The sequence below is a fragment of the Euprymna scolopes genome, chromosome 21 (genome assembly GCF_053919585.1).
Source record: "Euprymna scolopes isolate OS-2025 chromosome 21, ASM5391958v1, whole genome shotgun sequence".
In the NCBI taxonomy this organism is placed as follows: Eukaryota; Metazoa; Mollusca; class Cephalopoda; order Sepiida; family Sepiolidae; genus Euprymna; species Euprymna scolopes.
In genome coordinates this window covers 35518564-35589037 of record NC_136502.1, presented here as the reverse complement: position 1 = coordinate 35589037, position 70474 = coordinate 35518564, and the positions used below count along the sequence as shown (strand labels likewise).

The 70474-nt window shown below is 35.6% G+C and overlaps 2 protein-coding genes across 3 annotated transcripts in view; both read right to left on the bottom strand.

Annotated features, from left to right (window-relative positions):
• Nucleotides 1–11678: 11678 nt before the first annotated feature.
• LOC145242096 (uncharacterized) lies at nucleotides 11679–21916 on the bottom strand. Of its 2 annotated transcripts, XM_080105012.1 has the most exons (3): nucleotides 21780–21916; nucleotides 18601–18875; nucleotides 11679–14147 (listed from the first exon to the last, which is right to left on the bottom strand). In XM_080105012.1, exons 2-3 carry the CDS (start codon nucleotides 18673–18675, stop codon nucleotides 11949–11951), a joined length of 2274 nt encoding a protein of 757 aa, XP_079961138.1. In that variant the 5' UTR covers nucleotides 18676–18875; nucleotides 21780–21916; the 3' UTR covers nucleotides 11679–11948. The 2 variants fall into 2 exon arrangements, with proteins under 2 accessions (XP_079961138.1, XP_079961139.1); XM_080105013.1 differs by lacking the exon at nucleotides 18601–18875 and having other exon boundaries at nucleotides 21780–21912.
• A 43075-nt stretch (nucleotides 21917–64991) lies between these two features.
• LOC145243006 (uncharacterized) overlaps nucleotides 64992–70474 on the bottom strand; it is an 8494-nt gene continuing 3011 nt past the window's right edge. Inside the window, exon 2 of the mRNA XM_080106127.1 lies at nucleotides 64992–65236. Coding sequence (XP_079962253.1) covers nucleotides 65060–65236 — 177 coding nt within the window. The 3' untranslated portion in view covers nucleotides 64992–65059. The remainder of the gene's footprint in view (nucleotides 65237–70474) is intronic.

The following is a 70474-nucleotide window of genomic DNA, read 5'->3' as shown; positions in this document are numbered from 1 at the left end:
AAAAACACCTAATACGAGTCAAGCCTCTGACTGAAAGTCTCATGACAAAAAGCTGTGTATATGAGATTTCATGCAAATATTGAAAACTATACAAAGATGAGACTGGTCGCCGCCTAAAGGTAAGGCTAGAAGAACATTGTAAAGCCATGACACAGGGGGAGGTCGAAAAGTCAGGATTAGGTGATCAAATATGGACAGAAAAACGAACACACACAAATGGGGTCAAAATAATTGACAGGAATGCAAGATGGACAATCAAGCAACTCAAAGAAGCAGCCCATATGCTAAAAAAAAGAAAAATCACGAATAATAGCAAACTTCAAAATTAATACCATTTGGATACCTCTAACTGTAAGAAAAACAAAAATTGTACACCCTTAAAATTTCAGTGATGAAAGGGAGATAATCACCTGTCGACCTTTATTAGAGTTGTCTCCCCTTTGTCAACCAATTTTTCTCATACATATGAAACCACGGCCAAAAAACAGAACAATTCCAGCAATACCAAAAAATATCTATGAGGGCCAATAACTTTTCTCATTTCTTTTCTAAGATAACAACCAACATGCCTGATGACGGTCAAAGGCTACACCGGCCGAAACAAATAACACTCAAGACGAGAAGAATAGTTTGATCAAAGCAAGTAATATAAATTGATTTTATCAGTTATGTTTTTTTTTAAAAATCCTTTTGAGTAGCATATTAAATAGTTTGTTTCACTGTGAAATTAAACTTACTGAAATATTCCAATGCTGTTATTTTGAATATTTGGTCACAGCTTAATTGCAGGGAGAAGTATCCTTGTGCCAGATTGACAAAACCAAATTCATGCGAGGATGGTGTCTAACAGGCATTAATATCAGTGGAAAACATTAGTTTAAATCTGTTTAGGTCATACTATCGATCTAACCAATGCAAAGGGCAAACAAAAATGTGAACCAAGAAAATAGAGGATATATAAGCAAGATCCTTGTCATATTCTATTAAACACATTCCAAAAATAAATGATAAAAATGTAGAATAATTAGCAGTTTTGCAATAATTATATACTAGCCGTTCAGCCTGGCTTTGCTTGGGCCCTATGTAATGTTCATAACTTTATGTGAATATGTATATCCATAAAAGTGAAAGTGTCTGTCTGTCTGTGTGTCTGTCTGTGTACATTTCCCTACACAATAACTCAGTCAATTTTCAGTCTACAGACTTGAAATTTGATATACAGGGTACTGAGATTTGGGAAAATCTTTGTAATCTGTTTTCGGCCAGAAATTTGTCTGTTAAGGGGGTCAAAGTTCAACGATTTGACCTTTGAGAACTCTGCCAAACTCCTCCACCAATTTTTTGGTATAAACACTTGAAATTTTAGATATAGGTTCCTTGGACATGGATCTAATGTAATAACTTGAGTTGAGCTCAAAACAATAAATGTTAAGGGGTCATAATAGGAGTCAAAGTTTAAAAAACATTTGACCTCTGCAGTCTCTACCAAATAACTTAGACAATTTCGGGTTTAAACATTTGAAATTTTACATAAAGGGTATTCAGAGATAGGGCAAGCTTTTTAATCAGTTTGGGTCGAAAATTTGAGCTACCAATATATAAATGTACGTATGCATGTTTGCATGTCTGCCTAAAACTTTCAACAGAGACGACGGACTTTCACAAGATCAGGATCGTTTTGAAGCTCGACTCTTCAGACGACAAACACTGAAAAATTGGCTTATAACATTAATTTCTTCACCTTCAACTGATCACTTTTCTACAGGGAGGGGTCGCTTTTTTCACCGATATTTTCGAAAGTCATCCTCTTCTTTTGATTGTCTAGCCTTAATTAAAACCTACGTCACTTCCAGTTTGGCGGTGATCATAACAGCAAAGACGTCAGGTTTTTTTCCCATTCTTTTCCTCTTTTACGGTACGTGTTCGAGCCTGCCTTCCTACTACCACTTTATATTTTTTTATTTTTTTGCTCAACATACACCTCCAAACACCCAGGCAACGCTGGGCTGAAATGCTAGTATATAATAATTGCAAAACTACTAATTATTCTAGATTTTTATCATTTATTTTTGGAATGTGTTTAATAGAATATGACAAGGATCTTGCTTATATATCCTCTATTTTCTAGGTTCACATTTTTGTTTGCTCTTTGTAATATTTCTTATTTCACATATAGGTTCACCCTTTGTACTGGTTAGATAATACAATCTGATTATGAAACATCATAAAGAATAGTAAACGATGGTTGAACCTGGGTACAATTTGCTCATGAGGATTTCCAACAAGAATTTACTATAATTTTAATTGGAATTCATTATTGGATGAGTATCATTTATTAATTTATTTATTGCGAACTGTTATCGTCATCTTTCTTAGATGTTGTTTCACATTTCGGCCAACTATTCCTTTGGCCTTCGCCAGGTGGTAACCGCGATGGGATAGGAACTCAAAATCTCCTAACTGAATCCTCAGCAATTATTGCCATCCATAGTTGTCGTCTCTCCACGGTTTTAGCCAATTAAGCCTCTGGACGGCTTTGGGTAGGCTATTTTCAGACAATTCTCACCTGGAACCGTAGTTCCAGGTGAGAATTGTCTGAGGATATCAGTTTCAATCCTACCCAAAGCTGGCCAGAGGCTTACTTGGCCAAAACGTGGTGAGACGACAACAACTATGGATGGCAGTAATTGATGAGAATGCAGTTAGGAGATTCGGAGTTCTTATCCCATCGCGATTACCACCTGACGAAGGCCAAAGGAATAGTTGGCCGAAACATCGTGAAACAACAACTAAGAAAAGATGACGATAATAGTCTGCAATAAAGAAAAATTAATAAAGAATTTACTAACATCAAACTTGAAAACGATCATGTCATAGTCAACTAGGAATCATTGTATTCCATAGATGATTAATTCTTGGAAAGAAACTTAGTTCATGGAAGTTTTGTTTAAATTTTATTTACAAGAAGAAAATAAAATTATTTCCAATGGTTGCTGTTAGATTAGTTCTTGTTGCCAAGGTTTACAGTGGGTAATTATACACTGAAACTCAGTCCAGCAGCTATCATGAAAATAACAAAAGACTAGAGTGCCATCTTCTCTTACCTGCAACCTCTTTTCTTTGAAAAAGAGGCTGTAGGGAAGAGAAGAAAACCTGACTCAGCACGATGAAGAAAGATGCTGATCTGATCTTGTGTGCTTGCCTCTACAGGGTGTGCTGCTGGAACCGTAAATGGATAGACCTGATATCGACTGTAGCTTCAAACCAGCATGCCTGGGTGGCGTTTATATGAGATAGAGAGAATTCAGTTGGAGGAGCCGACTTAACCAGCCGACAGTGAATGCTGACATAACAATAACAAAAACTTTTTATCGATTCCGATACAATTACTGATTCTGTTTTAAATTCCTGTTTCCAATTCTTTTAAAATCACTAAATATTTAGCTATAGAGTTGTTTTTCTGCTGGATATTGTAAGAACCCAGGTGATATAAGGTATATATTAAAAAAAAAAAAAAAAAAAAAAAAAAAAAAAAAAAGATACACCTGTTCAGGTGATCTATAGATTTTAATTTTGTTTGTAGCTTAAAATCAATAAATATTTACCATTTTATCTTTAGTAAAAGTAATGAAAAATAAAGTTTTAAACGAAAATAAACCAAATAATAAACAATTATAAGAATCGTTTTTGGCATCGGAAAGTAGACACAAGTTATTCCAATTCCGATATCTTTAAATGTTTGGATTTTCTTGATTCCTGATTCTGATTTATCGCCCCAACACTACTTGTAAGTATTGGGTACATAAGAAGTGAAATAGAATTACAGGTTGCGAGATGATAACTTATTTATGTTATCGAAGTGTAAAGCATTTCAGATAGATGTGAACTCAGATGTAGAGAAAGTTTTGAACAGCAAAGTTATTGAAGTTTTCCAGAAATTTTGTTACCTTGACGAACACAGAGGGAACAGTTGCAAGTGTGATTGCAATATACAGAAGTGGAGAGAGAACATTACCAATGTCAACCAAGGTAAAAGACTATCAGGCAGGTGTACGTAGTATGTTATGGAGGGGTGTTCTTATTACCTTCTTCCTTTTGTCTGTCGACCCCATCAAAATGCCAAACAAATAAAACAAATATTTGAACTCACTTTATTTTTTTTTTCAGAGACACTTTTATTTCCTGTCTGGGCTTTCCCTCTTACATAACCAATTTTCACAGAGTTTTCATTGGCTAGCTGAAATTCGTTGTCTGCTGTCATTTCCTGCTGTTCATGCCGTCACGTCTTCCCCTCTCCGCGTCTTCTGCTGCTGCTATCTCCACTTGACATCACCAGTCCTGCTATCTCCTACTCCTCCCCTCTCTATTGCACTGCAGCGACTGCTGTCTACGAAATATCGTTGCTAATTATGGTACATGATGACCTCAGAGGAACATTAAATCTGGACATTATAGGGAGAGATGTACAGAATAGAAGACTTTGGTAGTATAGTCATGTTGAAACAATGGATGAAAATTCTTTGGTTAATAGATGTAGAACAGTCGAGGTAGCAGGTCCAGTTCATAAAGAAAGACCAATATAAAGATGAATTAAAGTAAACAAGGGAAAAATAAAGGCTTGTCCAGAGATAAGTTAGTTTAGAAGTAAATTTCTAAAAGCCACCCAACACATGCCAGCATGTAAACTAGACATCAAACAGAATATAATGAATAATTTTTAATTTTGGCTGTGTTGCTTTGTGATAAAATTGGCTCAAAACATTAATTACTTCACCCTCAACTGGGCACTTTTCTACGGGGGGGGGGGGGGGTAGCAAAAAATCATCCCTTCATGATAATTTAGCCAAACAAGCATATGCAAAAATGTTCTTTCTTGAATTAGTTTAAATATTAAAAAAAAAAACGGCCTAACTTCGCTCACGCGATCATAGATCAGTCGGTATAGTGACAACGTCGTTATCTTAAGATTGCACGTTCGAGCCGAGATATCACATACATTTTTTTTTTTTTGAATTTTAAAAATTTTAATATCGAGACAGGGTTATTTATGCCATTTTTTACAAGTCCTTGTCAGGCGACTTAAATGGTTGCTTTCCACAGAAGAAGCCAGTGCTGTTCATTTTGAGGGTTAATTATATTTAAAAAAAAAAAAAAAAATAAATAAATATATATATATATACACACACACACAGAGTTTTGGTCGAGGTCTGAGTATAATTAGAAATTTAAGCGGACCGGTCTGTTGTATTTTTTGTTTGGTTGAAAGTGACTGCTGTTCTGACTGCAAGCCTGTGATTCGGTAAAAAAACATGTTCACTGTTTCACTTTGATGTGGGTTTTATTTGGATAGGAAAATCTATATTACAGAAGTGACCGAGATCATGTGATTGACACTAAAACTAGTACTGAAATCAAGGACTGAATTTGGATGAAGACAATGAGCAGATGATCACTTGTGCAGTGAATATATGTGCCTACAAGTTCATAATTTTATGTTGAACTTATAAACAAAACAGACTGTTAAAAATTGAACAGTAACTTTTTATGGTACTTGTCCAGAAATACTCCTATATTAAAATATTAAAAAAAAAAATCTATATGATGTGCATACCTGTGATGAAACTAAAATATCATATTCCAAAAATCACATAAATTGATCAAATAGTCTTATTTTTAAATAAGAAAATAAAATTTTTTGAGTAACTGAATAATGGTTGTCTTGTCCATCATCTGGAAACAATAGTAAAAAAAAAAAAAAAAAAAGGGGGGGGGGGAGGAATAACTCAATAATTAAAACTTGCAAGATTTATGTTGTAATACTTAGGAATTCCCATTAATCTTTAAAAAATGTTTCTTAATTGGTTTCAAAATAATGTATAGTTACTAAACTTGGAACTCTAAGCCAAACATTAAAAAAAGAGGCCGTGCAATATTTTAACCACGTAATCTATTTTGATAACTGGAGAGCTTATGCTAATTTAAATCAAATCAATTTTTGTCATTTTTTTTTTTTTTCTGGAAATGATCAGCAAAGTTTTATTGATCTCAACACTGGAGCACATACACAACGAATTGAAAAATCATGGGTTGACGTGAAGATTCCAATATTGAAAAAAAAAAAAAACAGGTATATGGTGTAAATATTTTTTCGGTTAGTCAGCTAACGTACTTCCTAACTTCCGACGTAGCACTATTGGAAGCGGTGAAAAATCAAATCAGTTCCTTCACATTTTTTCTCATGTGTATATCCCATTTTTTTTTTTTTTTATAATCATTGAAAAGTTTGGGTTTGTTTTACTGTGCACATAGATTCGAAAAAGTTGTCAAAAAACAAATATATAACAAATAAATGTTATCAAAGGCAAGGTAAGTTACTTTTCTACCTAACTGGATAATTTTGGAGTGTTTTTATTTAATGTAAAATGTTTATTCAGCTCGAAAAACATACAGTGTTTACTGATGTATTGGAAGTTTGGAACATGAGTTAAAAATAAAAAAAATATACAAAATACTGCTAAAAACCCACCGAGTACATGTCAGCCTATGTCACAGAAACATATTAAGCGAGTTTCTAGCAGTATTTTGTATACTTTTTTATTTTTAACTCATTTTCCCAAACTTAGTGTTAGCAGAGAGTCCGGCGCCAATTTTAATTTTCCAATACATTGGTAAAACACTGTGTTTTTTGAACTGAATAAACAGGTTACATTAAATAAAAATGCTAAAAAATTATCGTTAGGTAGAAAAGTAACTTATCTTACCTTTGATAACATTTATTTATTGTATATTTGTTTCTTTGACTACTTTTTCGAATATATGTGTCTAGTAATACAGACCCCAAAATTTTTTCAGTCTTATTTTAATTAAGAATTATTGAAATTTGTTTTATTTTCTTCTTAATAATTATTGAAAACACTTTTTGCTCTCTTTTTTTAAAAGGATTATTAAAAACACTTTGAAATCTTTTAAAACTCTTTTGGGAATATTATATATTGGATACGTTTTTTATGATGTTTGAAATCTTGTTATTTTGATTGCAATAATTTTATTTTTATACTTTCATAAACATGTATTTATTATATAAATTCAAATAAAAAATTTTATATAGGGCATGCTAAAACTTTTATTTTTATAACTCTGTAAACATATTTATTATAAAACTAGCTGTACCCGGCCACGCGTTGCTGTGGCTCAGTTTGTTAAAATGGAACACATTCCTCAAGAAAAATTGCATTTTGTTTGTTTATTTACTTTTATTATTTTTTGCAATTTTTTTAATCAATAAAAGTTATTTTTTTCCTCCAAAAAAGATTTATTTTTTACCATAAATGGTTAGGTGAAAGTTTTTTTTTAGGAAAACTTGCACTTTTTATTTTTTTAAAGAAATTTGGCAGTAAACGTTTCTCTTTCAAAACGGAATTTTTATTATAAAAAGAACAGATGAATGCTTTACATGAACACTGTAAATAGTTATGTGAAAGTAGAGAAAAGTTTGATTCTTTTTTTCAAGAGAATATACAAATTATTTTTTTTTAACAGATGTTCAGAAAATAAACAGAAAAATACTTCCATTATTAATTATGCAAAAAAATAAATAAAATGTTGATTTAGTGTTTCAACATTATGCTTATAAATTATGATAAAACTTGCTGAGTATGCGCTGTTTTACAGTTGTAAAAATGGAACGGAAACTTAAATTTCGCTTCGTTTTAATCTTCCTTAATTTTTTAATTGTGCCCCCCCCCCAAACGAATATAATCAAAACAGTAACATTCAACAATTGTACTTTATGTATATAAAACACAAAATATTAAAAAAAACAAAAAAAAAAACTTAATAACAAAAGGGAAATAATTCCATTTTTAAACGAAAAAGTCAGTTTGGTATATCTTTTTGTTATTTTTTACATAAGTCCAGCTTACCATTCACATTGGAAATGTCAACATTTATAGGTTGTCGGGTACATTTACAATGAATAAACACTCCAATCTAGTAGATGTATCAAAATTTTTGTAGGAATTTTTGACACCCCTATCACGAAACTGCGAATAAAATATAAAACTCGTAATTTCTCTTTTAAAAGTGGGTTGTTTATTTTCTTTATGGATTATACTTCCAAAATAAACTATTAAAGTTGTTTTAAAAGTAATAGAAATATTTTTTTTTTATTTTTTAAAAAACAGTAATGAATTTTACGAACTCAATATTTTTCAATTTTTAAATTTTAAAAATCTATAAAAATTTTTCTATTGATTCTATTTTTACAATATTTTCAGGGTCAATGTGAAATTTTATGCTCTTTCCAATAAACCAAATATAATATTTTAGACAAAAGTTTTTTATTAATTCATGCTCCACCCCCATTTTCAAGTGTCTATTAAAAAGTAAATAATTAATTTACTCATCAAAGTTTTATATATCACAAATTGAAGAGAAAAGGTCAATAAATAATATATTCAAATTTAAAACAAAAAAAGTAGTGTTTTTTAGAAATTTACCTGTAAAGTTCGAAGTTTAAAACCTTTTTTTTTTTTAAACCACGTTGTTTGTTTTTTCTTTTGTTTTTTTTTTATGAAACCTTGGTCCTTGCTCTTTTAATTGAAAAAAAATTAGGGCTTTAATTACATTTTTTGAGTAGTTATAAGCTTGGAAAGACAGGGGGTCGAATAATTCACGCTCCCCCCATTTTGAAATGTCTATTAAAAAGTAAATTTACTCACCAAAGTGTTATATATCACATACTGAAGAGAAAAGGTCAATAAATAATATATTCAAATTTAAAACAAAAAAAAGTAGTGTTTTTTAGAAATTTACCTGTAAAGTCTGAAGTTTAAAACCTTTTTTACAAAAAACCACGTTGTTTGTTTTTTTTTGTTGCCTTTTTTTTAATGAAACCTTGGTCCTTGCTCCTTTAATTAAAAAAAAAAATTAGTGCTTGAGTTACACTTTTCGAGGAGTTATAAGCTTGGAAAGACGGGGTGGAATTATTCACTATTTTTCACAAAATTTCTGACACACCTACCAATCTACCCATGCTAAAAATGGAATGGAAATTTGAATTTCGTTCCCTTTTAAATTCGGTCCATTTTTACATTACGTCCAACTCATCGTTCACATTCGACACATCAACTTTTATAGCTTTTCGGGTATGCTGGCAAGGTTAGGGGTGTCTATTCCGAAAGCGGAATAGACACCCCTAACCTTGCCAGCATACCCGAAAAGCTATAAAAGTTGATGTGTCGAATGTGAACGATGAGTTGGACGTAATGTAAAAATGGACCGAATTTAAAAGGGAACGAAATTCAAATTTCCATTCCATTTTTACAACAACCGTAAAGCAGAGCATTCTTTGCAGATTTTACCTAACTTAATGTATTAATGCTATTTTTTTTAAGCAAAAAAAAAAATATTTAGGTTTGGTTATAAATTCCTAAACTCATTTCACCCTAAATAATTTAGGTGACTGAAATAGGAATCTAATTGAATCTTTAATTTCCTGAATAGTATGCGAGAATTCATTTTTCTTCGAGTTATATCGAATTCATTTATACGGACTTTAGGGGCTTTTTTCGTAATGTTACAGTAAAAATTATTTTATATTGTTACAAATTACGATGCTTTATTTATATAAAAAAAGCAAAAATAAATTCTTGCGTTTTTTATTTACTACTGAAAACCATAACTTTAGTAAAGGTATTTTTTGTTTAAACAAAATAAAACATTTTTACTAAGAGTTAAGTAAAAATAATTAATTTATTATATTCTGCGATCATTATTTGATAAATACTGCAATTTTCATTAAAATTGGTTAATTTCCTGATTTTTGGTGAATTTTTAAGTAAAGGGAGGAGTCAAAATGTTTATACACTTTGAGCGTCGGCATTCATTTTATCTGTACCTACAATTTTCTGTTTACATTATCCTTTTAGTGATATCACATGCAGTGTTAGCAACTGAGATTTAAAAAACCCGTGAGATCAGGAGAAAGAAATCTCCAGAAAATCGCTAGATTTTTAACTTTTATCGTCTGAAATTTTCAGAAATCGCTAATTCACCCCCCCCCCCCACCAAAAGAAAAAAACTCCATATTTTAACTTCCTATCATAAAAAAAATTATAAATATAGTATATTCAATATATAAAATGTTCCATATTTTTTTTACTATATGTTTCTGGAATTATATTGAAGCGGTTAGCTCCCCAGAAGGCTTACATATTTATCAGCTAGTTTTACCTGTTTTTTCAGAGAGGGTATTTATTTTTTTTTTTTTTTGCAGGAAACAAATCATAAACTCAAACTTTTTATAATAAAAGTTAAATTGAAATATACTGCAAATTAAACATCAGAATAATGGTGCCACATATTTTGAAATTAGAAAAATAAAAAAACAAAAAGCTTTCTTTTAGCATGTTAAAAGTATTTAAAGGTTGGTAGATAATTAAATTCTACTGTATTGGTATAAGTTTTTATTTTTTTTTGCTGTTGTTTCTTGCTTTTTACAATTTTCGACTAAATACTTCTAAATTAAGCGGGGTTGCTTAGATTGTATTTTAAATCAAACTTCGGAGGTTGGAATGCCCCCCCCCACCTAAAATGTACTTGGAAAAATCGATTTTATAACGAGATTTAAGAATGGTTAGCCAAAAAAAGGTGAAAAACAAAACAAATAATCAATAAGTAATTGTTACCAAAGGCAATAAATGCTACTTTTTTTTACTTACATGAATGAGTTTATTTTATGTTTTACAGTATTTTCAAGCGCTTTTGTGTATGGGTGCCAAATATCTCCAGATTTTCTAGAATTCCCCGCTAGATTGCAAACGAAATCTCCAGATCTAGCAGAAAAAACACTAAATTGGAAACACTGGTCACGTGACAGGAAGCGGTAATAAATAATTGTCCCTAAATAAAAAAAATGGCTTATCGGTACAAAGAAAACCACCTATTTATCATAGAAAAATTAAGTATAATGTTATAATTAAAAAGAAATATATAAAAACACACATGGATATAGTAAACATATTATACCAAAACGTGGAAGCCATCCGTCAAGTGGTTTTTTAGACTATTAATTGTGAACGAACCAAGAGTTACATTTTTATATATATAGATTTTAAATAAAATAAAAACTTATTTTTTAATTTTGTTATTAAAAATGCAAATAAAGACTAATTGTGTTATTTTTATCTTTTTATAATTTTAAAAATTTTTATTGTATACTTTTAGACAATGTCCTTTTCCTTATATTTTATTTCAATAAATTGCTTCACAATAGAAATACTGAAGAACAATAAAAGTGAAGGAATTGATTTGCCTTGTCACCGTTTCTGGTAGTTCTATGCTGAAAGTTAGGAAGTATGTTAGCTAACAATAGCCATTTTTTCCTCATAGATATCAATCCAAATTGGCATCCTTTATAAAATATATAATTTATTGAATAATTTCGGAAAAAATTTAATTGAAATTGGACAGTTCTCCAATTTTTGTCGATTAACAAAAAATTAACTTTAGTTTGTTTTCAAGTGAGGAGTTGGGGAGGCCATTGGTCCTTAACACGAACACAGCTCGATTGATCAACAAAAAAATGTGGGGAAAAAACATACAATTTCATTTCATTTTTTTTTTTTTTTTTTTTTTTTAAATACGCAGTACATAAATAAAAATTTTCTGACTATGGCTGCGAAAATGCTTACAAATACACACAAGGAGACAATTTATTACAAAACGAGAGGAATTACAAAGCTAGAGACTTCGGAAGCTGTAAAAATGAGTCGATAATTTAAAGAATTTTTGTCCCGGATAACACTGGAGGGAGAAGAAGGAGGAAGAGGAGGAGGAGGAGAAGGGGAGGGGGGTGATTGCATTTGATGATCATACAATTTAAATAATAAAAAAAAAATAAATATATTCATACTTTTTTTCAAAAATTATTATCTTGATTAATATCTTTATTTATTAGTAAATATATGTGTTGTTGCCGTTGGTGACATAAGTTGTGGACTGTTAGTGACTATCTGTGTCGTTGGGGCCATTTGTAGGGTACGGAACACTGGTGTGTTCCCGGAAGTCATTTGTATTGCATGGAAAATTTGCGTGATTGGCGTACCTCCGACCGTGACAGTATGGTGGCTGACAGGTGTTACAATCGGCCCTGTAGCATGGAATATCCGGTTTTCTGTGAGTTGCCCATCTGCCGGGTTGGTGCTGGTCGTGGCAAATGTTCCATCTTGCAAGATCGTTATGTGTTGCGGTTGTGGATGGTGGGTGTTCTCAGGATGAGGGTTATGTTCGTGTTGCAACTGTTCCTCTATCTCGCCTACTTGGCAGTTGGTTGTGTCAATATTCGATGTCAGGTCTGCCGAGTTTTCTTCTTCGGTTGTCTGGAAGTGGGGAATGCAACTCAGTTTCCGACGGCCCTTCGTTAGCTTGTTGTGCTTAAGCAGATGGTCATAACGGGCAAAGGCAAAACCACAGATATTGCACTGGTACGGACGCTCGCCGGAATGTATCCGGCCGTGGACTTTCAGGTAAGATTTGCGTGAGAAAGATTTTCCGCACACCTCACAGCTAAAAGGGTTCACTCGAGTTTCTTCGTGCACAAGCTTATGGCGTTCCAAATTATCACGCCTGGAAAAGATTCTACCACAAATCTGGCAGCAGAAGGAAAGAGAGTTCGACTGGCCCCGTTTTAGGGGTTTCTCGGGTGAACTTTTTGGGGTCACAACTGCCATGTCAAACGACTGCTGCTTGTGTTGGTCATCTGTTTCCTCTTGCTTCAGGCAGCAGGCATTGATCAATGTATCATCTGTGATGATTTCCTGTGGGTGGTCACAGCTCTCACAGCAGCCACCACAGCCGACCACCACTGCGTTGACAAGCTGAGATGATGAGGATGCTGGCAAAATCTGGATCATGTTCTGTTCTTCCATGGTGGGAATCACGGCTGCTGCAGCTGCTGCAGCCTCGACAACATCACTATCACTTTTGAAGTGCAACGGGAGAGGTAGTGATGGGGAATGTTGGTCTGGGAGCTGGATAGTACCAGCTATCATCTTACCGTGTTTGATGATGACTGGTGTTGAAGTGCTTGTTGTGGAGAGAACCTGGGTTTCTTCGTGTGTAGGGTCAGCTTGCTGGTTATGTTGAGAAAATATGTCAGTACTGTCATGGTTGCAACATTGCAACTGTTCTTGATGCTCTACTTGTGCTTCTTGATGCAACAGTTCTTGATGCAGAGATTCTTGGTGAAGCGCTTCATGATGCAGAGTTTCTTGGTGAAGTGCTTCGTGATGCAGGGTTTCTTGGTGAAGCGCTTCGTGATGCAGAGTTTCTTGGTGAAGCGCTTCGTGATGCAGAGTTTCTTGGTGAAGCGCTTCGTGATGCAGAGTTTCTTGGTGAAGCGCTTCGTGATGCAGAGTTTCTTGGTGAAGCGCTTCGTGATGCAGAGTTTCTTGGTGAAGCGCTTCTTGATGCAGAGTTTCTTGGTGAAGTGCTTCTTGATGCATTGATTCTTGGTGAAGCGCTTCTTGATGCAGAGTTTCTTGGTGAAGCGCTTCTTGATGCAGAGTTTCTTGGTGAAGGGCTTCTGGATGCATCGATTCTTGGTGAAGTGCTTCTTGATGCATCGATTCTTGGTGAAGCACTTCTTGATGCATCGATTCTTGGTGAAGCACTTCTTGATGCATCGATTCTTGGTGAAGTGCTTCCTGATGCATCGATTCTTGGTGAAGAGCTTCTTGATGCATCGATTCTTGGTGAAGTGCTTCTTGGTGCTGCGATTCGTGTTCTTCTTCGTCTGCACACTCCATAATCTGCGTTGTCTGTTGTTGAACCTGCAAGTCATTTAAGGTGATGGTAGGCACACCCTCCACACACGTGTACACCTTTTCAACATGCTGCTTCCGACGGTGCCGTATGAGGTGGTCATCACGGGCAAAAGCACAGCCACAAATCGTACATGCAAACGGCTTCTCGCCAGTGTGTGATCGTTTGTGCACCTTCAGATACGACTTACGTGTAAAGCTCTTCTCGCAGATGTCGCAGAAGTGCATCGGCCGCTGCAGGTGTGCCGCCTTGTGTCTCTCAAGATTGTCCTTCCGACTAAATGTTTTGCCGCACTCATCACAACGTGGATATTTCTTCATCATCTGCAAAGAAAAACGAAGACAAATATGAGTAATGGTGAACAAGTAAAACTAACAACAGTCATTTCTTATCAAGGCCCAGAGGCCACTTGAGGATAAGGGTTAGTGGGTATACATTAGTCAATGGGATTATAGCATAGTAAACATAAGTAGTGGAAATTTTGTAAATTGGATTACTTGGGGGGGGGCGGTTCATCAAGAACTTGTTTACATTGGACTTGAAGACAATCAAATTGTAGTCAGCTGGAAAGCAGGCAATTGGAAGGGAGTTCTAAGTGCAGTTCTAAGAAAGAAGCTTTGTTCATGGAATCTACATTTAAGCTTAGGCACAGATAAAGAGTGTGAGAAATTATTGATAGTGGTTTTGGCTAGACAAATGTTTTTAGTGAAAGTTTGGCGAGGGAGGGGGGACCATAGATTGAAGCTCAGATGAGCACTTGCCATGAAAATAACGATAAAGCAGAGACAGGCTCGCAATGTCTCTTCCGTGGGAAAGAGGTTACAGAGGAGAGAAACGGGCATGCACCACTAGGCTTTGAAGTCTATTTTGAACTCTGTCAAGGCAGGATAAGCTGCTTCTTGTAGCTCCTGCCTGGATGTGGCAACAGTACTCCATCATTGGCCATACATATTAGTGTTGGGACGATTAATTGAAATCAGAAACTGAAAAAAAATCAGAACTTTTTAAAGCATCAGTTCGGTATTTTGTTTTATGGTATATCAACCATTTTCGGGTTATTTAATGCCCAATGCAGTTATTTTGGAAAAAGGTTTTATGCTTTAAGTTCTTTATATCTTCAAATATTTATGTGTAGAGTTTGGTTTGGTTGTTTGTTTTACGGTATATCAACCTTTTCGGATTATTTAAAGCTGAATAGTTATTTTGGAAATAGTATTCATGTTGCATCTAATTCATTTTGTAGAAGGTTTTTATTCTTCAAGCTCTTTGTATCTTCAATTGCTAGTTTGTAGTGTTTGGTTTGGTTATTTTATAGTGGATTTTATCGGTTTCGTTCCCTGCCCTGCAAAACATGAATGGGTTTTGCAATGGGAGAGGGAAAAGTGTTTCAGTATTAATGTCTGGTATAATTTAAGTTAAGAAACCAGTCAGGAAGTGGGGGGGGGATAGAAAAAGAAAGGGGAAATGGGAGGAAGGAAAAGGAGGAAAAGGCGGGTTGTTTTTTGTTTTTCAGAACATAATTAAGTTTTGCAAAAGGAAGTAGAAAAACAAAAAAGCACCAATGTTGGGTGTATTTCATCTCAAGAAGCCAATATCTTCAGACAGTCTGATCTGGTAGCATCAGTAAAGTATCAGAATCAGTATTAGAAAAAAAATATTTCTATTTTCTGATGCCAAAAATGATTCTTTTAATTGTTTTTATTTGTTTTTTTTTTTTTTAATTTAATATTTCATGGCTTGTATTAATAATAGGATAAATATTTATTGATTGTTAAACTTTCAGTAAAACTAAAATATATATATCATTCTTACAAGTGTATTTTTATGTTTGCAAAATAATTATATGCATATATGGTGCATAAAAGGAGATAGGAACTTTCAAGCACACCGGAAGTTGGCACACACGTCTCTCAATTTAGGTATGGAAGCACAGAATCGATAGAATTTTCAATTATATTTTATGTTTAGTTTTTTAAGTTAAAAACTTAATTAAACATAAAATCTGATTAGACTTAGTGTGACTGCTGCTGCTGCTGCTGATGCTGAGCACAGCAGCAGCAGCAGCAGTCGCATCAAGATATACAAATGACCAAGCTGACAGCACAAAGTGACATCACAGCAGTGACAAAAGGAGATGTAGCCGGAGAAGCAGGAGTGTTCAAGACGTGATGAGCGAAGCACATGTTCAAGACGCATTGGTGGTGTCAAAGCAGAGACGAAAAGTCACACACGGCCGGAAAAAGAGAAATGAATTGTTTAAATCTCTAGAAAAAAAATGTGTTGTTGGAAATACCAGATATAAAGGCTTTTTTTTTTTTAACTGAAAAACGAGTTTCTTCTTTTCCTCTGTTTAAACAGTATTCATGCAGAAGACAGATGGTGCTGAACTAATAATGTTATTATTTAGAAATCCAATCTTAGCATGGGGAGGGCATTTTGTAACTATTTGATACTTTTATTAACAAAATAACAAACCAAAGCTATCTGAAAAATTGAATTTGACTTGAAAATCCTATCTAAAAATTAGTATTGTCCGTATTCTGATTAACTCCTATTAAACAATGACAGGATTTCTTCTGTGCTTGGGCATCGATTAGATTTATTGGTTCACTGAGTTATCTTCCTGTGAATTTCCACCTCTGAAAGGCAGCAAGATTATTTGATCGCCTGACGTGCACCATATTAATGCCTATAAACCGATGGATTGGACCAGCAAATTGTTATCAACACTTAGAAATTAGCTATACCCCATATTAGACTTTATATCTTATTCTCCATACAACCCTTGCAGGGAGGTAAGTATATAGAGAAATGTCTTAAAGACATGATATTTCCAACAATAATTTGAATATCAAGAAACAATCAAAACCTTGAGTTGCTTATGCATCTATGTTATTGTGGTATTTTGTAAATAGTATTTGCAAGTTAAATTCAGTTTGTACTATATGTTTTGTTTAATTAATTGTTAAGTGAAAGTGCAGATTAGTTACAGAACACCTTCACCTCTTGATATCAATGATGGCATTCTAAATAATAAACGCAATTACATTCTGTTAATGAAGGTAAAAATCTGTGCAAGCTATGGCGACAACTCGAAAGGAATTTTGAAGCAGATAAACTGGCAAATCAAAATTATAGTATATGAGAAGAACACTTTATGCAATCAATAACGTGTTTTGTAATCATCCTGGGAGAAATTGTCTTAATTTTATGTCGAATAAGAAATAGAAGAAGAAATGGTCTGCCATTCATTATTTATATTTTTCGTAAATAAAAATAATAAAAAACGGTCTGCGGCTCATTTTTATTTTTTTAAAAATAATAATAAGTAGAAGAATAAGAAAATAGCATGTCTCATATGACTTTTTGATTAATGCCATCTTATGTTTGTAACTGTTCGCAAAATATAGGAAACTTACAGGGTGAAACGATAAAAATGTTTCCCTAGAAAAGACGACATGGTTCTATTTCCGTTTGATGAAAACTGGTTTTCTTTTTTGTTAGCCAGTTATGTACAAATCCCAAGAGTGATAGAAGCCTTTTATCATGTCCTAAAGTGACACAATGTTCAATGAGCGAGATCGGAGATGTGCTGTTGTACAACTTCTGCTCTCTACTGATCCGTTTTGACAACAAAACCATTGCCAGCATCCTTCAAATGCACTGCTGGATTGCCACAAATAACAGGGAATGCCCAGTGTGATAAAAACAAAGTTTCCGGCCACATTTATGGCCTTTGGTGTGGTTTCAAGTGAGGGCCACAACATGCCACTTCACATCTTCGAAATCAGCTTGAAAGTCAACACCAAAATGTACCTGGATGTGCTGAAGATTGTGGTGATTCCCTGGTGCAATCAGGTGGCCGCTGACAGACCCTGGGTGTGGCAGCAGGACTTGGTGCCAGCCGACAAGTTCAAAGAGACCCAGGCTTGACTTCAGAATGAGTGCTATGACTTTGTACTCTTCTTTCACTGCCACCCTCCTCTCCTGACCTGAATCTGCTGGACTTCATTTGGTCATATGTCATCACCAACATGACCTCCCACAACACCAAAGCAAGCCTAATTGCTGCAATTTGCTAAACGCTTGCCAGCATTTGTAGAAAAGGCATGCTTCCAGTTCCAGACCTGTATCGAGACGGTGAGTGGAGCTGAAGCCGTTGTCAGCTCTACTACATAATCAAGTTATCCGAATTAATTTTTTCAATAAAAGTTTCAAAATAAAGCTGTAGTGTTGTTTTCTTTAGAGAAACACTTTATTGTTCTACTCTGTATATTTGCTTTATTTGAAAAACACAAGTGGACAGCCAATGGGAGTGAATGGACTTTTGGAAGGGAGAGTTCATTATTTCAGTATTGGAAAACGAAGAAGCTAATAGTAAATATATGTGTACATGACTCAAAAAAAGACAGTGTAGTATTAAAATTTGTGGCAAATTTAGGGAACTTCCCGGTTACAAATGGGAGAGTGTGAGTAAGAAAAACATTAAGGAGAAAAATTTCTGCTACTTCTACTAACGAAGAGGTAACGTGGATTGTGATACTCTTAGGAAATAATATGGGATTTATTATAACATGAATGCGACTGCAAATATGTGCAAAACCTACATAAGATAGTGGCCAGCAGTTTGGCAAGCTATAATGTTTCTTTCGTTAGGAGAATTGATCCTATTTCATTAATATAAGAAAAGAGATGAAATATGTCTTTTTGCATACATATTTAATAACAAAAATGTTTTTGTTCAAAAATACTTGACACTTCTGCATTTTAACATACCTGTGCAAATTTTAGAAAGCCACTCTTAATGAAGGAAGGAAGGTGGGGGATTTTTTCAACCTTCACAAATACCATTAATATCCGTTTTGGAAGTCTTTTAAAGATATGTTAAGAAAACATGGGTCTGCTGCTGTAATTAGTTCCTCAACCATTTTTTTTTTCCCATATTTGTTGCTTATCATGAAGAAATGGATGAACCAGGAACTGATTTTCGCCTTTCATCATTACTTCTGAACTACTGTGTAGCAGGAAGTGGTGAATCTCGGATGTTATGCCTTTTACGAAAAATAATAATGATGAAATAAAATGAGTTACAAAAATAAAAAATATTTATGCGATTTAAAAATGAAAGTAGAACGACTCCTGGGTAATGTCTGATGGCTACAAGTCTAAACTAATTAATATTATTTTGAAATTAATAAATTATTTTACATATTCATTTCTTTATCTAATTCCCCCCACACTTTATCTGTTCCTAAACCTAAACGTAAATTCCATGAACAAAGATTCTTTCTTAGAACTGCACACCTGTGTAACTCTCTTCTTTCCAGCTGGCAATATGGTCGTCTTCAAGTCCAACGTAAACAAGTTCTGGCTAAGCAGTTCCCCTTAAGTAATCCAATTTACTAACCATTACTACCATATTGTCCCATTGACTATTGTACACTCTTTAATCCTTATCCTCGGGTGACCTCTGGGCCTTGATAAGTGGTGACTCCTATGCAAACAAAAAAAATTTTTAAAAATTGGACATTAAATGTAAGTTTTAGTACTTGTACAAAGAAAGGTTACAGATTGATTTTTAAAAATAAGATAGCAGCTTCCCTGCAACCTCTATCTCACAGAAGAGACGTTTGCCAGCCTGTCTATGTGCTATCGTTATTTTCATGGCAAGTGCTCGTCTGAGCTCCAATCTATGGTCCCCCTCCCCAAACATTCACAGAAACATTCGTCTAGCTGAAAACGCTGTCAATAATTTCCCCCACTCTTTGTGCCTAAACTTAAACATAGATTCCATGAACAAAGCTTCTTTTTTAGAATTGCACACCTGTGGAACTCTCTTCCGTTTGCCTGCTTTCCAGCTGACTACAATATGGTCGTCTTCAAGTCCAACGTAAACAAGTTCTTGATGAGCCATTCTGCTTAAGTAATCCTATTTACCAAATTTACATTGCTAACGATTATTGTCCTTCTGACCACTTTACACTCTTTAACCCTTATCCTTGAGTGGCCTCTGGTGGTGATTCCTTTGTTAAAAAAAAAAAAAAAAAAAAAAAAAGGGGGGACATAACTCAGTTTGCTTATTTAAAAAAGCATACTTTAACATACTTTTAATTTTTGCTTATTTTTCGTTATTTAATTAAATAATTTTTATTTAAAAAAAAAAATATTTTGGTGCTTGTGCAGTTTACCAAAGACATTAAAAACAAGAATATTCAAAAAAAAAAAAAAGAGAAAACTATGCTGCACATATCTGTATGGAATAAAGGTCTCATAAAAAATTTGCTTAATTTGATCAAGTATTTTTTTTTGTTTGTTTTTATAGAGGAAAATCAAATTTTAATGAGATCGACCGTATCGCAGCCATCTTGGCTATTTCCCCGGACGAGGAGCGGGGGTGGGTGGGTAGGTGCCTTTAAACTAAAAAAGGATTAACAAAGGACAAAATAAAAAAGGGATTAAAAAAGGACAGAAAAACTCTTTAAAATAAGTGAAAAAAAACAAAAAAAAAACTTAAAATATTTATCTAGGTATTTTTTCTGTACATGTTTCAAAATAATCTTGTCGAATTTTTGACAAACTTTAAGCAGTGATGGAGTTATCTCCCCTGGCACCCTTACTCTTTGTCCGCGGAAATAGCCAAGATGGCCGCGATTGAATCGATCTCATTAAAATTTTATTTTTCTCTGTAAAAAAAAAAACAAAAAAAAAAACCCCAAAATATTTAATCATGATCAAATTAAGCGATTTTTTTTTTAATGATAACTTGTCTCATAACGGGTACATACAATATAGTTCTTTTTCAATATCTTCGTTTTTTAATATCTTTAGTAAACTGCACAAGCAAAAAGCACCAATATTTTTTTATATAAATTTACGAAAACATAACTGGAAATTATTCAAATTTTGGTAGTTACTCGGGTGTATCCGGCAGATAACGGGAAGAACCGAAAACGATCGACAAGTAGTATTTTTGGATATTAAGACATTTTTTTCTAATGTATTACTTTATGAATTTCAGTAGTTGTCGCCATTCTTAACATAGGGAATGGGTTGTAATAATTTGTGTTTTTAAGACTCACCCGGTCCGGGCACACCCGAATAACTTCGTGGAAATCGCGGGTCGATAAATGCAGAAACACACACATTTTGATTAATTTAATCAAAGTACTGTCTTTGCTGTTTAACTAAATTGGTACACATGCATGCACTTATTGTACCGTACTGAAATAATAACATTATTTAGAAAGCTATTATTAACACAGAGAGGGGAGGGCGTTTTTAACTATTTTGTACTTTCACCTAACAATTTAATAATAAAACAAAAAAATCCCTTGTTTCACGATTTATCTCCCTTGTTTAATTTGTCGCCTTTCTTCGTACCAGCATCAATATTTATGCGATTAAAAAAATGAAAGTAAAACAACTCCTGGGCAACGTCTGATGACCACAGCAACATATTATTTTTGACATTGATAAAAATTTTTTTACATATTCATTGGTTTGCAAATCAAATAGAATTTTTAAGCATTCATTTCAATGTTTACGGAATTCGCAAATAAAACACAAAAATTGTCACATTTCAAAGTGGGGTGGAAAAAATAAAATCATTGCAAAATTATACCTTTTTGCTGAAGAGTGCCATTAATTTAATAATAATAATAAAAAGATAAATCAGTTTTTATTACCTTACTGCAATTAAAATAAATGCGTAAGATATACGTAAACAAAAACATGCAAAGATTTAAACAAAAACAGGAAGAAATGAGCTAAAAAAAAAACCCCAAAAAAACAAAACAATAACTTTAAATTCAGGTGAGATTAAAAAAAAAAAAAAAAGCGAATATATTCACAACATTGCTTTTGTTTTTAATCGGTCATCGATATCGAATAGATTACTCATTAAAATTATCAATTTAATAACCTAAGTAGAACATATACAATTTGTTATTACTTACTTTAAAAAAAAAAATGCTCCTTCCTTCCTCCGCAAAATACGTAAGTTAACAATATTACAATGATGAACCAACAAAGCAAACGGTGTAAAACGGTGTTTGTCCCCGATTAAAAATGGGGCCTTCTTTGGGAGTGGAATGTCACTAATCACTAGGGCTATGACAAGAGAATATTGCTTTGACTCTCGAGTATATAACCAACACAGTTAGACACAGTTAATCAATCGAGAACCACATCACTCTATCTAAAGACATATAAGATATTAACTGGTATGTACTCAAGTCAAAATAACGAAAAGAATATTCTCTTGTCATAGCCCAACTTAATCACTCTGTTTCTGTGTTTCATTTTCTTTCAGTCGAAGTTCTCAGAAATCAAGCCCCCACCCACCCCACACACCGGGCTAACACTTGAACTCTATATGAGATACATAGATATTCGAATGTTACATAAAAGTTCTTTACATCTGAAACACTGAGTTAGTAAATAAGTTGAGAACATAATTTCCCTCTCCCCAATTGACCATTTAAATATGGGTGCTAATGCAGATAGTGATCCGCGCTATTTTTTTAAATCGTATTTCCACGTTTAATTAAAGTTTTATGATATGTTTTTTTATTCAATTGTAAAATTAAAGTACAGAATAGGTACAAAACACCCTCCCCATGTTAAGAATGGCTTTTTAAATAATAACATTACTTCAGCACGGATCACTCTCTGCATGAGTACCTAAATATGTTATAGTAGACCTCTCTGTTTGGTCTCTTGGTCTTATTGGATTCGAGGACAAGAATTCATCTAGTCTAGTGAAGTATCCAGCTTTGCATTCCTATTTGAGGTAACATCACTTGGAGAAGGTGCACCATTCCTCGTAAAAGCTAATGTGGATTAGCCATTCCGAGGACATCTTATTTGGCTACGAATACAATTTGATTCTGGATATTTGGTCAGGGTTTACTTCTAGGGCATAATACATATTGTATAATTATACGGCATAATCGTGTTGACATACCGGTTCACATCAGATCACCAGAGTTAAGCAACATTGAGCCTGGTTAGTACCAGTTGGGTGACCATTTGAAAATTCTAGATGCTCTATGTGCTCTCCGCTTATCTCGGCATTTATTTCCAGTTGTCTTGTACATGCACTTTACTTGCCACTGGTATTTAGCAATGTCAACTCAGGAGAGGTGTGGTTGGAGATTGCGCACCTCCTGCCACAAAAATTTAATGTGCAGGCACCCCTTTGTGGGTATCCATGATCTGTCATACACTGAAGGAGCCCTTTTTGTTTTACTTCTAGGGAAAAGTATAGTCATGTCAGGTTGACCTGACAAACCCCTGTACAGAAAGACCTTAAACACTCCAGGATAGTGTCTAGTAGGCATTCAAATTTTCTTCTATCTGCAGATGTAAGAGGTGAAGTTGCCAACCGAGCAGAGATCACAAATTACGAATGATGCATATCATCTTATTTGCTGACATGTCCAACGGTCTGACGATTGCAGTCAAGGAGAAGCGTTGTAGAGTTGTTGGTGTTTGTGTGTGTGTTTTAAGCACTAATACGTCACTACTTATTAAGACACATAGGCCACTCGGGGGTTGAAGAATTTGTCAAAGGGACAGTGAAATGACAACATGAATATTAGTAATAGTGGTTGAGACTGGCCAGAAATGAGATTATTTAAGAGAACAGCTCAGATACTTTGTAAAAGATAGCTATCTTCTTCTCTTCTGTTTGTATGTCCACCTAAAATTTAAAAAAAAAAATACACAACAAACATCCACAAAGTTGGTATTTTTTATTTGGGGTAATCTGGAATGTATATCTAAAATTAAGGAAAAAAAAAAAAAAAGGTTCTTTATTTGAGGCTTATTTCTGGAGCACAAAAGATCGCTCATTTTAATGGTTCTACCCTCGTCTTCATAGCTCTTCAACTTAAAAAAAAAATGATAGATAAAAATAGGAGGCTTTACTTTAGAACGATTTATATCATTCATATCATTTTGTAGCTTCCTTCAGTTTTGACAGACTATGGATACCCACTTTACGGGTGCCTTCACATGGAATTTTTGTGGTAAGAGTTGCACAATCTCCAACCACACCTCTCCTGAGTCGGCGTTGTTAAATACCAGTGGCAAGTGGAGTTCAGGATGACTGGAAACAATGCTGAAATAAGTGGAGAGCGCATACAGCACCTAGAATTCTCAAATATTCACCCATCTGGTACTGGCCTGGTTTAATGTTGCTTAACCTCAGTAATCTGACAAGAACCGGTGTGTCAATGTGATTATGCCGTATTTATTTATATCATTTAATGTTATCATGTAAACTGTTTTCCAGCCACTATATAAAGGGAAGTAACTCTGACTGTTTTCACAGAGTTACCTCTCTTATGCTGACTCAAGTTGTGTGTGTGGTGTGTGTTTGTGTTTAGAGAGGGGAATGGGCTGAGTGAAAAAGGAGGTCGAGGAAAGGAGAGGAGAAATGGGGAAGAAAGAGGAAAAGAGTAAGGGATAACAGTTAGATTACACTTTTACCTCGGGCAATGCTGGATAGCCCTGCTAGTTTTGTAGAAGTGGTTGTGTCTGCTTTCATCTGACTGAACTGGCATGAAATGAAGAAGAAAAAATAGGGTCACCAAAGTTCCATATGAAAATACCAACATCTTCTTTACAATTAAGTCAACTTTATTTAACCGTTTCATTAACACAGGAAAGTAAGATAAGTTGGCAAAGCTGGTGTACATGATATACAAGGATCATTCCAAAAGTAAAGCCTCCTATTTTTTTTTTTAACTGCAATAGTTGGAGAGCTAAGAAGACAGCATTCTCCATGCACTTTTGCCAATTATCAACGATGGCTGTGCATGAACGTCCGGAGCACGCTTTCTCATACAAGAGTTCTTCCAAAAGTAAAACCTCCTATTTTTTAACTCCAAAAATTTAAGTTCTATGAAGATGGGAGTGTTACCATTAAAACGAGCAACCTTTTGTGCTCCAGAATTTATTTTCTTACATAGTCACCACCATTCTCAATGCACTTTTGCCAGGAATTCAATGACGCATCTTTGCTGTTGATGCATGTCCATGAGAGGGGTTGCTTTCTTAGAGTCTCACACTGTCAATATCTGCAACAGAGAGATGAAACTTTTAGGTTACGAATGCATAAGTTCAGTCATCATATAAAAATGCAATTTGCAATCCCCTCTGATCCATTCGGGCGTAATAAAATAATAGAAGACATTACTTTTTGAATGTCCTCGTAATTGTGAGATCAGGTCCGTTAGTCTCAGGTTTGAACTCGTCCCCTGTTTAAGTCACAACAAAAGTTGATTGGTTGGTTCGTTTTTCAGTGGCATATACATTCTGTTAGGTCATTTAATGTCACAAAGGGTTATTTATTTGGGATCCTTATATATAGGTTATTTACAGCAGTTTAATTCACATGCCCCCCCCCCCAAAAAAAAACAAGACATGTAGTGGTAGGAATATATGGTAGATTTTTCTGTTTTTTCCCAAACTTTCTTCTAAAGTCTCATGGATTTCATAAAATGGAATACATTGTCTTCATGAACTTTGTCAAACAGATCCTCCATATTGCCTATTTAGTAACATTTTTAACTGGTTTGTTGGAGATCTTAACAAGCAATGTGTATGCATTTAACGGTGAAGGACAATAGTTCTTTTTTGGTATGCCAGGATACCAGAACGCTAAATTTCAATCTGCCATTTTGTTATGCCAAAAGTTGTTAGGTATTGTGTGCCGTATCAAAATAAAACTTTCTACAGAAAAAAAAAAGTTTATTTTTACATTTTTATCTAGCGAATAAACACAAATCTACAAATGAATAATCATTTTAATTATTTTAAAAAAATCCAACTTTAGCAGCAGAGAGAAATTTGGTGTTTTAATTCTCAAACGAAACTAAATTTTTTTTGACAAATGTGTGTCTGGCGTACCGGAGATAAATTTGATGTTTTAATGAAACAATTTTGATTATTTTGATTTGATTATTTTGATTTGTTTTTTTAAATTTATCTCCATTGCAAGAGTTGAATTAAAAAAAAAAAATAAACATGGTTTTTCATATGTAATTTTATGTTTATTCGCTAGATAAATGTATAAAGATTCTCATAAATATAAACTTTATTCACTTTTATTCTTTAGAAAAAATATCTTACTGGTACGCCAGACACAATCTTTATATATAAAAGGAAAAATGTATGTTAGTGTGTGTGTGTGTGTGTGTGTGTCTTTCAAAACTTTCCACATAGGCCATGGATTTTCACCAGATAGGTATCATTTTGAAGCTGAATCTTTGGACGACAAATATCGAAAAATTGGCCAGAAACATTAATTCCTTAACCCTTAACTGGGCAGTTTTGTACAGGGAGGGGTAGCAAAAAAATCATTCCTTCATTTTCTCTCCTATTCTCGATGGTGTGATATTTGACCTAGAAAACGTTGACGTTAGTTTAAACCACCTGCTGTTTTTTTAAGCATTTAATTTTGTCAGTTCTCACGTCTCTGTCTCCATAGCGTCGGGGTAACGCGTCAGACTGTTTTTCCGCCTTAGCTTCGAGGCTTCAAGTTGGAGTCTACCTCCCTACCAAACCTTTTTTTCTTTTACACCTCCAAACACCCGGGCAACGTTTTTTTTTTTTAAACAGAGTTGTTTTGATCCCCCCCCCACCAACACACATACCTCCAAACACCCGTCAACCCCCCCTCCTAGTCTTATATAAAAAAATTGGTTTCATTTTAGAATTAAAACATCAAATTCATCTCCGTTGCATAAGTTGGATTTTTAAAAAAATAATAAACATGGTTTTTCATATGTAATTTTATATTTATTTGCTAGATAAATGTATAGAGATCCTTGTAAAAATAAACTTTATTAATTTTTATTCTTTAGAAAAAATATTTTACTGATACGCCAGACACATATTTGTCAGAAAAAAAAAAGTCAGTTTTGTTTTAGAATTAAAACACCAACGTTGCCTAATTTGGATTTTTAAATAATAATGAATGTGGTTTTTCATATGTAAATTTATGTTTATTCGCTAGATAAAAATGTAAAAATAAAGGGTTTTTTTTTCTGTAGAAAATTTTATTTTGATATGGCACATGCTACCTAACAACTTTTGGTGTAACAAAATGGCGGATTGAAATTTGGCATCCTGGCATCTCGGTGTACCAAGAAAGAACTTCTTGGTGAAGGATAAGTGGAATGCTACGAATGTTGGAGAGACGAGTAAGGAAATGTACCATCTTGTTATGTTTGCATTTTGACTGGAACTCGTCATTTCTATGCCAACCTGTCTTGTATATTTTGTAAGTATGTGTGTCTGTATTTGTTTAATAACATACTTATGTTTTTATGTTTATGTATAGTTGAGTATAGACGTTTAAATTTGTTCATTTATGTCTATATTTGTACGATTATAGTCATTCTACATATATATATATATATATATATATATATATATATATATATATATATATATGTATTTATTTGTATGTGTGTTTATGGATTTATGTTGCGTGTGTTTGTGTTGTTATGTATATAAATTTATATGTGAATTCATATAATATGAAGGGCATGCAATAAGTAATGCCTCTGATCCACTTCCCATAGCAGTAGAGCAACGAAACTTGACACAGTCATTAGTCTTTCTCTACATAGGAGCCACCCAGAATTACGCATTTCTCCCATCGTTTGATGCAGCTCTGGAGACCGTTTTTGTAGAACACCCCAGGTTGGTCCTCCAACCACGGCGTGACTTCAGAAATCTAGGCTGCATCATCTGGGAAACGCTTTCCTTTCAAAAACAACTTCATGGCTGGGAAGAGGTGAAAGTCAGAAGGTGCAAGGTCAGGAGAGTAGGGAGGATGGGGAAGGATTTCATAACCACATGCCTGTGCTGATCTGGGGACATGTGAGTTGTGGACTGAAGCGTTGTCTTGCAGAAGGAGGGTACCTTTGCTGATCTTGCCCCACCTCTTGATTTTGATAGCTTCCCTTAATTTCCTCAAAACTGAAGCATAATAGGCTCCTGTAATTGTGGTACCCTTTGCCAGTAAATCTGTCATCACTATTCCGTCCTGGTCCCAGAAGACTGTGAGCATGACCTTGTCAGCGGAGGGCTGCACCCTTGCCTTCTTTGGAGGTGGTGAGTCCAAGTGCTTCAACTGCATTGACTTGCCTTTGGTCTCTGGATCATAATGATGGACCCAGGTTTCATGCTGTGTAATCAGTCTTTTGAAAAACTTTCACTCATCTTCTTGGCACATCTCCAAATTCATCCTCGAGCACTCAATGTGTTCTCACTTCTGGAATGGTGTGAGCAACCTGGGAATCCATCTGGCAGGCAACTTATGTATATGCAAATGGTCATCAATGATAGTTTCCACAGACCCTGTACTAATCTTGACATCTTGGGTTATTTGGCGAATAGTAATGCGCTGATCTTCCAAAATGGCAGCCTCAACTTGACGGACAGATGCCTCATCAATGGCAGAAGGGGGGGGTACTAGATCTGGGAGCTGTTTCCACAGACTTCCAGCCATGTTTGAATTCATGATGCCAGCGTTTTAAAAGGTCATATGATGGGGCATTATCACCATAAGTTTCTTTCATTTCATCAAAAGTCTCCTGTGGTGTGCGTCCTTTCAAATACAAAAACCGGATCACTGCTCAACATTCAACAGGCTCCATTTCATACCTGACTCAATTCAAACACCTGTAATACAGAAACCACAATTCGTTCAGAGCTGTAATTTGCCACATAACCCATAGAGATATAAATCATTGCATATGCAAAATTTCAGCTAGATCAGACAACTAGAAGTGGGTCAGGAGCATTACTTATTGCACACCCCTCGTATATATATATATATATATATATATATATATATATATATGCGAGTAGTAAAACTCATACCGGATCTTTCAACGAGTACATCTAAGAATGGTAATGAGTCATATATATTGCTAGCCTGGGTGCCCGGCGTTGCCCGGGTGTTTTGAGGTGTGTGTTGAGCAAAAAAAAGAAAGTCGCAGTAGGCACGCAGGCTCGAACCTGTACCGCGAAGAAGAAAAGGAATGTGAAAAAAACAAAAAGCGTGACAGCTTTGCCGTTGTATCCATCGACAAACCAGAAGTGGCAAAGGTTTAAATTAAGGCTAGTCAATCGAAAACAGGGGATAACTTTCGAAAATATCGGCGAAAAAAGCGACCCCCTTCTTGTAGAAAAGTGCCCAGTTGAGGATGGAGGAATTAATGTTTGTAGCCAATTTTTTGATGTTTGTTGTCCGAAGGGTTGTGCTTGAAAACGATACTAATCTTGTGAAAATCTGTCGCCTCTGTCAAAAGTTTTAGGCAGACATATAAAGATACATACATACATACATTTAAACAGACAGGTGATATTTATATTATAGATTATTATTATTATAACCTCACAAGGAGCTTTCATACAGGTCATCAGAGATCTCTCCTTGACAATAACCTCTGGTGTCCCCTGGAAACTGAGTGATAACAAGCCTCCTCAGGTTTCCAGTTTTCTCCACCTCTTTCGGTAAAATTTGCAAATGAATTTATGTTATCACAACATCAGCTTAACATTGATTTCTCGCTGGCAGCGGCCATTGATCTCCACTGGAATTTGAGTGGCAATAAGCCTCTCCAACATCCCAGTTCTCTTCACGCTTGTCAAGTGGAGGTCTGTTCAGTGCTCTCTGTTCAGTCTTTCCATCCTCCTTGACCCTTCTCGGCTATTTGGTATCACTCTTTTTTTTGGTGGGGGATGGTGATGAGGCAATGGGAGGAGATGGGGGAGGGATAGCAAACTTACAGATATACAGCTTTAATGTTCTTGTAACGTTTCTTAATGCTTTGTCTCTGTTGTAGTTTGTCTGGCTCGCTCATGTGTTTTAGTTTCTCCATTCAAGGGTTTTCCTTAATATTTCAGCTGTTTTCATTATTCATTCATTGGTTGTATCTTTCCACTCATTCCTCTGATTCTAATTTTCGCCATTCTTTTTTCAAAGCTTTTTGGAATTGTTCCTAGTGCTTATACTATTATAGGTATTATCCTGATTTTCTTCATCATCCAGCTAGTGCTGTGCATTTGTTTTTCCTTATCTTTGATATTGACGCTGTGGTCAGCTGGGACAGCAAAGTCTACGATGTGACAGGACTTTTCTTTCTCATTAATTATTATCACTTCCGATCTTCTTGTTTGGATGGGTTTATCTGTTTGGATGTCCATGTCCCATAGAATTTTATGATTCTCGTTTTCAAGTACTGTTGCCGGTTTATGCTTGAACCATTTGTTTGTGCATTCAAGGTGCAGTTGTTTACATAATTCCCCGTGTACTGCCCTACCCACTTGGTTATGCCTGTTCTTGTATTCCTTTGGGCCAGTTTGCTGCATTCGCTTACTATATGGTTTATTGTTTCGTCTCTTTGTCCACAGAGTCTACATTTGCTGTTTTCTTGTGTTTTGTCAATATTTGCTTTGATATGGGTTGTTCTTATCACGTTATCTTGTGCTGTAGTTATTAGGGATTCAGTTTCTCGGTTTAAGTGTTCTTTTCGCATCCATGTCCAAGTTTTTTTTGTTATTCTCATCTTTTGAATCTTCCATGTAGTTATTTCTCTCCTCATTATTATTATTATTATTATTATTATTATGTTTATTTTGTTCTGGTTTTTCTACATAATGCCTGAACTATCGCCATATAATTCTGTCCGCCCCCTTTTTTCTCTAAAAAATGAAGCACTTACTAAAAGATTCTAATTTAATTCTAAATTCTTAATTTCAATTTTTAAAATTTTTAATTCAAATCTTTAATTATTAATCAATAAGTTCTTAATCTTTATATATTTCAAATTACATTTACTATATTATATTATAGGCCAGACTAGTTATTTTTCTCACATGGCCTACTGGATTTCCTGTTTCAATTACAACTATCGTTATTTGAAATTTTAAATCACTATTTTTCATCTCTTACAATTAATAAAATAAAAATAAAAAACTTAATTTACATTTTATTGTATTTCTCTAGCATAGCCAGAAATTTATACTAAGAAATAAATGAATAAGCAAATAAATTCATTATGAGATGCTAGCCCCTTCTTCTTCTTCTTCTTCTTCTTCTTCTTCTTCTTCTTCTTCTTCTTCTTCTTCTTCTTCTTCTATATCCCCATATGTGCAATTCTAATTTCAATCAACCGCCCCTCTCCTTTCCCACTTCCCTTCCCTTCTTATTCCTCCCCATCTTCTGTCTATCCGCCAGACACCGCAGGTTCATTTCTGTGATTGTTTTTTGTTGTTTTGTTTATTATCTCAATGTATTGTCTTTATATATATATATATATATATAATATATATATATATATATATATATATATATATATATATATATTTTCCAATAGTTAAACGGGTTTATCTTAATTTTTAATTTATTTGATTTTTTAATATCATGTGATTGCTCTCCAGACTAGAACTTCTGTGAACTTTCTCCAATATCCATTAATGACTGGATTTTTGTAAAAGCAACAGCGCCTGATGATGTCTCTATTATTACTAGTTGACTGAAACATACTTATGAATGCATAGCGATACATAAATGTTTATGTAAAAATAAATGAAAAGTATATCTTGCTCTACCTTGGTATTCAGCACTCTTGTATAAACCTTGTAATATTCATTGGTTGCTTTACCTCTGAATGATTTTAATCTGCAATATATATATATATATATATATATATATATATATATATATATATATATATATATATATATAAAAGTTACAATAAGTTTACTAAGGTAATCAAAATGGTAAACTTAAAATATATTATAAATATTAAAGAGTTAATATTTACAAGTAAAATAAACTCAGCCAGATGTAAAAAGCTCAATAAAACCGAAAAGGAAATAGAGCTTATAATATGAACAAATGATTAATAAAATATGTTAAAAGACATCTTGAAAAAGAGTTAAAAACATATTTAATTTTATATATATATATACAGACTGGAACGATAAATTTGTCACCCTAAAGAAAACAACATTACAGTTTTATTGAAAAAAATCAATTCAGGTAACTTGATTATGTCATAGAGCTAACATCTAGTCAATGTAGCCGCCTTCAGCCTCAATCATCGCCTTGATATGGATCTGGAACTGGGAGCATGCCTTTTCCATAAACACCAAGGGAGCTCGGTGAATACTCGGCAAATTGCGGCGATCAGACTGGCTTAGGTGTTGTGGAAGGTCATGTTGGTGATATTGTCGGCTTATGACCAAATGAAGTAGTCCAGTGGGTTCAGGTCGGGGGAGGACGGGGACCAGTAAGAGAAGGGTACAAAGTCGTAGTATTCCTTCCGAAGCCAAGCTTGGGTCTCTTTGGACTTGTGGACCGGCGCTGAGTCCTGCTGCCACACCTAAGGTCTGCCAGCGGCCACCTGATTGCACCAGGGGATCAGCACACTCTTCAGCACATCCAGGTGCACTTTGGTGTTGACTTTCAAACCGGCTTTGAAGATGTGAGGTGCATGATGTGGCCGTCACTTGAAACCAATCCAAATACTGTAACCTTGGCCAGAAACTTCGTTGAACTGTGCTATTTAGCGTTGACTCATCCAGATTTGCATTTTGAGGGTGCTGGCAATGGTCCTGTTGTCATAACTTGGATCGGTAGAGAACATGAGTTGTACAGTAGCGCATTTCTGATCTCGCTCGTTGAACATTGTGTCACTTTCAAACATGATAGAAGGCTTCTATTGCTCTTGAGATTTGTACACAACTGACCAACTAGTAGATGGTTTGCAACATAAAATGAAAACTGGTTTCCATCAAATGGAAATGGAATCATGTCTTTTCTAGGGCGACAATTTTATCGTTCCACCATTATATATATATATATATATATATATATATATATATATATATATATATATAAAACTCATATGACCTTGTAACGGGTGTTGTAACCCAAAATCCGGTTTACGACTTCCAGTTGTGCATGCGTACATAAACAAATAATCAATGTGACAATAAAATGTATTGTTTTACTGTGTACATTTTCAGCGTCCCAATTATTTTTTCACGTTTAAATTATCCAAATAAACAATTGTTAATACTTTCTGCATTTTTTTTACATCGTTCATTTCCGTATTACGTTTAAGTTATTTTAACGCAATTTTCTTACAAATAAATCTACTTTAACCCGTTGATAACCATAAGAGCATTTTACAATGGCGATTTACCCACTGCCTTTCCTTTTTTTTTTTTAAATTTATTCTCCATTTTTTAATACACCTTTTTTAAAAAAACATTCATACATTTTCTTCTATACTACTAACATAAATAAATAACCCCGAAAATATGTTTTTTTTTAAAATTTGCGTTACAAATAAATAATCAACACGACAATAAAACATATTGTTTTACCGTGTACATTTTCAGCGTCCTAATTGTTTTTTTTTTTTACGTTTAAATTAAAAGATATATAAAAATTTGAATTTAACTTATTAAAGTATTATGATATCTGTTCAGTGCACATTTACATATAAGTATGGCAAACCACTTATAATTCAATGGCTGTAAGTTTTTTTTTCTTTTCAAAAATAAACAATTATAAACAGAACGACTCATTGAAATCTATTTATATTCTTTTTTCATTTTAATATACTTTGATAGAAATGTTTCTGTTATGTCACAAAAAACTATTTTCTTTACGTCACAAGTGTCACGCGCATACATTAATTCCAGAGCTAATATAACATACTGACCCAACGAGTCACGGGTAGTCTAGTATATATATATATATATATATATATATATATATATATATATATATATATATATATATATATATATATATATGTGTGTGGGGGTGTATAAGGCAATATTTGGATCATTAATGAAGCTTTAAAAGGAGTTTAGTCTGTCTGACCATTATCATATTGTTTATCTTTTGTCTGTATAGAAAACGCGTTTTGTTTAAGTTCCCGTTGGTATCACTGAATGAGTCTAAGGAAAGCCTGCAAATATCAAATAAGTCGAGGCTTTTATAATGCATGACAAAGTCATCAAAACCAGCTGAAAGGATAAAAAAAAACCTGCAAATAACAATTCTTTGTAACTTCTTTTTAGAGTCAATTTAATATGGTTTATTTCTTAAGCTCACCATTAAAGCGAACACTCCCTTTTGCAAAAAACAAAAGAAACAAAAAATGAAAAAATAAAATAAAATAAAATAAAATAAATAAATAAATAAATAAATAAAACTAATAAATAGACAATTGCTTTAGAACATATAAAAACTAGCTGACAAAACCGCCTTTTCTGCAATGTGTACATAGTTGAATAACTTTACTATATACAAAATAAATTCCAAAATAAGACGAGTTATAACATTAATGTGGACTGCAACAAAATTCCCTTCGAAGGTTGCTGCTATATTCATTTATACACGGGAGTAATGATGATGGCCTAATCAAGAAAAAATAAATGATACATTGAAAACACCATAAAGTAGTTAATATAATATGAATAAAAAAAATTATTCAAAGCTCTAGTCCTATACTAGATAGAATAGGTGTGTTTAAGCACAGCATGTCCTCAAGAAAAAAATACTTTGTCTTTTGTTATAGTGTTGCAGTATATGTTAATCAATGACAAGTGCCGAATAGCTGGGAAACACCGGGTAGTCCAGCTAGCATAATAATGATGATGAGTGTATCTGTCTCTGTGCCTGTGTGTCTACATTTCCCTACGCAATAACTCTGTCAATTTTCAGTCTACAGACTCGAAATTTGATATACAGTATACCGAGATTTGGGAAAATTGATGTGATCGGTTTTCAGCCAGAAATTTGGCGATTAAAGGGTCAAAGTTCAATGATTTGATCTTTGAGAACTCTACCAAACTCCTCCGACAATTTTAGATCTAAACACTTGAAATTTTAGATATAGGTTCCTTGGACATACACCTCCAAACACCCGGCAACGCTGGGCACCCATGTGAGTATGTCTATAAAAATGAACGTGTCTGTGTGACTATGTATGTGTGTGTATATGTGTGTGTGTGTGTGTGTGAGCGTGTGTTTCTGTGTGCGTGTGAGTGTGTGTACATTCCCTACGCAATAACTCTTTTTAGTCTACAGACTCGAAATTTGATGTATAGGGTACTGAGATTTGGGAAAATCTATGTGATAGGGTTTCGGCCAGAAATTTGTCTGTTAAGGGGTCAAAGTTCAATGATTTGATCTTTGAAAACTCTACCAAACTCCTCCGACAATTTTGGGTCTAAACACTTGAAATTTTAGATATAGGTTCCTTGGACATGGATCTAACTTAATAGCTTGATTTGAACACAAAACAATAAATGTTAAGGGGTCATAATAGGGTTCAACGTTAAAAAAATTGACCGTTTCTTTTTTTTTTGCTCAACATACACCTCCAAATGCCCGGGCAACGCCGGGCACCCATGCTAGTCTATATATCTATAAAAGTGAACGTGTCTGTGTATCTGTCTGTCTGTGTATCTGTGTGTCTGTCTGTGTGTGTACATTTCCCTACGCAGTAACTCTGTCAATTGTAAGTTTACAGGCTCGAAATGTGATATACAGGGTACTGATATTTGAGAAAACCTATGTGATCGGTTTTCAGCCAGAAATTTGGAGATTAAAGAGTCAAAGTTCAACGATTTGACCTTTGAGAACTCTACCAAACTCCTTCGACAATTTTGGGTCTAAACACTTGAAATTTTAGATATAGGTTCCTTGGACATGGATCTAACTTAATAACTTGATTTGATCCCAAAACAATAAATGTTAAGGGTTCATAACAGGGGTTAAATTTTAAAAAATTGACTGCTTTTTTTTTTTACTCAACATACACCTCCAAATACCCGGGCAACGCCGGTCACCCATGCTAGTATATCTATAAAAGTGAAAGTGACTGTGTGTGTCTGTGTGTGTACATTTCCCTACGCAATAACACTGTCAATTTTTAGTCTACAGACTCGAAATTTGATATACAGGGTATTGAGATTTGGAAAAATCTTCTAATCCATTTTCGATCAGAAATTTAACTGTTAAGGGATCAAAGTTCAACGATTTGACTTTTGAGAACTCTACCAAACTCCTCCGACAATTTTGGATCTAAACACTTGAAATTTTAGATATAGGTTCCTTGGACATGGATCTCACTTAATAACTTGGTTTGAGCCCAAAACAATAAATGTTAAGGGGTCATAATAGGGGTCAAAGTTTTAAAAAAATTGACCTCTTGCGAAATTTACTCAGACAATTTCTGGTTTAAACATTTGAAATTTTACATAACGGGTATTCAGAGATAGGGCAAGCTTTTTCATCGGTGTGGATCGAAAATTTTTGGTTACTAATATATAAATGTATGTATGTATGTATGTATGTATGTTTGCATGTCTGCCTAAAACTTTTGACAGAGGTGACGGATTTACCAAGATCAGTATTGTTTTAAAGTGCGACCTTTCATACGACAAATACCGAAAAATTGGCTACAAACATTAATATCTTCACCTTCAACTGGGAACTTTCGCCGATATTTTTGAAAATCATCCTCTTCTTTCAATTGTCTAGCCTTAATTTAAAAAAAATGTCACTTCTGGTTTGGCGGTGGTCGTAACAGCATAGACGTCAGTTTTTTTCCCCCGTTCTTTTCCTCCTTTGCGATAATTACTTTAATCATGAAAATAAAACAAAATACTGATAGAAGTTTACCCAATAAATATCACGATGACACTTATTGGGTGGATTTCTATCAGTATTTGTTTATTTTTCGAGTTTTGAGCGATTACTGTCACTCTAAATTATAAAGTACTTTATTAAAACAAACCAACTTTAGTTTGGAGATCACAATCGTTGCTCTTTCTATATCCCTGTTTTTCTTTTATCTCCCACTAGTTCCCACTCCCACTTTAAGATTGATTTTTTGTTTTCAGATTTTACAATCATGAAAATAGTTAGCAGGCTTTACTAACCTGTCCCTTATCTCATTTTATTTTATTTTTGTTTTTGAAAATTCTTTCTTTTGGTTGTCTGTAATTTGCCTCACTCCAGCTTATAAGTCATTTTTTTTTTTAATATAAAACTAGCCCGAGTACAGGGCGTTGCCCGGGTGTTTAGAGGTGTGTGTTGAGCAAAAAAAAAAGTTGTAGTAGACAGGCAGGCAGGCTCGAGCCTATGACACGAAGGCGGAAAAGAAAGTGCAGGTGTATGTAAGGGTGTTGGTTGAGAAAAAAAAAAGAAGGAAAATTGCAAGCGCAAAAAAAAAAAATAGAGGTAGTAAGCAGGCTCGAACCCGTATCATGCCAGAGGAAAAAGATGTGAAAAAATTAAAAAAAACTGTCTTACCGATGTGCTCACCGTGGTTGTGATGTCATGAGGTGTTGAAATAACGCATTTTATGCGACGGAGCGAGAGTTGAATGATTTGGAAAAAATGTCAGCGAAAAAACCCGACCCTCCCTGTACAAAAGTGTCCACTTGATGGTGAAGGAATTAATGTTTTTGGCCAATTTTTCGATATTTATCGTCCGAAGGGTCGAGCTTTAAAATAATACCGATCATGTAAAAATCCGTCGCCTCTGTGGAAAGTTTTAGGCAACTATACATGCATGCATACATACATACTGTTATGGCTTGCAATAAGCCACAAAGAAAACAGAACAACGGAATAGAGTTTAAACAATGTATTACTGGAACAACAACGTAAAAAGGTTACAACTGAAAAGAGTAGTAAATGTCACCTAGGATCAAAAGGTCTATGGTTTATATAATGGATAGAACAGTCCATTTGGAGGGTGATTCCCCCCCCCTCTTCCAAGCTGATTTCCGTGGTTGTGGAAATCAGTATTTCTTCCTTTTAGGGCAAACCACCAAGGGGTCTGTGCGCTTCCTCTTTCTGTTGGAGCGTCTCGGTTCTGACATCCCTTTTGGAGGGTCTATGTAAAAACAGTCATACTGCGGTGGTTCTTATTGATCCCCATAGAAGCGTTTCCTGATTTGGTTCAGGTGCCTCTTATGTTGGAACTTTGGGCCCTGAATGATGTATGTAACATGGCCGATTCTTTGAAGATCGTTCCCTGTTCCCAAAAAGAAACGTTATTTCTAAAATGTCTAAAATACACATTATCTCCGCTGTTAAACCATTTCGTTGGCATTGTAGAGGTTCTGTTGTGTACTATGTGTTTGGGTAGCAGTTTATCAAATATGGATTTTATTTTCCGTCCAAACATGATTTCTGCTGGGGATCCCGTATCTGGTTTGTTCGGATTTCTCGTGATTCTGTAAACCTGCAGAAATTGCTGAAGGGGCTTTTCTGTCGATTTACCGGACGCCTTTTTTAATGCCCTTTTAAGCGTATCGACGAAGTGTTCGGCCTGGCTGTTGCTTCTGGTGTGGTACTGGGGTGTCGTAATATGCTTGACTTGATACGTCTTGCAGAATTCTCTGAACTCTGTCGAGGTGAACTGTGTAGTGTTGTCGCTAACCAAACAGTCCAAACAATTCCAATAAAAACCGAGCAAACAATTCCAATAAAAAATTTGTTGTTGTTGCCGTGGTCGGATTTTTACATCTTAGTACCTCTGGCCATTTAGAGTAAGAGTCAACTGCTAGCAGGTAGTAAAAATTCTCCACACATCCCACATAATCGATGTGGATCTTTGACCATGGTTGTTCAGCCTTAGGCCAAGGTTTATATGTTATCGGTGGTGCTTTTGCAGCCAAAGCACAGCCTTTGCATTTGTTCACCATGTCGGTAATATCTTGGTCCATAGCTGGCCATAAACAAAACTTGTCATTAGGCTTTTCATTCTGTTTATTCCTAGATGCCCCATGTGAAAATCCCTGAGAATTCTTTTTTGAAGGGTTTGGGGGATGACAACCCTTTCACTGTATAACAGTAGTTCATCGCAACCAGAAAAAATGTCTGAACTGGTGTCATCCAGTGCTAATTTTTGCTTCGTGGTTTGAATGAAATTGTCATTTAGGGGTTCTGACTTAATTTCTTGAAGTGTGACCGGCAGTTCACAGATAATATTGTTTATCATGGTTTTTACATCACTATTAATATGTAGTGCCATGATTACTGAATCTTCAAGAGGTTCCATTTTGGCAGGAATCAGTCTTGATAGACCGTCTGCATGGGCTAGTTGTTTTGAGGGGAGAAATTGAATTGTAAAATTATAGTTCAGCCGAATAGTTCCCCATCTTAATAGTCGGTTCCCAGTGAATGTTGAGAGTCCTTCTTTTGATCCAAAAATGGATATCAACGGCTTATGGCCGGTTTGGAGAAAAAATGTTTTCTGTACAAGAACCGATGGAATTTTGAAACTGAAAATATAATTCCTAGAGCCTCTTTCTCGATCTGAGAATAATTTTTTTCTGCTGGCAAGAGAGTCTGTGATGCGAAAGCAATAGGCTGTTTTGAGCCATCCGGCATTCGATGTAGCATGCACGCCCCAACGCCATATTGACTAGCGTCGCTAGCTACAATTATGTCCAACTGCGGCTTGAAATGTGCTAGGAATAGTTTTGAAGTCAGAATTCTTTTTATTTCTTGGAATGATGTCTGGCAATCTTCTGTCCACTCCCAAGCCTTATCCTTTTTCAGCAATTCATTAAGTGGTGCGCGCAATTTGTGCATATTTAGGATGACCCCCTGGTAATAATTTGCCAAACCTAAAAAACTCTGCAATTGAATTATGTTTACTGGTGCCAGCATTTCTTTAATAGCAGTCGCCCTATCTGGGTCTGGGCGTCTGCCATCTTTATCGATTATTTGACCCAGGTATTTAGTTGTTTGTAAAAAGAACTCGCATTTATCTGCTTTGATCTTAAATCCATAATCTTGTATTCGACCGAATACTTGTCTGATATGTTTTTCATGTTCCTCCCTGATTTTGCTCACTATGATAATGTCCAAACGATCTTAGAAAAAAACTTGCCGCCATTTAATTTTGTGAACACTTCTTCTGGACTAGGTAATGGATAGTGAAAATCTTCTAAGGACCCATTGAGTCTGGTCGCAAAGTCGGCGCAAGCACGAATTTCCCCAGACCTTTTCTTTATGTAAACTGCTGGAGCAGCCCACTCACTATATTCAATTTTAGCCAGTATACCGATGCTTTCTAATCTGTCTAGTTCCTTTAGATTTATTCTGTTCAGGGACATTACGTTTCTTTTTAAACACCGGTTGTGTGCCAGGTTTCAACTTAAAATCTGCGGCCATTTTTGTACATCTCCCCAGGCCAGGAGTAAATACGTTTGTGAATTCTTTTTTAAAACAAGTTATAAGTTTCTCCGTTTCTGCTGGGCGGGTATCTATTTTCTTGCAGAATGTGGATATAGGAAGATCCCAGAGACGGAACTCCTCCATGCTGTCAGAACCAAACAGGTTCTCACTATCTTTTAGCACATACAATCTTAGTTTTTTTGTTTTCTTCCCCCGTAAAGTGACGTTTGTAATTAATTCACCCGTAAAGTGACGTTTGTAATTAATTCACCTTCAAAATGAACATGAAATTAACAGCCGTTGCCGTTCTGTTAGTTTTTAACATAGTCGGTTTTCGTAATATTTTCTACGTTTTGAGATTTATTATTGAAAGATCCGATCCACTGTCTAATTGGAATTTAATAGCCTTGCTGAAAATGTTAACTGTTACATATTTGCATAGATTTTCATCTACAACATCTTTAGTTCTGGTTTGACGTACACGGTTTCTATTCTGAGTTTTCCTACGGTGCAAACTTTTATGACCGATCTTATTGCATAAATGGCATCTTTTTGTTAAAAATGGGCAATCCCTTACCCAATGTATTCCACCACATCTGAAACAAGTGCTCGGTACTTTTAGTTTTTCTGAGTTTCGGTGGTTAATGTCTGTGTGCCATTTCGACGGTTTTTTCTTAGTTACTTTTTTTATATTTGCGATGCCTGCTTCGATATTTCTTGCATCTTTTTTTATAATTTCTACTTTTTGACAATTCTCAGTTAATTATTGAAGTGTTAAGTTCGGTTCATTTTCTAATTTTGTAAGGACTCTGTGCCTGATTTCCACATCTTTTCCCGAGGTTAACCCTTGCACAAACACAAGACATTTAAAATTGTCCGCTGTTAGTTCAGACAACTTAAAGTCATCACAGTGTTTGTTCACTACAGCTGCGTAGGTGGCGAAATCGTTATTATCATCTTTTACCACATTCAAACATCTCCAACGCTTATGGAAAAGAGACGTTTTCGGCGAGAAAAGTTCTGTTAATAAATTTACCGTCTCATTGAATGATAAATCTGCTGTTTTCTGAGGCAAGATGTAATCCACGAATTTCTCATACTCAGCCGTTTCCAATTTTCGTAGTAGAAGTCTGGTTTTCTTTTGATAAGACCAGTTACTGCAGTCAATATTAAAAAAATCTTCATAATACCAAAAATATGCTACGAATGATTTTTCCTCTTCCTCGTATTTAAAATTGTCTATCGTGGTCTATATTGTATTCTGAGAAAATGCTGAATTGCTTTCCGCATTCACATTATTCTTAACAATTTCTGTAAGCAATTCCTCTGTTCATAATTGACGTTCGGCTAACTGTTTTTAAACTTCTAATTGACGTTTGGCTAACTGTTTTTGAACTTCCTTTTGCTGTTCCTTGGTTCGTATTTGACATTCCACTAACTGTTTTTGCAATTCCTTTTGCTGTTCCTCGAATCGTATTTGACGTTCAGTCCAGGGTTTTTCGGATTGTGACTGATGCTTTGCGGCATCGATATGCAACTTGGTCAAATGTTCCAACGCTACTTTCAATTCGTCCATTTTGCTTTGTCAGCATTAGCAATTTCAAAACGTTCGCTGAATTTTACAAAACCGTTTTATTCTTTCTTATTTCTTCCTCCAGACAATAAAACGGACAGAAATAAACATAAATCTAAAGAAAAAAAAATGCCCGATTTTAGCAGCGAAAACCACAAATTCTTTTCCAAAAGTATAAAAATTTACCTTTCTAAGTCGCGACAAACCTTTTTCTTTTTGCAAAAGTACATCGCTATCTTTGAAAATCGTGACAAACTTTTTCTTTTCAACTCTTTTTTTTGTAATGATCTGCGTTTTTATTTGTTTTTTTTAGTTACCGTGAACCTTTCAGTTGCAAGTGTTATGTTAGACATTTCCTTAGGCTTGATAACATTTGAGTCCGACGTCGTTAGTATTTTTAGAATACTATTTCAACGCGAGTATTTTTTTTCAATGTCGTTACTGGTTTCGATTTTAGTATGCTCCTTGAATCCAATGTCGTCAGTGTTTAGTTTTTTAGAACACTGTTTTAAAACGTGAGTACGTTCTCCGAATTCAATGTCGCCAGTGTTATGGCTTGCAATAAGCCACAAAGAAAACAGAACAACAGAATAGAGTTTAAACAATGTATTACTGGAACAACAACGTAAAAAGGTTACAACTGAAAAGAGTAGTAAACGTCACCGAGCATGCGAGGGTCGCTCTGGTGTTTAATCCACATCTGGGATCAAAAGGTCTATGGTTTATATAATGCATAGAACAGTCCATTTGGAGGGTGATTCCCCCACAACACATACATACATACATACATATATGCATACATACATGGTGATTGTCACTTCTTGACCATCTTTCCATTGCTTTATTGTTGATCACTCAATCATTTTCATGTATTTTTGAAATAACTTTTTTTTTTAATTATGTACACATATATACACTTACACACACATACATATATACATGTGAAGATGTGATCAAGATGCATCAATTCCTATTTTTTGTGGGAACGAAGGTGGCTCTTCAGACCAGCCCCGCTCTTACACAGTCTGTTGCAAAGGTCACACTTAAGCTGAGATTGAGGGATGCCAACTGGTGCTGTTCTACTGTGGAAGCTCATATGACGCTTCAGGCCTCCACTCGATTTACAGACAACAGAGCAAACAGAACATCTGTGTCCTGCAATGTTTTCCCCATCAAAGAAAGATTGATCTCCATGTGAACGCTTGTGGCTAGCTAGGCCAGCTCCAGATAAAGTCATTTTACCACATAAATCACAGGTGTGGTTCTGCATGAAATCCTCCGACAGACCTGATATATCTGACAGATTTTTCTTCCGGATATCATGCTTCATTTTTGCATGCTCATATTTTTTCTTCTCAAAACTATCACAGCCATGATAGACCAAGGAGCGCCACTTTTTACGATCTTTGGAAGCACTTTCACAACTGAACAAATCAATACCAAGAGCTTTAAGATTATCTTTGATGTTATCCTTAAAGTGTTTCCTCGGTTTATGTTGTGGACGCTTTCCTTGTGTAATTTCACCATAGAACAGGCGCTTTGGCAATATATCATCGTCCATCCTTGTCAGATGTCCAGCCCACCTCATCTGGTTGCGTATAATCAACTTCTCGATACTGTGTCATTATCGAGGATGTCAATAGATTGAATAAGATATAACGACAGATCAGCTTCTATAAAAAATGGTGTCTTTATTTACATCTGGCAAACATGAGTACACCGGTAAGGGGGCGTAACTATAGCCGGTGAAAACTCTTGTTCAGTCCCTCATGCAACAGATACAAGGTACGTCAGCTCGCATGAGAACATCCATATCAGGTATAAAAGTGCTCCACATGATGCCCAAAATGTGTCTGAGGAATTTCTGGTGCACTCTCTCCATGACTTTTATGTGTCTACCATAAGTTGTCCAGGCCTCAGAAGCGTAAAGCAGGGACGGTAAAATACAAGATTGATAGATACTGATCTTTGTGTGAATAGTTATACCCCTGTTATACTCGCTTCTCTAAGCCACCAAAAGCTTTAGTAGCACGCTGTATCCTATAGTTGACCTCAGCATCCAGGGTTCCATCTCTGGCGAGAGTACTACCCAAATACACAAATGTGTCAACCACGGCAAATCTCTGGTTGTTGACAAAAATATTTGGTTCCACATACAAACTACTGGGTGGAGGTGTGAACATGACCTTAGTCTTCTTAAGACTAATAGTAAACCCAAAAGACGCACAGGCCCCCCTGAAAACAGATCCATGATACCCTGCATATTCCTCTCACCATGGGCTACGAGATCGGTGTCATCCACATAAAGCAATTCACGAACCAGGTGCTGAAAGGTCCTTGTAGAAGCATGAACACGACGAAGATCAAAGACCCTACCTGTGGTTCTGAAGCACAAATAAACACCTAGAGAACATTCCCTAAAGACATACGATAACATAGTTGCAAAATAAATTGAACAAAGTGTAGGTGCTAGGATATCACCCTGCTTCACACCATTGTCAACCAAGATGGGTTCCGATAGGCATCCGTTTGAAGTTCAGGCGAGCCTTCATATTAGTGTGGAGCTCCCTGAGTAATCGTAGAAATTGAGGTGGGCATCCTAACTTCCCCAGAATTATCCATAGGGCACTTCTGTTCACCGTATCAAAAGCTTTAGTCAAATCAACAAAACCTAATAAAGTGGAACACTTCTTCTGCAACTGCCGAGCAGAGAAGATCATGTCCACTTTGGCTTTCTGGAATGACGGATGGACAAATAAATATACTTTAACAATCTATTGAGTAGAACTCTGGAAAATACTTTGCCAACTGCTTCCAACAAGCTTATCCCACGATAACTTCCACAGTTGGTCCTGGGCCCCTTTCCCTTGTACAGTGATATAAGAATTGCATCAACCCAATACTGATGGACGGGAACACCCTTCTAGACATCAGTGATAAGATGAAGAATTTCATGAACAAGTTTATCACCCCTATGTAAGAGGATTTCCGCAGGAAACATACATACATACATACATGATGGCAGCAAACCCGTTCTCAAGTATTGCCACTACTTAATACATCTCTAGCTCAAATGAAGCAGGCATGAGCACCACTAGCAGCACGTGCCGGACGGTCACTTCTGTTGTTTACATAAATGATTATGTATGTGATTTATATAAACAAAGTTCATCTATTTGTGAGTGTGAACATAAAATGAGTTTGTCTTACCGTGCAGATACTTATTTAATATCATTATGAATGAGTAGAGATCAGGATGTCCTGTGGAAGAGATATGAGAAAAGAGATTGACTCCAAGTAATTTAAAGCGCCTTTTTATTTACCAAACGCCATCTTACCAGAAGCCCCAGCTACCGGAAGTGTCCTCAACTGTAAACCCGCAGTAAATGTCTTTCGTATATATATATATATGTATGCATATATATGCATATAAATACATATATAACATCCCTCCTCCCAAGGTCCTTTGCTGTTGAAATGCAAGTTCACTTAGCATATATAGTCTTGCATCCATCTGGGTTGATGTATTGGTTGTCCTGACCTTGATTGAACTCCTAACTCTGGAGTTGCTGGGTTTGGTGTTCCTGCTCTTGGTTGATGAACTTACTTGGGTAAACCAAATATTGTGTCAGGGTAAGGTTGTGCTGTTAGTACCTTTGACGAGGTACTAGCAGTAGATCTCGGCGGTTTCAGCGTATAGTTCTGCCATTATCTATCAGTACCAAGTATGACCTTGGTTGAGAGCAATGATCAATCACTTTGCCTATCCTGGACCAATTTTTCCCATCACATACTCTGATGTGATCCCCTATCTTTAGCGAAGGCAGCACATGCTGATATGCTATTTTACCTTCTGCATGTTAGTTGGGGATGATCTGCAAAGATCATAATCATTATTTCTTATGCTTGGAAGAAGTGTTCTCAATTGGGGGTTCATCAGTTTAGCTGCTGGTGAAGGAGAGTTATTTTTGCCAGGTGTTGTACGTAAGGTTAGTAGAGCAAGATATGGATCGTCTCTGAAAACATTTGTGCAGTGTTTTCTTCACTGTTTGGATGGTTCTCTTGACTAGACCATTAGATTGTGGGTATTCTGGACTGCTAGTTACATGGAAAAATCCCATTTTGTAGCAAATTCCTTGTATTGTTGAGACTTAAATTGGGGGCCATTATCGGATATTATCTGTTTGGGTATACCATGGCTCGAGAAGATATGTTTTGTGTTTTGTATAGGTTATTACTGGTGATGCAGTTGTATCAGTGAGATGGCTGAATACAAAAATTTTGAGTGGTAATCCATTACCATGAGGTAATCTTTCCTCCGCAGCCCGGTTGGTCAGGAATGTCATGCCATATTTCTGGCTCTGAACTTTGTCGATTGCTATAATGACATGAATCGCAACTTTTATCATGTCCTCTATTTCTTTGTTCATGTTTGGCTAAAAAAGAGACTGCTTAGCATTGGATTTTCTCAATACCAAGATGTAACATCCTGCGCATTTCTGCTCGCATATTGGTTGGGACAACAATTTGTTCACCCTTTAATAGTAGTCCTTCCTGGTATGTCAAATCATCTCTGTAATTAAAATATGGTTGAAGACAGGCGTTGAGATTATTTTGATGCTGTGGCCATCCTGTCTTGATTTACTGTTGCAGTTGTTGTAATGTTTCATCATTAGCCGTCTGAGTCATGAGCTGTTGTCAACGTTTGTCGCTAATGGGTATTGAAGAAATTAGAAAATGGACAAAAAAGTTCATTTCTTTGTCAGAGATTTCTGGATTGTTGTACCTTTGCTGAGTGTATTCAATTTCGAAATTGTATTTCTGTAAGCATAATAGGAAACGTTGTACTCTGGGTGGGTTTTAGAAATTGGTTTTGTGACAATAGTTTTGAGAGGCTTGTGATCATTGTTTATTAGAAATTGTTGCCCATATAAGAATTCATGGAAATGTTCCCATGCAAATACTATAGACAGCATTTCCAGTTCAATTGGGCAATAGTTGCCCTCAGCTGATGTAAGAGAACGGCTAGCAAATGCCACTGGAGCCCAGTTATTGTTGTGTTTTTGTTCCAACATAGCCCCAAGTCCTAGGGTTGATGCGTCTGAGAAGACTCTGATGAGAAGTGCTGGGTCAAAGTATTTTAATGTTGGACTCTTTTTAACTATTTTTTTTTAGTCGTCGAACAGCTTCTTTCTGTGGTTTATCAAAAGACCACATATTATCTTTTTCCAGCAAGAGGCGAAGAGGTGCAGTTTCATTTGATAAGTTAGGAATGAATTTTCCTAAGTAATTTATCATGCCTAGAAAACGCTGGTGTTCTGTTTTGTTTGCTGGATCTGGCATGTTCATGATCGCTTTGCATTTTTTGTCATCAGGTTCAACCCCTCTACTGGATATTTTGTGTCCTAGGAATGTCAACTCAGTTGTGTTGAACTGACACTTTGATTGATTTAGTTTCATGCCGGATTTCCTTATAGCATTCAGTAGTTCTCTTTTGTAAGAGTTCTGAAGTGTCTGCCCAAATGATGATATCATCCTATGAGTTTCTGCATCCTCCAACATGTTCAATGGTAGCTGCTATTTTTGCATGACATATTTCACTGGCACTGTGTATGCCATATCGTAGACGTGTGAATCTGTAGCGTCCACAAGGTGAGTTGAAAGTGAGAAGTTTGGAACTTTCCTCATCAACTTTAATCTGCCAGAATGCATTAGATGCATCAAGCTTAGTGAAAAACTTTGCACCTGTCATTTTCTATATTATGTCTGATGCTGTTGGTAGCCTATAATGCTCTCTTTTTATAGCCTTGTTAAGATTCCGTGGGCCAAGGCATACACGAAGGGAACCATTGGGTTTTTCTACTTCCACCAGTGATGATACCCATTCTGTTGGTTCTGATACAGGTTTAATGACACCTAACTCTGTCATTTTTATAAGTTCTTTTTTAATTTTTTCTTTAGTACAACTGGAATATTCCGTGAAAGGTTTATGAGAGGTTTAATTTCTGGGTCCATTGTGATGTGATGAATACTAGGGAGAGTTCGAAGTTCTCCAAAGCATTCCTTAAATTCAGAGAGAGTCCTTATTATTTGTGTTCATTTTGCATACCTTTTTATTAGGTTGAGACTAGTACAGGTGTTTAGTCCTAGTATTGGAGATGCATCTATATCTGCTATGACAAACATGACATTATTTCTTATTACTTGAGCAACACACTTACCTTGAACTGGTATTGCTGTGTCATTATAGGCAGAAAGTGTTATGTTGGTTGAATGCAATTGTGGACGAACCGATAATCCGTAGTAATCTTTTATCGGAAGAATGTTAACTTGACTGCTAGAGTCCATTTTAAATTGTATGTTCGTCCCATTGACTTGTAAATTAATGTTCCAATCTTCAACTAAGGCATTAACTTTGTGGATTTTTGTTATTTTTTTCTCCTTGGATGAGAATTTGGTAGAGATGCTATCCACATAATTTTCATAATTATCATCATCTGTAGAAGATGCCTCACTGTGTTCCTGGTGCGCTTTCTGTACTATTCTTTTAGCAGGACATCTACTCACAAAATGATTTTGTCTCTTGCATTTATTGCAGATTCGACCATATGCATGGCAGTTTCTATGAAACTGTGAGAATGAACTGTAACGTGCATCCAGGAGATAAGCGCCCGCGTGTTTGCGTGTTGTGTGGGTACGTGGGAGAGACGGATGAGGGGAAAAAGACTTACCTCGAGACCAGCTCAGCGTTACCGACCAAAAATAGAAAAGAGGGACCAAGATGGCGACCGCCGTCTTTTGTAAAGTATGATGTCTCGCAAAGTCACACGAATTCTCGGAATATGCAAATTTAGCCGACCTAGAACGACGATAAAAGCGGGTGAGGGGAAAGACGTGGGGAGTGACGATTGAGTTGGCTGGGGAATCGTGTGGCTGTTGCTTCTTGTGCCGTGTTGAGGATATCTTACCGTGTTAAAGAGAGAGTCGGGCGCCATCTTGAATTTTTCCCTACATTTTTTTTCTTACAGTAATTTCTCACTTTTACAAGCTATTTCGGCAGTGTAGGCTTCAATATGCTTGTTAAGCTCCCTATAGTCCAGCACGGGCCGTACTTTCGACTTGTTATGCTGGACTACTGCCATCAAGGGTATTAGACCCTTCGGAGGCCCAAGCTTGTCCTCAGGGTAGGGGATTAACCAGCCATCTTGGATCCACGCCTTTAGTTCCCTTTCATATTCTGCTCGGGCCTCACTGGGTATAGGGTACTCTGCAACCCCATTCTTGACAGTTCCAGCTCCACAGCATGTCTGGGTCTCGCCTCCTATCGTGGTGACTTTGATCTTCCTCTTAGTCCAACTTGGACACAGCCTGGTGCTCACTATAGTATGCGAACAGCCTGAGTCGAGAAGTGCTGAGCAGGGTATCCTGTTTACGTAGACGGTTATTACTGGTTGCGCCTTGTTCAAATTTTGCTCGGGGAGCAGGGCGGCGCTGACGTCCTCTCCCCTGATACGTTTCCCGCACAGTTTTGGGCTAGATGCCCCAAACCGCCACACTTAAAACAGCGCACACGCCCCCTGTTGGTGCAATTCCTTGCAAAATGTCCGCGTCGGCCGCAGCGAAAACATTTCCCATTGCTTGCAGGGTTCTGATTCGGAATCTCCCGAGCGCCAATCTGGCCTGTCTGTGTCGCCATCACAACTGGTTCCCCCAGGTCCTCCTCATCTTTGATGATGGCTCGAGCACGTTCCATCAAGTGTTCCATGGTCGTTGTTGAAACGCTGGTTGAGGCTCTCAGTAGCTGCTTCACCCGAGTGGGAAGGCCCGCCACAAACGCGTACGCAAGCGTCCGCTCCGACACCCCTCCACCGAACAGAACTGCGAGTTTCTTTAACTCAGCGAAGAAAACGTCCACGCTTTCCTCCGGTAGAAGTTTTCGGGAAGCAAATTTTTCATAGGCCGTACAAGGATCCATGGCAAATGCCTTGTACAGCGCAGCTTTAATTGCGGTGACATCTCCCTTTTCGGCAGCACTGAGTTGCTGATATACACTCAAGGCACCCCCAGCCAATCTCAGGGGAATTACAGTGTGTACCCTTTTCACCTCACAAAGGTCGCACGTCAGCTCATTGACGTATACGTCATCAATGTAAGCTGACGTTGAGTCCCTCATGATCTGTGGTGCCACATTTAGGCCGAAGCCAAGGCGTGTAAGGCAGTACCTCTTCCCCTGGAACCAAACTGTCTGGAACGGCTACAACGTCTCATCAACTCGCACCTGTAAATAGGCTTTTCGTAAATCCAATATTGAGACATTAGTGCCTTTCTGACGCCATTCCCTCAACTTACTGGCGCATACGTCAGCAGTGACCAAGATGGATGTCAGACAGATCGTCAGAAATTGTGAGGCTTGCCAGTCTATTGATCCTGCACCAGAGTGATGGCAGAAGGGTCGCTTGGAAGTTGAGAGTGTGTGGCAGCGGCTGGCCATGGATATTACCCATTACAGTGGCAAGCCCTTTCTAACTCTCATTGATTGCGGGCCTACGAGATTTGCGGTGTGGCGGCAGATGACCAGACAGGATTCAGCAAATGTTGTTCGCCACCTATCATCCATTTTTTTTGAGCGAGGTGCGCCGGAAGAGCTCCTGACTGACAATGATGCAGCGTTTTGTAGCCAGCAAGTCCGGCAGTTGTTAGATGAGTGGGGCGTCCGTCTACGGTTGCGATGTGCGCATGTGCCATCAGGAAATGGCATTGCTGAAAGAAGCCATCGCAGCATCAAGAGAATTGCTGCCAGGAAGCGATGTACTATTGCGGAAGCAACATATTGGTACAACATTACGCCAAAGGACGGGACGTCCCCTTCAACCGCGCCTGCGAATGCTATTTACACGTACCAAGTCGGAGTGAAGGGAATCAACACTACGCAGCCAACCGACAAGGGAACATATAACAGATATGAAGTGGGAGATCCAGTGTGGGTGCGGCCTCCAGGAAATCGGTGCACCGACAAGTTTAAGCGAGGACACATATCTGGAGTGATTAGCCAGCAGTCTGTTTTGGTCGATGGAACCCCACGACATGTGCGAGATCTTCGCCCAGCTACCGAGGTGCGTCATACAACTACAGAAGAAAGCAGTGAAGCGTCTAGCGATGAGCTGCCGATGCACGGATTCAGTGAGCCCCTTCCAGAGACTGATAGCGATACTTCATCTGATGAGGCGGAACCAGATCCAGAGCCCGAATCTGAAACAGTGAATGTACCTCTTCGCAGAAGCACACGCACTAAAAGGGCACCCCCTAGTGCTCTCTATGTGATCATCAGATCAGGGGGGAGTGTAACGTGCATCCAGGAGATAAGCGCCCGCGTGTTTGCGTGTTGTGTGGGTACGTGGGAGAGACGGATGAGGGGAAAAAGACTTACCTCGAGACCAGCTCAGCGTTACCGACCAAAAATAGAAAAGAGGGACCAAGATGGCGACCGCCGTCTTTTGTAAAGTATGATGTCTCGCAAAGTCACACGAATTCTCGGAATATGCAAATTTAGCCGACCTAGAACGACGATAAAAGCGGGTGAGGGGAAAGACGTGGGGAGTGACGATTGAGTTGGCTGGGGAATCGTGTGGCTGTTGCTTCTTGTGCCGTGTTGAGGATATCTTACCGTGTTAAAGAGAGAGTCGGGCGCCATCTTGAATTTTTCCCTACATTTTTTTTCTTACAGTAATTTCTCACTTTTACATGAACAGAATCCACAGTTTTTTTATTTTGTCGTTACTGTAGTTATTATTTGAAGAGTGTGGTAAATCACTTGTGGTTGATTAGTATTTTCTTTTTTACAGACTTTTTTTTAATTTAAAACAACTTTTTATTTACAGAACACCATCTTACCGGAAGCCCCAGCTACCGGAAGTGTCCTCAATTGTCAACCTGCAGTAAATGTCTTTCGTATATATATGTATATATATACATATATAACAACTTCTATGAACCTTCTATAGTCCTGCACATCTGCTGATGACCAGGTCCAGGCTGTTGTGCCCTGAACACCTGTCGGTCCAGACCGTGGATGTTCCAGAGCCTTTATTTCCATTGACACCCATATCTGCATCAGTCCTTATTGAGTGTTGTTTGCCGTTTTAGGCTACAGCCAGCCTTTTTGATATCGAGATACACACTGATGGTAAAATATGTAGTCCATTACATATCAAGTAATGCCTGTGCTTGAAGCTTTTTATAGAGAAAAGACTTTGCACCGAGACAATCCTACTCTCTGAACAACTGCCACATTGAACCAAACAGAAGAGCAAGTCAACATCATTGGATGCAGCAGTCACCGCAGGTTTTATATCAGGGTTTTCCTTCTCCTAGAGAGGTTGGCTACATACATACATGCATACATTTTTTAAACAGATTTTTGTCCTTTATATTATAGATTAATGTTAAAACAACATATTTGAAGTACGATTAGACCCATAAAGCAAAGGCGATATTCAGGTGATTAATTAGTTTAGAGTAAGCTTTAAAAAATTGTAAGACAAAATGTTATATGATTCTTCCCCCACCCCCGCTCCCAAATCCACCAAACAACTTAATTGACAATTTTTGTTGCAAATCAAATAAACCAACATTTTTCTGTACACACCAATTGAATTAAATTTTATGAGAATATTTAAGATATACAGAAATTGAAATCAAAATTAGACAATGCCTTTGGAAAAGTGAGGAACAAATATTTAATTAAGGATTTACTTTGAAATAATTACTTTTTATGAGTAATTTATAGTTAATTTCCAATTATTTGCTACTTTGAAACAAAAAAAACAAAAATCAACCTGCTTTGTCTTTTACGTCATATCGTTACAAGTTAATAGTTCCTACATTTGATAAGATGGTAGTTCAAATTGGTCAATTAATATTTGACCTTCAGTGAATAATGGAGAAAGTGGATATGTTTAGCTTTTGATACTAAATACTGGCTTTCTGACAGACCCTGGGTGTTGCAGCAGGACTCGGCACCGGTCCACAAGTTAAAAAAAAAACAGGCTTGGTTTCAGAAGGAGTGCTACGACTTTATACCTTTCTCTCACTGGTTCCCTCCTCCCCCCGACCTGAACCCGCTGGACTACTTAGTTTGGTCATACATCGAGAACATCACCAACATGACCTCCGATAAAAGCAAAGCCAACCTAATCGCCACCATCCACCGAGTATTCGCCAAGCTCCTGCCGGCGCTTGTGGAAAAGGCATGTTCCTAGTTCTGGACCTGTATCGAAGCGGTCATTGAGGCTGGAGACAGCTACATTGAATAGATATCAGCTCTATTACGTAATCAAGTTACCTGAATTGATTTTTTTCAATAAAAGTAAAATAAATTAACAAACTGTAGTGTTATTTTCTTTAGGGTGACAAATTTATCGTTCGACCCTGTAATACTTAATTTTATTAATCTAAAATTTGTTGAAATTTTATTTAAATAATTAAAAATATGCAATTACGTTCACCTTCACCTTCACCTGTCCAATGGCGCTACAAATGACCTGTCAACTGGTCCTTTTCATTCTTCCCTGCCCCCTGCATGTCTGACCGCCATGCCTCGCTCACCTGTCCATTCTTTTATATTGTCTCTTCTTCTGTCTTCCTTTCTTTCTTCCTCCTCTGACTGTCCCATGGAGCACTGTCTTGGCAAGCCACTATTTTTTTAAAAAATAATTTTTTAATACTTCTTAGTTTTGATAGTTCAATATTAACTTAATTTATTAATCATTTAATTTATGAATATTTTTTTTTAACATTTTTAATGTTTTTAATAATTTTTTAATTATCTCTGAACCCTCTATTTTATATTTTGATTTCATTTGTTAATACCTTCATATTTTTTCTAACTCCTCCACTTTTATTACTTGAATTTATAAAATGAATTAAATTGAGTGAATTAAAATTTGATGTTTCATATTTTCTTGGTATATTTGCAAGAGAGTGCCAAGAAAATACAAAATATAAAATTTTAATTAACTCAGATATTGATTTTATAAATTCAACTAATAAGTATGAAAGTTAGAAAAAATATGAAGGCATTAATACATTAAATCAAAATGAAAAAATAGAGGGTTAAGACAGAATTTTAAAAATATTAAAACAGTTTAAAAAATCTATTTAAATTAAAAGATTAATAAATTAAATAAATATTGAATAATCAAAACTAAGAGAAAAGATTAAAAAAAGGTATTTTTTTTTACATTTTTATTGTTTTTAATAACTTTTAATTATTTCTTTACCCTGTATTTTACATTTTTATTGTCTTTAATAATTTTTAATTATTTCTTAACACTTTATTTTACATTTTTATTATTTTTAATAATTTTTAATTCATTTTTATTGTTTTTAATAATTTTTAATTATTTCTTAACGCTGTATTTTACATTTTTATTGTTTTTAATAATTTTTAATTATTTCTTAACCCTGTATTTTACATTTTTATTGTTTTTAATAAATTTTTAATTAGTTCTTAACGCTGTATTTTACATTTTTATTGTTTTTAATAATATTTAATTATTTCTTAACGCTGTATTTTACATTTTTATTGTTTTTAATAATTTTTAATTATTTCTTAACTCTGTATTTGACATTTTTAATGTTTTTAATATTTTTAATTATTTCTTAACGCTGTATTTTACATTTTTATTGTTTTAAATAATTTTTTAATTATTTCTTAACTCTGTATTTTACATTTTTATTGTTTTTAATAATTTTTAATTGATTTAATTTATTAATGCCTTTATATTTTTTCTAACTCCTTCACTTTTATTAATTGAATTTAAAAAATGAATATCTGAATAAATTAAAAATTTTATATTTTGTATTTTCATGGCATGTGTTCAAGATTATCAAAATTAAGAGAAAAGATAAAAAAAATAGATTTGCAGAGAATCTAAAACGATATTAATTTATTAATGCCTTTAGATTCAGGGTGCCAGCACCTACCATTTACGTAAATGGTAGGGATGGTATTCTTGATCTATACCATCCCCTGCTTATTATAGAGAAATTATAAAATAAAATAAAATATGTTTGGCGCATCGAAGCAATCGCCTTTATTAGTTTTTCGACGCACCTTAGATTATATATTATAATCTGTTGCGTGTGTGCGCGTACCTGGGGAAAAATATATTTAATCCAAGATCTGATGGTTGCGCACGTGCGTACCTTGAAAGAAATATATTTTGTCAAAGGTCTGGTTGTTATATAGGAAAAGGAAAAGAGGAATCTAATGTCAGTAAAACTACACACATTATCATATATATATATATACACTAGCATTTCAGCCCGGCCTTGCCCGGGTGTTTGGATGTGTATGGTGAGCAAAAAAAAAAAAGTTGTAGTAGGAAGGCAGGCTCGAACCCGTACCACAAAGGAGAAAAAGAACGGCGTAAAACCTAACGTTTATGCTGTTACGACTACTGCCAAACTGGAAGCGACATTTTTTTAAATTAAGGCTAGACAATCTAAAGGAGAGGATAAGTTTAAAAAATATCGGCGAAAAAAGGTGACCCACCCCCCTGTAGAAAAGTGTCTAGTTGAAGGGGAAGATATTAATGTTTTTAGCCAATTTTTCGATATTTGTCGTATGAAAGATCGAACTTTAAAACGATACTGATCTTGCTAAAATCCGTCGCCTCTATTGAAAGTTTAAGGCAGACATGCAAACAGACATACATACATACATTTATATATTGGTAACTAAAAATTTTCAACCCAAACTGATGAAAAAGCTTGCTGTATCTCTGAATACCCTTTATGTAAAATTTCAAATATTTAGACCAGAAATTGTCTGAGTAATTTGGAAGAGACCGCAGCGGTAAATTTTTTTAAACTTTGACCCTTATTATGACCCCTTAAAATTTATTGTTTTGGGCTCAAATCAAGTTATTAAGTTAGCTCCATGTCCAACGAACCTATATCTAAAATTTCAAGTGCGTAGACCCAAAATTGTTGATGGAGTTTGGTAGAGTTCTCAAAGGTCAAATCGTTGAACTTTAACCCCTTAATCGCCAAATTTCTGGCCAAAAACCGATCACATCGAGTTTTTCAAATCTCAGTACCTTTATATAAAATTTCGAGTATGTAGACTAAAAATTGACAGAGTTATTGCGTAGGGAAATGTACACAGACACACAGATACACAGACACAGACACAGACACACACACACACACACACACACACACACACACACACACACACTTTAACTTTTATATATATATAGATAGACTAGCAGTTCCGCCCAGCTTTGCTCGGACCCTATGTTCTGTTCATAAGGTTATGTGCATATGTATATATTAAAAAGTGTGAATATGTAAAGTAATTCCTTTCTGTATAATATTCTTCCTTAACTACCTTAGAGAAAGGACAGACAGACATTTTCACTTTTATAGATGGATAGATAGATTGGATGCAATACATAGTAATGATTTTAAAAGTATACAAAAAAGACTCAGGCGCTACCACCGAGAATCAAAACCAAAACGTTCAGCTCAGGATTTATTTTGCCTCTGCCGTTAATGACTGGGCTATGAAAACACGTTTACTTCAAGGCTAAAAATTAAAACATGAATGAATAGTTACTACTTTATGCATTTGTAATGCCGGCGTTCGACCTTCACCTGGCAAATTTCATTTTTTAAAAAATGTTCACACTTTTGCACCGATTTTACCCGGGTAAAACCCAAATATAAAGTTTTGCATGGATTCAAATACCTTATATATGAAGTTTCATGTCTGTAGACCAAAAACTCTAGGAGGAGTTTGGTAGGCAAAATTTGTTAAACAAAAATACATACGTATACATAAATATATATGGAAACAATTTTGTGTATACTATAAGCTTTTTATGCAAATATCATGCAAACTTTGACCTCTATTATGCCCCCTTAAAATGTATTGTTTTGGGCTCAAAATCAAGTTATTAAGTTAGATCCATGTCCAATAAAACTATACCTAAAATTTCAAGTGTTTAAACCGAAAATTGTTGGAAGAGTTTGGTAGAGTTCTCAAAGGTCAAATCGTTAAACTTGACCCCTTAACAGCCAAATTTCTGTCAAAAAACGGATCACAAAGATTTTCATAAATCTCAGTACCCTGTATATCAAATTTCGAGTCTGTAGACTAAAAATTAACAGAGTTATTGCGTAGGGAAATGTAGACAGACATACACACAGACACGTTCACTTTTATAGATATACTAGCATGGGTGCGCGGCGTTGCCCGGATGTTTGGAGGTGTATGCTGAGCAAAAAAACCCCCCAAAAACTGTCAATTTTTTAAAAACTTTGACCCCTATTATGACCCTTAACATTCATTGTTTTGGGCTCAAATCAAGTTATTAAGTTAGATACATGTCCAACGAATCTATATCTAAAATTTCAAGGTTTTAGACCCAAAATTGTCGGAGGAGTTTGGTAGAGTTCTCAAAGGTCAAATCTTTGAACTTTGACCACTTAATAGCTAAATTTCTAGCCGAAAACAGATCACACAAATTTTCCTAAATCTCAGTACACTGTATATCAAATTTCGAGTCTGTAGACTGAAAATTGACAGAGTTTTTGCGTAGGGAAATGTACACAGACAGAAACAAAGATACACACGGTATCGGTGTATTGTAACTAGTGCAGTAGTTGGTGTAGGCGAATGAGTCGGTGTGTATGGTTGCGTGGATGAATCTGTCGTGCTCATGTGTAGAGCCAGTTCTCCATCAGGTAGATCTTTGTATATTTTGTAAATAAAATTGATGCATACCACACTTTATATCCTCTGTTGGTAATGTACATATATCAATAAGAATTTAAGCCACATGAATGGATTTAAATATTAAGCAACATGATTAACATTTCTGTAATCGAGCATATATATATATATATATATATATATATATATATATATATATATATATGAGCAAACAGTTAATAAAACATGTTAAAAAACACTTTGAAATGAGTTAAACACATATTTAATCTGAAAAGGAAACACTAGATAAGTGGATAGTCCTTAATCCGCGGAGTTTCGAAGAAATACTTTCCTTCTCATCAGAGGGCAGGAATTAGCAAAATGCGGGATCGGATTTTGCATGCAAATACATTTGGATTTTACCGTCACTGGATTTTTTATCTTCCACCAGACTATCCATTCATGTTCCTTTTTCTTCACCATATTCCCTTTGCTTCACTTTTTTGTTATCAAGTAAGATCTTTGACTTACTTGTTGTTTCATCAAATACTTTTGCATGCAAAATCTGATCCCGCATTTTGCTAATTCCTAACCTCTGATGAGAAGGAAAGTATTTCTTCGAAACTCCGTGGATTAAGGACTATCCACTTATCTAGTGTTTCCTTTTCAGATTAAATATGTTTTTAACTCATTTCAAAGTGTTTTTAACATGTTTTATTAACTGTTTGCTCGTATTATAAGCTCTATTTCCTATTTGGTTTTATCGAGCTTTTACATCTGGCCGAGATAACTTTATAAATATTAATTCTTTAATATTTATAATATACTTTAATTTTACCATCTTGTATCATTTTGGTAAATTTAATTGTAATTTCTATTATATATATATATATATATATTTTATATATAATATATTTTATAAAGCCCCCCTCTTTGGGTTGAGCACTGTCGTAAATAATCTCACTCGCTACTTAATTTGGTTGAAAAATGCGAAGCTCGCGGTTTGTTTACAAACAATCGTTTGAGCACTTTACAAGTAGCAGACGGATGTTTATTTAAATAGACATTCGGACAGATTAGTTGCGGGCACCGCTTCCGTGGTGAAGGGGTAGAACTGCCGACTGTCATCATGACGGTTCTAGGTTCGATCCTCAGCTTCGGATAGGTGCTCGTCTAGCGGCACTGATGAGTTGTGATACAACGAAACAGGACTGTATCTTGATGACTACAAATATATTTTATATATATATATATATATATATATATATATATATATATATAGTTGCAAAACCAAAATTAACAAGAAGGAAAACTTCATATTTGTATCTTGTGTTATTTAAAAATTTTCATATTTACATCTCATCAGATATGATTGATAAAGAATACAAAATTCGTACGTATCTTGGCATATTTTTTCTTTTCATTGAAAACTACATCGTGCGGTGAATTACCACCCCCTCGCGTTTTAGCATGTCCACCATCTGTCATTATTACACACACACACACACACACACACACACACACACACGTGTGATAACGTGTATGGTATAACAGACATTAGCTTCCTCTTTTCCTTTTCATATATAACCACCAGACCTTCGACGAAATATATTTCTTCCAAGGTACGTGCGCGCAACAACTATTGATTTCTTGCTGGGAGCGGCCATTTATATATATATAAAATATAAAGCTGAACGTCTGTGTGTGTGTGTCTTGTCATAAATAATTTTACCAAGAATTCCTCATAAGTTTCGGTTTCGATTTCGACTATAGCTGATGGCACTAAAATCATCTATTTTTTTATAAATAATTTTATCAAGAATTCTTCATAAGTTTTTATTTTGAGTTCGATTAAGCTGAACGTCTGTGTGGATGTCTGGTCACGAATAGGCTCCTATATGGTTGATTATTATGGAAAACTGATCACATATAATGATAGAAGATGTATCGAGACAGAGGAATGGGTATGTTTGATCTGGCATAATGATGATTCATTAAAATTGTGGGGTCTGTGCACGCGCCTGGTCCACAAAGTATGGAAATAAAAAATTTAAAAATTAAAAAAAAAAAAACGTTTGCATGTGTTTTTGATATAGATGTACATAATAATACTTTGATAAGTATGACTTAAATAGGGATGGTATAATAAAATTGTGGGATCTGCGTTCGCGCCTGGCCTCCATAGAATGGAAATAGGCATAAACTTAAATAAAGACTTTTCATATCTATCTGCGTAAGTATACTTTGATAATTATGTCTCAAGAAATATGATATAATAACATTATAGGGTGTTTGTTCGCACCTGACCTCCATAGAATGGAAATATGTCACAAAGTTTAACAAGGTTTTTTAATATAGATCCACAGGATATTGTGATAAGCGTTTCAGTGTGAACAGGTATGGTATAATAAATTATGGGGTTTATCTATTTTATTTTTACTTTCATCATATTTTGCTTTGGTTTTGATACCCCCAAATTCGAAGCTATCTCTTTACAACCCTTCCTTTTCATAACCTATCATACTTTCATAGATCAGAGTCCATTTTCTGTAGGCTGTTTTTGAACCCAGTCAACGACGGGTACTTTTGCTAGTATATATATATATATATATATATATATATATATATATATTTCGTAAGTTTTTATTTCAGTTTCGATTCAAGCTAATGCACTCAAGTCATATGGTTATATTTTTTTTATTTTTAAAATCACAACTTTATAACATGTAAAAATCGATAGAACATTAACTCTGTCATAATTTATACGAAATCTCCAAGAATTAAAATATCATATTTAAGCGTACTTTACGACCAGTCTTTACCGTGCGTTCATGCTAGCTTAGATAAATACTTTATCAGTTTTAACAAAAAAGCTACAATAATATCGGAGCGTCTCCATTTACAGTGAACATCTACAAAATGCCAACATCAATATATTACGAGAGGCGTGCAATAAGTAATGCCCCTGACCCACTTCCCATAGCAATAGAGCAACGAAACTTGGCAGAGTAATTAGTCTTTCTCTACATAGGAACCACCCAGAGTTATGCATTTCTCCCATCGTTTGATGCAGCTCTGGAGACCGTTTTTGTAGAACACCCCAGGTTGGTCCTCCAACCACGGCGTGACTTCAGAAATCAAGGCTGCATCATCTGGGAAACGCTTTCCTTTCAAAAACAACTTCATGGCTGGGTCAGTCAGGTGCAAGGTTAGGAGAGTAGAGAGGATGGGGAAGGATTTCATAACCACATGCCCGTGCTTCTGATCTGGCGACATGTGAGTTGTGGACCGGTGCGTTGTCCTGCAGAAGGAGGGTACCTTTGCTGATCTTGCCCTGCCTCTTGATTTTGATAGCTTCCCTTAATTTCCTCAAAAGTGAAGCATAATAGGCTCCTGTAATTGTGGTACCCTTTGCCAGGAAATCTGTCATCACTACTTCCCCTGATCCCAGAAGACTGTGAGCATGACCTTGCCAGCAGAGGGCTGCACCCTTGCCTTCTTTGAAGGTGGTGAGTCCAAGTGCTTCCACTGCATTGACTGGGCGTTGGTCTCTGGATCATAGTGATGGACGCAGGTTTCATCCTGTGTAATCAGTCTTTTGAAAAACTTTGACTCATCTTGTTGGCACATATCCAAATTCATCCTCGAGCACTCGACGCGTTCTCGCTTCTGGAATGGTGTGAGCAACCTGGGAATCCATCTGGCAGACACTTTATGCATATGCAAATGGTCATGAATGATAGTTTCCACAGACGCTGTACTAATCTGGAGATGTTGGCCTATTTGGCGAATAGTAATGCGCTGATCTTTCAAAATGGCAGCCTCAACTTGACGGACAGATGCCTCATCAATGGGAGAAGGGGGGTGCCCAGGTCTGGGAGCTGTTTCCACAGACTTCCGGTCATGTTGGAATTCACGATGCTAGCGTTTTACAAGGTCATATGATGATGCATTATCACCATAAGTTTCTTTCATTTCATCAAAAGTCTCCTGTGGTGTGCGTCCTTTCAAATACAAAAAACGGATCACTGCTCGACATTCAACAGGCTCCATTTCACACCTGACTCAATTCAAACACATGTAAAACAGAAACCACAATTAGTTCAGAGCTGTAATTTGTCACATAACCCATAGAGATATAAATCATTGCACATGCAGAATTTCAGCTAGATCAGACAACTGGAAGTGGGTCAGGAGCATTACTTATTGCACGCCCCTCGTACATATGAATGAGTCCCCTGTGGAATTTCCACAGGTCTCGCTAGTTATTATTATTATTATTATTATTATTATTATTATTATTACTGTTTTTTTTTATATAGTTGGTATGATAAATTAACTCTGACGAAGACGGAGTTTATCAAAGACTAGCAGGCCCCCCGGCATTGCCCGGTCGTAAAATACGCTTAAATATGATATTTTGATTAATGCAGATTTCATATTTTTTTTTATTATATTGTATTGGACTCAATATATAGTAATGATTTAAAAAGTTAAGAAAAAAATGACTTGTGCGCCACCATCGAGAATCATCTCTGTAGACCAAAAATTGACAAAGGAGTTTGGTAGGAAAAATTTTTTTAAGAAAAAAATATATACTTATATATAAATATATATAGAAAGAATTTTGTATTTACTTTAACTTTTTCACGCAAATATTACGCAAGTATAAATTATGTAGAATATCTGCATGAATATAATTACACGTAATAGTTAACTAAAGATGATCACCCCATAAGAAAACGGGGGAAAACTAATAGGAAATTAATTAAAACGAATTTTTAAAAGAATATGCAAATTAGCTAGATCTTTTGCAGATGAATGCAATTCCACGATCCATATATAACAAAGTTGTATTGTCTTTTTAAATAAACAGAAAAATTTTTTTTAATATGAATATCAATGCACCCCTGCCCCAAATTTATAGGAATATAGAAAGGCTTTCAGAGAAATTAGGCTTATTATTATTATCATTATTATTATTATTAATAATAATAATAATAATAATAATAATAATAAACAACTTTCTTTGATTGTACCTTTTTGTTCGTAAGTTTGGAAAATGTACATTGCAAGTAAGGTACACAAGATTTTGTGAACTAGAGGCAAAATAGATGACTGATGACTGTACACCCACACTCGCTGACTACAATAAATAGGCGTGTGAATAATAATAAATGTACCCTTTCAATATGCGAATTTAACAACGGAAATATTATTTCAAAGGTAAACGCGAGAAATTGTTCCTTTTAGAGGTCCATGGATGCAGAAAATTTGCTCACGGACGGACATATTCCTTTTAGAGATCTGTAGATTGACGGATCCTCAGACGGATATGTTTCCTTTGAAACATTTGTAGATGCGCCTAAAAATTCGGTTGATAGAGTCAACAGATCGATTAAAGAAAATATGTCGTTTTAAGCAAAACCAATATTACATACTTAATTATCAAAATATATTATAGTCGAAAATAGTAATATATCCAAAAATTACGAAAATTCATAGAGTAGAAAGTTATTCATAGTTAAAAGTAATTTTTACGGTAAATTGGGTAAAATTGCATTTTTCTTCGACATTATAAATGCGCAAGCCTTTTCTAGTCTCACACCAAAACACACGTTCACATTTCAAGCTATATTACTTGTCATATACATACGCGCACACAAACATACGCGCCCACGTCCATACACGTACATATAATTACGTTCGCGTACATACACTCACATTCACGTGTATATACACACACGCTAACGTACACACATGTACTCACAAACACGCACACGTACGCACACAAGGACAACGCCACTTCCTTTCAAAGAAAATGCACACATGCGCAAAAGACCACCGGAAACAAGTATAAAAGGAAGAGACAAGCTGTTTCTAACCCTTTTTAGGCCCAGCTTTTGAGCTGGTCGGTCTACGGACCGACCGCGTGTACCTCACGCCATTCACTACTATGTGGGACTAAAAGCTAACAGACAGTACGTACACTTCTCACTCTTTCTCTCTCTATCTACTACTGGTCCCTGAGAACACCACCGCGTAGCTGACTTCCAACATGGTGCGCAGTTTAACTGATGTCAACTCTCTATCCTCTTCTTTGTCTACACGCTGGACTATCGTTCCAATTTCCACTACATCACTCACTTCTTTTCCCACGCGCGAACAAACGATAGTGACCCGAACGTGAGATGAAAACACATTTCCTTTTTCCTTCTACAATACCAGTCCTCTACAAACGATGGTTACACCTGCGCGGACATGAACACATGTTATATCTAAAACATCCATTCTTTCAACAGTAAATAAACGACACGTTTATCTTATCCATCAATTGAGTTTTTGTTTCCTTCAATGCCATTCATTTCATTATTTTCATGTAGCGAGTTAGGGTATTATTATATCCTAGTCTTCTACATAAATGAGACAGTTGAGAGTTCACACACAGAAGACATATCTAGGAACAAATATTTTAGATTGCATGTCAATTGCGTGCATTATTTATTGGCAAATGTGTATTTCAGAGGCGTAAACTATTTGACAGACAAAAATTTATAAAAATTGTTTATTTTTATATAAAACACATTATTAGACCCTAAGGCTGAAATAAAACCCCAAAAAATTAAATTTTTATTATTTTTTAAATATTTTTTATTAGACTAAATGTACGACAATCGAAGCTGCCATCTTGTTTCGAAAATTTGGCCTTTCTAAGGCTTGCCAGTTTGTCCTTTTTGAGGCCGAATTTGGCCTTTTTTACGTTCTTGCATGAAACCATGATTTTGACCGCCGTTTTGGGGTTTTTCTTTTTCTAAATGTGCACTTAAAGTGTGTAAATTATTGTTAAGACATTGGTGGACATTTTTTTTTCATATTGTCATTCTTTTTTCCCAAATTATTATGTTTTTTTGTTTTTTTTTAATAACAAAAATCATGGTCCCATGAAAATACCCCCCCCCAAAAAAAACATAATAATTTGGAAAAAATAGAATGGCAATATGAAAAAAACAAAACAAAACAAAACAAAAAAAAAACGGACGGACCGAGCCTCTAACATAAATTTTTAGACGCATCTAATAAAGTATTATCCTGTTTTCTTCTCGTTGTCATGAGATAGATCAAACACGAACCACGAAATAGGAAACGAAACGCGAAACAAATAAACACCAAAACAATATGGCTACTCGATTCAAGATAACACACTAAATGGAAAGCGCTTTATAGTTTCAGACTCTGCAAATTAAAAATGCACAAATCGATTAACCGACCAATCTATAAATAATTGATCTGCTTAGCCATCTGGAATATAGTTCTATCACACGGCAACTTACAAAAAAAAAAAAAAAAAAAAAAAAAAAAAAAGGATCTATATGTTGGTAGCCCGAAACAATAATTAGAAAAGCTAGTTTTGTTGTTGTTGTTGTTATTGTTGTTGTTGTTGTTGTTGTAATTTTGTATCATTTATGGGTTAAACTTCTTTTGCATATTTCTTTTTAAGTAGCTTTTCAATTCTTAATACTTAAAAAGAGAAAGAGATTGTTTCTAAGTAATTTTCAAAGATTATCACAATTTAAATCATTAGTATTTAATTAATTCTTTAGTAATGATTCAAAGCACGGTTACAAAAGTATCATTTTTATTACGGAAGCCAAGAGTTTGATAAAGAGAATGATTGCTGGATGTGGGTTTAAAAACATAACCCCATCAGGCAAGCGGAAGTTAAACATATTATGTGATCTCCGAAAGAGTCTTTCTGGTCTGTATTACTTGTTTTGATTGGACGATTGTTCTCATCTTGGGTGTTATTTGTGCAACATTTCGGTCGATGTAGCCTTCGACCATCATCCGGCATGTTGGTCGCCATCTTGGAAAAGAAAGAAGAAAAGTTACTGACTCTGTAGATGGTTTTGTATTCTTGGAGTTTTTTTTTTCGCCGTGGTTTTGATGCGTAAAAAAAAATTTGATTGACAAAGAGAGGTAACTCTAATAAAGTTTGACAGGGGATTATCTCCTTGTTATGATCTCTTTCTGATTAGACGCTTGAAGAAGGCTGTGTCCTCTGAAAAACTTATAAGGGTGAGACAGGCTTACAATATTAACAGCATGTCGACCTAAGCAATTTTTCTCTTATTCTCTCTTTCTGTCCCCCCTCTCTCTTTCTGTCCCCCTCTCTATCTCTCTCTCTCTCTCTCTCTCTCTCTCTCTCTCTCTATATATATATATATATATATATATATATATATATGTATTTAATAATAATAATAATAATAATAATAATAATAATAATAATAATAATAATAATAATAATGATAAAGGGATCTTGGGGAGGCTTAGTGCCACTCAAATTCCAGTATGAACCAATGGCCACTGCCAGCGAGAAATCACTGGTAAGAGGCTGTTGCGATGCTGCAAATTCATTTGCAAATGCTATCGAAGGAGGAGGAGAGAGCTGGACGTTTGGGGAGACTTGTTGTCACTCAGCTTCCAGAGAACACCACAGATCGTTTGCTGACTCGTGTGAAAGCTCCAGGTGAGCCAATAATAATAATAATAAATCTGCATTCCTGTCTGTTTGTTTGTTCACAATGACGTCATAGGATATATAATATACAGTTACTTACAGTCTTACAAGTTACTACACAGACACCCTGTAATGTATTAACAGTACAGTAAGATATTGTATTAAAATATTTATTTTTAACAAAAGAAATAAAAAGAAATAACACCTTTATGTTTATAAAAATCTCAGAAAATACACGTGTTACCAATTTCTGCACTAGCACGGCGAAGTGATTTCTTTGGGCTTCTGTCATATGCCTCAGCAACTGTAGCCAAATTTTGTTCAGTGCACACACTTGGCCGACCAGAACGCGGAGCAGCGGCAACTGAGCCAGTATCATCAAATTTGTCTCGAAGTTTATAAATAGCCAAACGTGTTGGAGGATCTGTATTAAAATAATGATTCCAATCACGAATTACATTCTGTGCGTTTTCTGTTTTCCAATATCGCTTCAAAATAAATTTGCGCTCTTCCAAAGTTAGCTTGCGTGGCATACTTGATTAAATAAACCTGTAAAAAAATACATATTAACTATTAATACAAATATAATACAATAAAACAATAAGACTGTATAGTAACTTTACGGACAGCCTGTATAGATGTTATGACATCACATATAACGTCATGTATAGGAGAAAATAAAAGTAGGTTCCTCGGACAACACTCGGCAACCTGCTAGTGTATGTATCCTTAACACAGAGTTCAACTCATATGTGTAGAAGGTGTCAGAATTTGTGTCTTTTTTTTTTTTTTTGACTCAAATTCACCCCTAATAAGGCATATCGCCACTTGGACATAAGGGGCTACTATTTGGGACCATGCCTCGGAAAGATTTACAAGATGTTGGTTTATGTTATATTTAAACTTCTACATATCAGTACAGGCAGGGAAGCAGGTAGCAGGAAGGGAATTCCAAAGTCTAGCTGTTTGAGGGAAGAAACTATTAGAATAGAAATGCTTTCTGGCATTTAGGGACCTCAACAATGGAGGGGTGAGATTTTGTTGCTTAGTGGGTTTGTCGGAGATATGTATGTTGAAGAGGCACAAGTGTAACAAGTTTATGAGAGCACATTGTTTGTAAAACACAGATATGCAACATTGTGGCAATGGAACAAGCGTTGGAGCTTAGCTGACAAAGTGGCACCTATTAGATTGAAAATTATTATCTTATTTTATTTTTTTATACTTGTGAATCACTGTGCACTCCTCAGCAGATGTCAATGTGAGAAACAACAACACGGCCAGAAGTGAAGATGAAGGAGAAGCAGACAATGGAAACAATGTTAGGGTTGGCAATGTTGTTGAGCCGGGGGATACATAGTCCTGTCACATATATAACAGAATTATACACATCTAAGAAATAGCATCATAACATTAATAAATGTAACACTCATCTTTTCCAAATCAGCCTCTCAGCTGGTTGCTTTGACAGTAGTAACGCTCTATTCATGGGTAATGGCAGAAATTCCATCTATTCTTATACTACTTAAACTAGTACCAACCCCCTGCAACCAACATCATCAAGTAATATAACTTCTAAACAACTTCCATAACTTTACCATCCAAATATACCATTTTAAAGGGTCTTAGGAGCATCATGTATACAACATAATCACGTTGACACACCACTTCTGGTCAGATCACCAGAGTTAAGCAACATTGAGCATGGTTAGTACCAGATGGGTGACGATTTGGGAATTCTAGGCACTGTATGTGCTCTCTGCTTATCTCGGCATTTATTTCCAGTTGTCCTGAACATACACTTTACTTGCCACTAGTATTTAACAATGTCGACTCAGAAGAGGTGTGGTTGGAGATTGCGCACCACCTGCCACAAAAATTTCATGCGCAGGCACCCCTTCGTGGGTATCCATAATCTGTCAAAGACTGAAGGAGCCCTTTTTTTTTTTTTTTTTTGTTTTTTTAAGGAGCATCATATAGATGTAATGCAGTGGGGTTGTATGTATTCATAAATTTCTATTATCGTCTAGTGTTGTGATTGTATGCGTATGTATATATGTGTTTATATACGTCTCTCTAAAGTTCGTTGTATATGTATGTACATTTAAATACAGTTCATGACGGGATAATAATATACTCACAAAGGACATATAACAACAAACACATAACAACATAATTTACAACACAAAGGACACATAACATTTATTTGGGGCTTCAACATCTGGCCAATTGGGAAACGTATCTGGCCGATCTTGGGTCTTGTCTTGACGGAAAACTGCAATGAAAATTCTCCTCAAGAACAACAAAGCCTCGGGTTTTATTTTCGGCAACTTTTTATTCTGGAGTGTTTTTGTCCCACTAGGAAAGTTGTAACACTGGTCCATCGTTTCTTACATTTGATAGGCGTTGGACCACTCACTCTTATGGGTACTTTGACCTATTATGACCGGTCGGCTCCTTAACTCCTCTCTCCAACGACAACTCTAACTAGTTTCCATATATCTCAAAAAACCATCTACCTCTCTAAATGACGTCATTAGTATACGTCACTAAGATAATCATCTGATGTTTTTACGTGTCATTATTTCTAAATTGTCAACTAAATTATGATAACATTTTTAAGTTACATTTCTAAATTAATGTAAATAAATATTTATTGTAAATATTTTGATTATTCTAAAGCATTTTTTAGCTGACAAAACTTTTTGTCTTCAATAATCATAATAATCATCGACTAGCACACCTTCCGGCATTGCCCGGTTAATATCTAACACCCGACTTGGAAATTCAGTTATATTAGATTTGCATTGAATTCGATACATTGTCATTTAACATCAATTAAGCAAGATTCGATGCGTTTTAATTTGTTTTAGCTTAAAATTCCAGACATATTCCAAAACCAAAATTATCTAATGGATTTTAATTAAATTTGAAATAATGATTGTAGATCATTTATAAACTATGAGCGACAGGAGACCAATAATAATGTGGCAAACAAAAACATTCACTAACTGCACAAAAAGAATGGAGAATATATTATTTTAATTAGAATTCATTATTAAGATGAGTATTATTTATTAATTTATTTTTATTGCGGACTATTATCCCCATCTTTTTTTTTTAGTTGTTGTTTTACGACATTTCGGCCAACTACTCCTCTGGCCTTTGTAACTGCAATTGGATATAGACTCCGAATCTCCTAACTGCATTCTCAGCAATTACTGCCTTTCATAGTTGTTGTCATCTCACCACGAAGGCCAGACCTATAGTTGGCCAAAACTTTGTGAAACAACAATTAAAAAAAAAAAAAAAAAACAGATGAGGATAATAGTCCGCAATAAAAATAAATTAAGAATGGAAAAGTTGTTGTTTATTCAAAAATAAGTTTTTACCAAAGACAAAAAAAAAAAAAAAAATGTAAGACATTGTTTTTCGTTTTTTTATTCAAGCAGAAGTGAATAAAAAGATTCCTCCCGCCCACACAAATTTGTAAACAGTATAGTTGTCAGCGTTGTAATTGCCCCCCCCCCCACTTTTTATGTGAAGTCGAGGAAAAGTTAACGTTTATCCAAATTATGGATAAATAGTACGATTACAGAAAAGAAGACTGGTGGAAGTATATTTCAAGATGGCGGGCATAAAGAGTTCATATAGAAGAAATCAGAAGGCTCCTTATGCTAGGGATGATTACAGAAGAAGACATGTAGAAGTATTTTACTTGGGATCATGTCCAACAGGTTATTATGAGATGTTGAGTAGCGAGATGTTTGTTTACATTACATTTAAGCTTCTGCATGTTAGTTCAGTCAGGGAAGACATATGGCCACCGAGGACAACCTTGATTTTTCTTTTGTCTAGGAAAAATTTGAATATGTTAAATATACAGTGTAACCCGGATGTAAGCTCTCTTATATCCAAGTTACACTTATATCCGAGGTTCTTACATCCGGGTTACATTGTACATTAACACAGGCTCTAATTTGGGACCAGAGATTCCATGAACAAAGCTTCTTTCTTAGAACTGCACGCCTGCCTGCTTCCCACCTGACTACAACCTGGATGTCTTCAAGTCCAACGTAAACAAATTCCTGATGAACCGCCCCCCCCTTAAGTAGACACTTTATTAAATCTCCATACTAACGTACTGTACTTACAATAAGCCTTATCCCTGAGTGGCTTACCGACCTTGATAAGTGGTGACCACCTTGTAAAAAAAAAAAAAAGAGAGAAAATCTCTCTCATATCCGTTTTCTTATATTCGGATCTCTTATATCCGGGTTACATTGTACTATATCATTTAATTTTGAACTTATACAAAGTTCAGCACTTTACTTTGATACTTTGATTTAATACTTTAATTTGAAGTTATACTAAGTTAAGAACCACCATTTTGAAAAGGGAAGTTTGGAGATATGTCCCCCTCTCATGGGCTGTTGTGTGCTAGAGATTAAGCATTGACTTAATTCAGACACTTGCTACACGCCCTTACAAGCTTTAAATAGAAGATTTTTAGTCATTCATGGTGAAAACGAATAGGTTAATTAATCTAGACTTGTGCATCTACCACTAGTCTCTCACTCT

Excerpts from the sequence above, each read along its gene's own strand:
- LOC145242096 (XM_080105012.1), bottom strand. The coding sequence starts at position 18,675 with ATGGTATTTGTGAAGGTTGAAAAAATCCCCCACCTTCCTTCCTTCATT. Across the intron at positions 14,148-18,600 it reads GCTTTCTAAAATTTGCACAG|ATGATGAAGAAATATCCACG; the intron begins GTATGTTAAAAT and ends TTTTCTTTGCAG.